The sequence below is a fragment of the Cibotium barometz genome, chromosome 50 (genome assembly GCF_041138505.1).
Source record: "Cibotium barometz isolate CiBa-2024 chromosome 50, ASM4113850v1, whole genome shotgun sequence".
NCBI lineage: Eukaryota > Viridiplantae > Streptophyta > Polypodiopsida > Cyatheales > Cibotiaceae > Cibotium > Cibotium barometz.
In genome coordinates this window covers 4,753,487-4,825,575 of record NC_141095.1, presented here as the reverse complement: position 1 = coordinate 4,825,575, position 72,089 = coordinate 4,753,487, and the positions used below count along the sequence as shown (strand labels likewise).

Below are 72,089 nucleotides of genomic sequence, written 5' to 3'. Positions count from 1 at the left end.
TTGACCCCCGACGGCCACCTTAATTGGGTATGCCACGTGCCAGCTCCTCGCGATTTGTGGAGGGTTTTTTACCGTTTCACGATGTGAACTGGCATGAGGTGGTTCACGCGACCATTTTGAAATGTTTCATAATGTGAAATAGTCTTGACCGTTTCACGGCATGAAGTAGCCCGGACCCGGTTCACAACGTGAAAGTGTCTATTCCCTTATACATGCAAATATTGATACCCTATGGTTTCCTATATGCTCAAACATTCCAAGGCAATATATTATGCATTATGAGGAATAGTAGTGTACACGTGAAATGAATGAACATGTTTCACGGCATGAAAAGCGTACCTCTTTACCTTGTACCTAGTTGTTGGAGCTACGTACCCCTGGTCATCCTCCTTTCTTTTGATTGGTGCCACGAGAACCAATGTTTTACTTTGGAGCCTATGGGTATGTGTTGTTGCAATGGCTTAAGTTCTTAGTGAGAACGTTTGATTTTTCCCTCCATCCAGTGGAGGAGTACATCCATCGAATCTTGGTGAACCTGTTTGGCTTCCAGTTCATGTGAGTGCACGTCTCTCTTACCTCGGTTCATGGATTTATTCAAGGGACTCCATAATGACACGGTGATGGTGGCCTTGCAGCCATTAAGTTGTATGGCATGTTCTTTCCATTGGATGTGACAATTACTAGCACAAATCCAGGATCGTCCAAGAATCATCTCTTCTTCCATGGACCCTGCAGGCATAACAAAATACTTTTCCAACCAAGTGATTATTTCTGATAGAAATATTAACATTTAAAAATCCCACGGCTTTCGTAGTTGTGTAGCCATCATAGAACCCAGTGAGTTGTAAGAAGATTCTTGGGCACCCACCATTGATTGTCATGATAAAGGTAAGAGGTTGGGGTGCTTGCAGTGTGGGTGGTCGAGGATTTAGAGTTGAGGGGAAATGTCGATGAGTGACGAGGCTTGATTGGCATGGTTGAAGGGTGTCAAGAGTGGCCTTTCGACTCGCTTTAGGGAGGCATGGGGTGTGGGAACAAGGGAGATTGCTGGTGATGAGGATGGGGCGTGAGACGGAAGGGCAGTTGAGAGTGAGGGTGTGTGGATGATCTCCTCTTGGGGACACAAGAGGACAATGGCCTTTTTGCTGTCGATTTCCATGGTGGTCGTTTCTTCTCGCCAATTGATTTGGAAAGTGAGTGGCATCAATCCAGTCTTTTTCAATGATTATTCGACCTTGGAGTGCACTTGCATCTATGACATGAAATCTTCACTCCAACTAGTTATTTCCAATAGAAATTTTAGGATCGAAATACCCACCACTCATTAAATGCATTTCGTGTGATATTTGAATGTAAGTTTTTTTGTTTTGTTAATGTGGGTTTTTCCCTATGCCTCCAATAATATGAGATTGGTGTGGACCATAGGATATATGTGGGCTTGCCATCGTTGTAGACCATTCTTGGTCGGGAGTCCAATCCATATTTTGGGTGGGTTTAGTTCTCGTGGTAGTGTGGGGGTAATGGAAGACTTAGAGAGTACCCTTTGTGGAAGTAGTTGGTGGGCGCAGAGGATCGGATTTGATGCATTCCTCATCCGAGAGGATCATCATTACCTTGCCTTGGGGAATCTTGAGGGTAGTTGTGTTGTCAGCTGAGTTGATTGTACTTGTAGTGTTCTGGACCTAGCTTCCACTAAGGATGATTGCTTCTTTTGTCTCACCTGTGGGGAACCACATAAAACTTACAAGCCAATGGGTTAGAGATAGTGTACAATTTGTGTAAAGGACCCAAGGCTTTGTATACGTTGTCACTAGGCAATTGAATTTTGGCATGGGCACTTTTAAGAGATGGTTTGCCTAGGGGGACCCATGTTTCCCATGGTAAAAGATTGTGGCTAGCTGTGGGAGACAACAAGGCACGCTTTCTTTGCATATTTCTACCAAAGGAAAAATCTATCTAGACCCTAAGGGTGGTTGTTTCAGGTTGTGGAGCTACACTTACACTCAGGGTGTTAAGCGAGGTAATGGCTTTGTAGGGTTCATGAAGGGTATGGCTGTTTGGGAGCACGAATTGTGTGCCGAGTTTGCGATTTAGGAGGGTGTCAAGTGTAGCAAATATTTTGACCCAATCATGGTTGACTTTGTTACTATTGACAGAAGCGACCGTGTATGGCACCCGCGCATCATCAAGGGCTTGATGTGCAAGCATCGTAAACAAAGAGATCGTTGCTCTTGGCAGCAATGGTGACCTTGTCTTTAGCAAAGGGAGCTTTGGCCATGGGATGTGAGTGTCTGGTATATAAATTGACTTTGAGTGTTTGAGACCCTTTGGGAGGTAGACATGATGCATGTCCCAATCATGGATTAGTTATGTTTCTCGCATGAAGGGTCTACCCAAGATGCTGTCATATGTGGCATTACAAAAGTCCGTGACTACAAATGTGAGGTTGAATGTCATGTCATAGACTTTTACCTTGAGGTCATGCGCTAGGCCAAGGTGTTTACCAGATTTTCCGTCTGCAAGCTTGATCACCAATGTGGTGGGAACAAGGTTGGCCCCAGGTTTCCCCCAGCATGTTCTTGTGAGGATGCTTCTGCTAGCACCTTCATCCAAGATGCCTTTGACCACATGTCCGTTATAGGAAATTGGTAAGGCTGTGTTGGTGTGATCACTTTCAAAGTAGTGGCCCAACGCATTTACGTGAATTGTCGGTGCACCTTTGGGGTTGTGGGTTGTGGTGATACAGTAGTTTAGGATGATTGGGCTCAGATTCATCTAAGGAATCTGAGTTAGCTCCCTCCTCCATAGAAGCCTGTAGTTTGCGTTCCATCCAACCATGATGAGGATCCTTCGCACTTGGGCCTTGATCATAAGGTGGACCAGCAATAGTATATGAAAGTTCAATGTGGTCCTTATTTGATGGGGCGGAGGTCAAGATTTGGGTGCCGTAGGAGGGTAAAATACCTCCAAATTTGGTGTGGGAACCTTGTGAGTCCCTGTCGGACTCTATGTCAGTGTTTGCATCGAGCTGTTCGATATGAGCGTGGGATTTGGGCTTGGCCATCTGTGGAATAGGCACTAGAGGATTAGGAGGCACATGTGGGGCAAGATCTTCATTTGTCAACATCATGTTGGCGAGCAGATCTTCCTTGGGTCAAAGGTCACAAAAATGGGCGGTGGTTCTAGTTGAGCCTGATGTTGCTCTACCAGTGCTTGGGGCTCCTGAAGACGCTGCTTGGCATTGGGATATGTGACCAGCCATTTTTGCCGTTTGGAGAGTTTTGGGGGTCTGCATGGGGGAGTGGCATTTCGGCACGATCGTCGCTCTTAGAGGAGAATAATGTGGTCTTTGTTGAGTAACCCGATCTTCTACGTGGCCAATGTGCTTAGAGCATTGTTTCTTTTGGGTTGTGGCCTTCTTTAGCTTGGCCTGCAACCTTGTGACGACATTTAATGGGATAGTGGATATCTTCCCATGTTGAAAGCTTAACACGTTGAGGGATGGCATGCCTTCGAATGTGGAGTGAGAAAGTGATTGCAAAGGAAAATCTTTGAAGTAATGGTTGATTCCACAACCATAACATTGTGGTTGCATTGGCAGACGTTTCTTTTGAGGGCATTCAACCACTCTATGGGGTCCTTGGCAGAGGAAAGACAGAAGAGGTGGTTTCCTTGCGGGTGCACCTATAGTGTGCACAATTGGATGGGAGGCATCGGCAAAGGGCTGAGGGATGGTGGAGCGCATGGGTTCCATAGGTTTAGTAATGGACCTGGTTTGAATCTCTCCATGAGCAATAGGGTTTTCTTGGAGAGACAACGGTTGGAATGGAAAGATTGGCACTGGAGAAGGTCGTGGCAGCACTTTGTGTGAGTAGTTAGTTTGGGGTGGTGCCACCAGTAAGGCTTGGGGCTCGGGAGGAGAGGAAGGTAATGTTACAAATGAGCTTTGGGTTGTCATTGGCGCGGTGCCCAATTGTATGGAATAGCTTTCTCGCATGTTGTCATCGAGAAGGATCGCCCATTTGTAAGCCTGATTAAAGATGAAGGGGTCCTTGACCAACATGTGGTCAATCTTGGAATGTGCAATCCCAAGAGGAAACGGTCCATTAAGTGCTTGTCACTCAAATTTTCCCTCTCTTCGCAATGCAAATCAAGGTACTTGATGTTTGCAATGTAGTCACGTAAGGTTTCCTCTAGTTTTTGTTCCAATTGGAACAATTGGATGATGGGGCTCCATTTGGGCCCGTAGGGTGCAAAGCCAAGAATGAAGGCCTCTCTCACTGCTTTGAAAGTGCCTTTGTGTGTCAAAGGTCCAAGAATTGGAACCTTTGCACTACCTTGCCTTCAAGGCTAAGTCCAAGGAGATGGACTTTGGTTGCATCGTCCAAAAATTTCAAATGCCTGACAGATTTGGTTAAAGACCTCTATGTGGAATACAGGGTCTCCAACTCTATGGAATTTTGACAGAAGTTTGAAATTTTTGCCCACAGGTTTTTTATGTGATGTTTGTGGGTGCAAGTGTTGTGACACTCCCCTTCCTAGAGCTTGTGCTAAGCTCGAAATGTCAAGTTGTGGTGCAAGGGGAGGTGGTGCAAAGACGGGGGGTGGGAGTAGATCCGTAGATAGAGAAGAAGGTACGTGAGTGTGCTCGGGGTATCCATCCACGTCGGGGTGCGTATGGGCCCCACTAGATGAGGGCTCTTCAAAAATCATTTCACATTCATGGCCAAACATGTGTGGCATGGCGACTACATGTGAATGTGCAATTGGGGCCGGGGTGCTATCGAATGGAATGGAGGTATTGGGGGCATGTAACCATGACCAAAAGGTGTACATGGTGTGCCGAGAAGCTTAGAAAAGCTTCACTAGTGTGCGCGTGGTCCTAAAGTAGGAGTTTTGGCTCTCTTTTGCCTCGCGCGTGAACGTACTCTTAAGGTAAAAATGGTCTTTTGAGGCGTTTTAAAAACGACCTTAGTGAGTCAGGAAGGTAGACCATAAGCACCACTAAAGATTTACAAATTTTGAATTTAGATATTTTTTTTCGAAATGGTACGGTCATACACTTAGGAAGGTATGACCATGGCAAAAAAATTTAAAATTTTGTTTGGGCGGTACAGCCGTACACTTAAGTTGGTACAGCCGTGGCATTTTTTTTAACTTTTTTTATTAGGGATGGTACGTCCGTATGCTTAGGTTGGTATGACCGCACACTTAGAAAGGTACGGTTGTACGGTTAGGTTGTACACTTAGGAAGGTACGACTGTGGCATTTTTTAAAATTTGTTTAATTTTTTAGGATGGTACGGTCGTACGCTTAGGTTGGTACAGTCGTACACTTAGGTTTGTACAGCCATACGCTTAGGAAGGTACGATCATGGTAATTTTAATTTTAATTTTTGGAACGGCGCGTCCGTACCCTTAGGTTGGTATGGCCATATGCTTTAGGAAGGTACGATCGTGGTAATTATTTTAAACATTTTTTGGGACGGTACATTCATACGCTTAGGTTGGTACGCTCGTATGCTTGGTTGGTACAGTCGTATGATTAGAGAGGTACGATTGTGGTAAAAAAAATTTCGGGTTTGTATGCCTGTACGCTTAGAAACGTACACCCATGGCCTTAGGTGTGAACGGCCGTAGCAAGTTGAAATTTGAATTTGAATTTTAAAATGTGAATTTGAATTTCAAATTTGGAGGGAAGTGAGTGGGAGATAACTAAGATCCCCTTATTAATGCAAGGTAGGTAGAAAAAGGCTAAAGTTAGATGTTACCTCTAAATTAGTGTATTTCAACTAATTTAGAGGCACTCTAACTTAACTAATTTAGAGGCACTCTAACTTAACTAATGACTAATCTTCTTAATGCCAATGTTGATAACCTTTTAACCCTCTTCTATGCTCTCTAATTACTCCTAAATGGTGGTGAGGATTTTAGGGATGGGGATTTGATAAGTGGATTAGCGGTGTTTAGACTACTCCAATGATGTGATTATCCCTAGGTCTCTAATTAACCCACTCAAAAGAGAAAAAATTAGGTAAATGAGACCTAATTTATGCTAATTCTTGCTAATTAAGGCCTAATAGGAGTGGACTAAACATGGATTTGGGTCAAGGCAAGTGTTTAGAATACTAATGCCACTCCAATTAGTCTAATTACAAGAAATTAGGCTCAATTTTTTTATTTTTTTCTCTTTAAGTTCACTTATCATACTAACCAATAGATTAGTGATAATTAAGAGACAATTTATGGTTTTTTTTAGGGGTTTTTTTGTTGGATTAGGGTTCTATCCAACAATGCTAACCTACCTATGCAAAGGAATTAAGCAAAAGAAACAAGATTAAGCTAAAAATTTAAAAAAATAGTCTAGGTTAAAGCAAAAGCCCTACTCTAAACACAAAGCTACGCGTGAATCACAACAAAAACATCAAAACAACCATACAAAACATTAAAATACATCAGAAAACAAAAAAAAAAACGGCATGCCAAAGAGCTAACCTCGCACTAGGGATTATGGAGACTCCATTGGATTCGAATCAAAGATGGCTTTGACAAGTAGCGGATTGGTGCACCTTGGCAGCGGTGCTGTGTGCTACCACGTGGCAATGGGTGTCATGTGGCACCGATGTCGATGTCCAGTCAAGAGTCGGCACTTACATGGTTCTGGACCACCTAGTTGGCTCCTAAAGAGTAGTGATTAATATAATTGTATCCAATGCGACAAGCCAACACTGGTGCATTGAGATTCCAGCCTGCCTAAGCTTAGGGAGTTAGTCATTACACACAAGTCAATTCCTAGGTCCTTCATGACTCTGGATAGGAGTTCACGTCTAGATAGGAATGCAATCAGCACAAAATGGACACAAAATAGATAGAACTATGCAGTGAGACAAGTCAGAGTCATGACACACAGGTCAATTCCTAGGTCCTTCATGACTCTGGATAGGAGTTCACGTCTAGATAGGAATGCAATCAGCACAAAATGGACACAAAATAGACAGAACTATGCAGTTAGCTTAGACTCTCAATAGTACAATACATTGGCAACAATCACTCAGCTCATCAACTCCCAAGCTCAACTATCCATTCAGTTGTCTATCTCTCTATTCTACTTTCCCAAGAATAATCCCCTTTGCTTCTAACATTCATACAGGTACTACCTGTTTGCAAGAAGCTGTTACAAAGTAAGAAAGCCTAACCCCTAGTTTGTTACAAAACGGGACAATTTTGGGCAGCGACCAAATGGGCTGGTTGGTCAACCAACAATCGAGTGCCACATCATCTAAAAAAATGCAACTGTATCTTCCACACCCCCATTGTCTCTAGGCTTATCCTCCTATTCAATGGGTACCTCATCTTCTTTAGAAGCCTCATATTCCTCATCCGCCCACCATAAGTGCATCCACTAATAGACTATCTAGTGCTGCATGGTGTCGACACTCTTAACAAAGCATCATAATGCCACTCTCAATCTATCATAAATGAATGATCCAATAATGGACATAAGCTTAATAAGAGTCATTGCCATGCTCTACTTCTAGAAGAAGCAAGTCTTGCACAATTACGCACGCACGGACAAGGAATACTATGAGATAACCACACAAAAGTGATAAAATTGGCATAAATGCGACAAATGGAACACATTCTACTGGACCTAGAGAGAAACACCCATGAAATGTAATCACTTCTACTTGATCAACTGTATGTCACAAAAAGGTTAAAAAAATTTCTGTCAAAAATTCCGTCGATGGAAAAAAATTAAGTTAAGGGAATCTAAATTCTCATCGAGACAAATGTTTTTTTTTTTGTCCACGGGAAAAAAATTCGTCAAAATTTTTATCGATGAATTTTTTTTCATCGATGAGAATTTCAAATTTTCGTCAATGAATTGAAATTTACGACGTCAGATTAAAATTTTCGTAGGAAAAATTGGATTCCAGAATCCAAGTGAATTATGGAATCCAAATTCTCATCGACGGAATTTTTTTTCCTATCGACGGCTTTTATTAGAACAAAATAAAGTAAGCTAATAAATTGTAGTACTTACTACCATCTAAAATTTGACCATTTGGATCGTTGGTTTTCTATCTGAATCTAGAGAAATTGTTTCTTTCAATAAGCCTCTTCTATGGCCATGGACTCCACATACCTCTTATTTTAATATTAAATATATGCTTTAATTTAATGATTGTGATAAAGTGCAATGATTGGGATGAAGTTAGTTAAATTCTTATAGAAGAAAAAGCACATTTTTGTAATTCTAAGTAAAGAATGTATTATAGATTACATCGACATGCGTGAATTATGAGTAGTTTTAAAGAATATTAGATCTGGTCATTGACCTTGATTTTTCCATTTTGTTATTTGACATGAAAAGTGAAAAAAATTTCAACTTTAAATTAGCAATATGTACATTTTTTAAAAGAAGTTTGAAACTATGCTTATTTTACGAAAGTTATAAAAAAAGTTCTCTTTAATGTCTCCAAAAGATTGTAAAATTGATCAATATGTAGACTACTGAAAAATCAAAATAGCCAAACGACTACTCACGACTACTCACGACTCGTGAACATTTTTTATGACTCACTGTTGCATGCTCCTTTAGTTCATTCACAGGGATGAGGTCCATTTGCAGAGCCGGTCCACAGTACAATTTCATTTCCTTTACCATTTGTTTTGGTTGCATGCTTCTTCCCCACTTCCTTTTAGGATGGTGAATCTCTTATTCCATGCCTCCACTTCCTGATGGAGTTGTTTGTTCTCCTTGTGTAGTTCCTCATTCATATTGGTGCCTCCTCTACTGCTGCCTGCTTCTTTTTCCACTCCACCAACAGTTCTTTTGCTGGTTCCGGGCCTGAGGTTGGAGCCGGATCTGGATGTATGGATCCTTCGTTAGGATTTCCATCTCCCTGACTGGTGGGGAGCTATCTGTTTGCAGGAAGGTGTGGGTGCTTGCATTACTGTTGTTAGCTTTTCCAAATAAGCTCCCCACACTTCCTTAAGATCTTCTACTGTGTGACTCTTTCACTGCTCCATCTTTTCTACATCCAACTCGTATACTTCTGAATACTCTTCCGCATCCAGCATTGCTAATCTTGCTTCTACCTTCACCAACTCTATTTTATCTTTTTCGGCCTTGTTCTAGATGTCCCTTATGATCTTGAGGTGCTCTTCGTGGTTCAGGGGTCGTGGATCAGGGGCGACTTGTCCTTCCATTCTTGGCTAACTTTCTATGGCCTGATTCAGTTCATCTTGCATTTATAGTTTTTTTTTTGTTCTTTTTGGCCGTGTTTTCCTTCATCTCCTCCACTTCCTTATTTAATCCTTTGTTGGCCTCCTGTAGCTCCTTAATTTTCCTTATATGTCATCTAGCCAGCCAGCTTATGCCCTTCTTTTGCACAACTCCTCCTGAAGAGGTTCCTATTGGCTCATCAGGTTCTACACAACGGCATCTTTCTCTTTGACGATGGATCGTAGCTTTGTCATTTCTTTAATCCCATCATTCATGCATCATTGTAGATAATTTAGGGCTATGTGCACCCATTCCATCTTAATTGTGTCCAGAAAACTTGCTTGGCTTGGTACCATTTATGTTGATATGGGTACTAAGAGTCCTGGTTGTGGCGGTTGCATCTCTAGTTGAGGGTTGTGGTGGAGGTGGCCTCTAGTTTACTGATCTAGCCTCTAGGACAACATAGACTTGCCTAGTTGCTTGGCCAGTTCCTCCTTCAATTTTGCTAGCCGCCACTGGCACTTCCATTCCTCTACTGGCACCCTCCTTAGAAGTTTTTCCCTTCTTCCTTCTGATCTTTGTATCCCTGAACTCAGACACCCTCTTCTTGCCTAGTTGCTTGGTTAGTTCCTCCTTCAATTTTGCTAGCCGCCACTGGCACTTCCATTCCTCTACTGGCACCCTCCTCAACATAGACTTGCCTAGTTGCTTGGCCAGTTCCTCCTTCAATTTTGCTAGCCGCCACTGGCACTTCCATTCCTCTACTGGCACCCTCCTTAGAAATTTTTCCCTTCTTCCTTCTGATCTTTTTATCCCTGAACTCAAACACCCTCTTCTTTCCATGTCCCAAGGTGGCTTGTTCTTGAGATTTTTGAGAGGGCTTTGCACTTTCAAGCTTCCCTAAGGGACTCTCCTTTGGGCCCTCCTCCTTTTCCTTCTTAGCTCTTGGTTGAGCCTTTCCTTTGAATAGTGCATCCAGATACGGCTCAATTTTTGTTTTTGTGTTAGGCCTGGTGAGCTTTTTGATCTGTTCCTTAAGATTGTGATAGAGTACCTTTTCCCAACCCACTCTTGTGCCCACTTCTGCAGCCTTCACCATTCCAAATATCTTTCTAGACATGCAATAAGGCTTGTGGGTGAGGTTTATCATCTCCACCACAAACCTTACCTGTTTTTGTCTGTCTTCATTAGTTGTTCCAGTTATTTTGTATTCTTTGGCTCTCCCCTCTATTGAGATATCAAGCTCAACTAATGCTGGTGGACATCGATGACCCGCCTTGGTGATAGCTTCTACACTTATGCCACTGGCATGGTTGGTGAGATTATGGTTGATATGCCGCCACCACAGTGGATGACAGGCTGTGTGACAACCACTTTGGAGTACTAGAGTTATGGCATAGCTATAGCGCCAGATCTCATCACACTATGGACCGCGACCATTGTATGTTATTGTAGGAGAGTAGTTTCCCTTTATGTATGTACTCTTAACTTTTAGTTATATGGTGTAGATAAGCGAAGTAGAAAGAAGAAAATTCAACCATCCATCTCTCTCTCTCTCTCTCTCTCTCTCTCTCTTGTGTCTTACTCTCTCTTGTGTCTTACTCTCTCCTGTGTGTGCGTGTTTGCTTGCAAGAAACTCAAGCTCTCTCTCTCTCTCTCTCTCCCCCGCATTCTCTTTATGGTATCAGAGCTCTAATTCGTGTGCGAGCTAAGGAGGCAAACAAGAGGCAAGAATAAGCAAGCAAGGAAGTGGTACATCGGTAAGAGTATTGTCATCTCTTTCCCTTCTTGGTTTAGGTACAACACCCCTCGGTAGCTCCGGGAGCTACACATCTCCGATTGAGTAGCTATCTTCACACGTTTGGAGATGCTTGTGTGGTACGTAGTACTTTGCATTGTAATTTTTACAGCCAAATTCGAGTTTCATGTGCATTTCGATCTCCGTTCTATCACTGCAAGGTATTTTTGACAGCTTCGAGAAGTTCTAGTTTAGAACTATCTCTGGTCGAAATTTGGTTATTGTAGTGCAACATTGCATTTTGGGAGTGCAGACAATTTTTGCACATGTATTGTTGACATTGGGTGTATATACATGTACTCTGGCCAGATTTGGTGACATATAGGTCATTTTGAAGTACTGCCGCGCCTGTATAGCAGTACTTCAACAGTTTATAGAAGAGACTGTTGTGTTACAGGTTGCATACATAAATTGTATGTTTGCAAGTTTTCAATTATTTACAGGTCGTGCTAAAGTACTACCACTGCAACAGTCTATAGAACTGATTGTTGTGTTGTTACAGGTTGCATACAAAAATTGTATGTTTGCAGGTTTCTGATTATTTGCAGGCAAACATGTTTGATGGACTCAATCAGATTGTAAGTGAGAAGCTGGACAAGAACAACTTCCATGTGATTAGAAGTTTAGAATGACCAATTTCCTAATGGGTAAAAGATTTTGGGACTATGTCGAAGGAGACTATGAGGAGCCTCGAGAGTTGTCTAAAGAGAATGCCACTCCAAAGGCATTCAAGGATTGGAAAATCCATTATAGTTGGATCCTCTTCCTTGCAATATGGTATTGTCATCTTTCTGTTTATTGATCATCATGAGATGACTCTATCGCTAGTAGCAAAGCACAGTGGTGCTTGGGCAACAATAGTCCATTTATGTCCCAAGATCAAATATGCTTCCAACACATACTCAACCACAGAAAACTTGAAATTAAGGGGGTTAGTTTCAATATACATTGTATGTTCAAAGTACCCTAAACATGGCATGCTTAAGTCTTGTGTAAAGGGAATTCTGTCAAGAAGATGAGCTGTGAGTATTGGTTGACCTAACAAATCTCATAACTCAAGGGTCATGAGATTGTGTTTTCGTGTAGAATAAAGCTATGCTTGAGCTATAGTGATTCTATTTGAAATTTGCAATCCAACCAGAATCATAGGGATCTTTTCAGTAAGATATGTTGGAAGTTCCAGCTCCTCTAATGTCTCTTCCTCGTGTAATAGCAATTGTACAATGCATGCAAGAGTGTTCAAGGTGATTGTTTGCATGGATGCATCCATTGAATACAACGATTCACTTATCCAAGTTCCACCAAGGATGACATCATACTCAAGGGAATCTAGGGTAACATGGAATGTGAATTCCACATCTCCACCGATTGTTTGAGTATCATAGCTAAAGTAACCTGGAACTTCAATGTTTTGTCCATTGGCTCCTCTTGCAAGACCCTTGTCTGTAGGGATAAGTTTAGATTGTCCCAATGATACCCAAGTGTCTATTGCCATGATATTATGACTAGCTCGAGGGCTAATCAACGAGCATTTGTGTTTAACATCATTGCATGTAGGGAAATCTAACCATACCATGATAGAATCTTCCAAAGGAACCATGGATGTTTTAGTTTTTGTTTCAGCTTTAGATCCTATTTCTGTTTCATATTCCCATTCACTTTCATCCTCTTTTTGGCTCTCAACTTTTTCAAGAGTACCCACCAATGTGTACACTGGCACACTTAGTCTTTTGGCAATTCTAAATGAAGTATGTTTTGAAAATTACGAATCCTTACAATTCTGTTCTATGGAGCTTTTTATATCTTGGTATAACTTATGTTGAGCCCTTAAAGGTGCAAGTGAGACTCCAAATGAGGTTTTGAGAGACTGCTTTAATTTTGTAAGGGAATTATCGAATTCCTCACGTGCTTTTTCAACCGTATAATTCGTGCAATTTGTCTTAAATGACTCTTCTGTAGAGAGTATGTCTTCCTCTTGAAAGGGAAAGAAGCAGTACTTCTCTGGGCTTTGCATTATGTTTGCTTTTTTAGGATTGGCATTATGAGGCTCAATCACAACCGGTGAGACATTCAACCAAGCTAAGCATGCTCTCCTGAGCTTGCTTTTTTTGTTCCACATATGTCATATAAACATTATTATCAATTTGGGGTGGCTGGGCAGGTTCTAGTTTCTTGATTGGTCTATTAAGTTCTCTGAGTGACAAATAAGAACTTGTTTCATCCTCACTTAGTGACATACTAGAACTTGTTTCATTTTCTAACTTTCTTTGGATTGCCAGGTTTTCATTATGTTTTCCCATACGACGAGATCGAATTTTCTTTTGGGCTTTTGTACCATGTGTCGCACATATCAGTTTTGAGGTTTGTGGGGTGTTCTTTGAGGTGGATGCTTCTGCATCATGTATAGCTTTTGGCTCTTTTGGGTTTATGACCTCCACAGGCTCCCATTAAGGATGTTTGGTTTTGAAGGATCTCATCCTCTCTTAGCATTGTCGATTAAAAGCTTTTAAGCAAGGCTACATAGAATTTGGGGAATGACAATTCCGAGATCGATCTTTCTTTTGCCATTGCTTCACTTGGTTTAGATGAGGAACACCTCGTAGCATGATCATCTTCCAGCATGTTGTCATCTAAACGTATTGCTTTGTTACAACACTGATCGAATGTTTCTAGATTGGATACAATGATCAAGTTGTGTAAGCTGATATCCTCTAAGCCCACATGAAACATCTCTTTAATTGAAAATTGTTTAATTTTTCCATGACACATCATGAGTCCAAGAGTTTTATCCGTAGGATAAATTCTCTGATGGATTCATTTGGTTTACGCTTAATTGAATAGAGTTCTTTTGTTGCACTCCATCGATCACCTTGTCAGAAAAGCCGTGGGGATAAAGGCTATTTTCAAGATTCTAAAGTTGATCTTGATTGCCGACATCAACATGATGAACCATCGACTAGCCTCTCTCTAAGCATAGGTTCAACGCATGTACCTTGGTGGGGCAGATGGGATTTCCAAAGGCTTCACGAATTGAGCAGAATCTATTATTCCATCGTATTTGTCCATGATTTGGAAAATTTGTACGGCCGTATTTCTGTATGAGTCATTAAGGCCGTATGTGAGTGCTCTTGTTTTGGGAGAGACTCACTCAGTGTTAAGGCTGCTCCCCTTCCTAGACTAGTTAATATGTCCAAGGTGTAGGCATCCAGGAAAGGGTTGGTACCTATAGGATTTGTGGGAATGTTAGGTAAGGGACTAAAGCCCGGTGGGATCTAAGTGACAGGTGGTGTAAAACCTGATGACACGCTTGTTATAGGCATGGCCAATGATATTGGTAGGTGCATTTGGGGTATAGATCTTAATGGCTCGAAGATGTTAGCCATTGGGTTCAATCCTTGTGTAATCCCTCTATCGTTGCCATGCCTGATTGTCTAAATGCTCCTTAATGAGCAAGCACACGTTTTTTTTTTTTGGCTTTTTATATTTTCTCACAGCCTTACAGCCTTAAGAAGCCTAGCGTACTCTTCGTTAGGTCAAACGAGTGTCTGTTTGCCCTAATTAGCTTAGGCGCTATATGCACATGAACCTCTTAGAGCTATTTTTTCAAAAAAAGTACATGTTAGTAACCTCCCAGATGGAAGAGGAGGTCCTAAAACCTATTTTCCATCACTGTCTCAAGACAAAAAAAAAAAATTTGAGAATTTTTTCCCTGTTTCGTATCACGTTTTTAAAGGTGTTATAAAAGGAATTTTAAAAAACTCTGTGTGAGAGAGTTGTAGTATTTTTGGAGTACTACAACTTTGTTTTCCTGAGTTGTTCATGATTTTGTCGTTTAGACTCTCAAAAAGTAGCTCGAATATGATTCGACATCGTTTTTGCTGTTTTTTGTGATTTTTCGTGCTTTTTTGGGCAGTTTTTTACCTTGATTTTCAAGTCGAATTTTGAGGTTGCTGGTCGAAGGCCAAAATGGTCGATTTTGACTTTGGAAGACCGAAACCAAAGTTAAAGAGCTTGATGTCAGCTTTCCGATGAGCCGTAGAGCGCCTTCATCGGATATACAGTTTAGGAGATACGGGCCTCCAAACGTGATTTTTTTTCCCCGCGTGAACGAAGGGTTTCATGCCATGAAGCGGACTTCACGAAAAAGTTAAATTCGATGTTATTTTATTTTTGGCCGCGTGAATGAAGGGTTTCATGCTGTGAAACCTTAACGTTTCACACCATGAGGCGGACTTCACGGAAATGTTAAATTCGATTTATTTTTTTGGTGCGGACTCCTAGGGCGTAAAACCTTAGGCCGTGAAATGGTTCACGCGTGAACCATTTTTCGAGAAAAAAAAATCGACACGGACTCCTAGGGCGTGAAACCTTAGGCCATGAAACTGTAGAAATGGTTCACGCCGTGAAACAGACTTCACGAATTTTATCCATTTTGATATTTTTTTTTGTGTGAACGAAGTGTTTCACGCCGTGCAACCTTAGGGTTTCACACCATTAGGCGGACTTCAAGGAAAAGTTAAATTCATTTTTTTGGTCACGTCGTGAATGAAGGGTTTCACGCCATGAAACCTTAGCATTTCATGCCGTGAGGCAGACTTCACAGAAAAGTTTAATTTGGATTATTTTTATTTTTATTTTTTATTTTTTGTGCGGACTCCTAGGACGTGAAACTTTAGGCCATGAAAGTGCAGAATTGGTTCAGAGCGTGAACCATTTTTTGAAAAAAAAAACCACGTGGACTCATAGGGCATGAAACCTTAGGCCGTGAAAGTGCAGAAATGGTTCACAGGATGAATCATTTTTCAAAAAAAAAAATTGGCCATGAACCCCCTTTCACGTCGTGAACTAGCAGGGTGCAGTTCACGGCGTGAAGTGGCGGACTTCACGAATTTCATCAAATTTGTTTTTTTTCTTTGCTGCATGAAGGGTTTCACGCCATGAAGCAAGCTTCACAGAAAAGTTAAATTTGATTTTTTTATATTTTTTATTTTTTGGCTGCATGAACGAAGGCTTTCATGCCGTGAAACCTTAATGTTTCATGCCGTGAGGCGGACTTCACGGAAAAGTTAAATTCGATTTTTTTTTCGGCGCAGACTCCTAGCGCATGAAACCTTAGGTCGTGAAAGTGTAGAAATGGTTCACTCCGTGAACCATTTTTTGATTATTGTTTTTTTTGGCACGGACTCCTAGGGCGTGAAACCTTAGGCCGTGAAAGTGCAAAAATGGTTCACGGCGTGAACCATTTTTCATTTTGTTTTTTTTAGTCTAGTGAGAAATACGAATTTTTTCTTTTTTGGGGAGGGGGTATTTTTTAAATTTAAAATTAAGGAGATATAGGCATTTTTCCAAAAAGATAAATGGGAATTAAAAAATTCAACCTTTTTATGACACCCCTTACACCCTTCATAAATGACCCCCAAAATGGACAATTTGACAACTCTTGAGCATCTATTCATTGAATGTTCATTAGCCTTAATGAGTTATGAAAAAAAGTGATTAAGAAATAATCAAAAATTAATCCTTTTACTAATCTTTTCTTTTTACATTAATCAAGGACTCTAATTAACCACTAATCCTTAATTAATTCACACAATGGAGTGAAACTGAAGTAGGGCTTGCCACCTAACATACCTTGAAGATCATAAATTTCCACAACTAGTGAATGGGTTCAAACCCAAACCCTATTTTGGTAAACTCCTAGTGTTGGTGATGGTGAATACTATTTTCGTTGCATCCTTGCATGACAATATTATGAATCCACATGGTGTGCATGCATTGGGTAGTGTGCAATATCCCTCGTGCATAAATGTTTCATTATGGGATGGGATTTACTTTGATTATTTTAGCTACCATGTCATCTCGATTTATGTAACCCTTGAGTTTAGCAATCATACATCGACATGTAAATGTTTTAACCTCATTTTGCATTCTCGCGAGTTGTTTACACAGAGCTCTCAACCATCACTTTCTTGCTTGCTTGTACACCCTCCATCTTAAGCCTTTTAAGCAACCATGGTGGGGTTTGAAAAACTCACGGCAATTTTGGATATCAACGCATCTTTTAACTACTGTTGTGAGAGGCATTTTTGTGATGAATTCCATGGGGATTAAAACCCCATCAGAAGTCTCTTATGGTTGTGAATTCAAGAAGGGACAGCTTGGTGATCCTCGAATGATTATGGTGTAAGAGATGGTGGAAGATATGTGGATGTATGTGGGAGATGATGGGGATGGCATGTTGCTGATGATACACATGATGGTAATACATTGTCACATGCATCCACCACTCATGTATAGAATGCTTGTCCATTTGGGCAGCAGGGGAGGGATCACCAGTTGGGAAGAGCCAAAAAAGGTATGGTTATAGAATGGGGGACTTCATTAATTCAAGTTTAGTATACTTGATTCTCAGTAGGCAGAAGAAGAAAAATCGACGAGGGAAAAGGGATGGGAAACTAGAGTGCCTACATGAAGAAGCTAGACAAAAGTGATTATGGGGGACTAGGTTTTTGAAAGCTCGGGGGCTTTAGTGCTTGATTGGGTCTTGAGGATTTGTAGGCTTGAAGGCCTTGCCTTGTTACTGCTAGTTTTTGTGAGGGAAGAAGCGGGAGCATGTAGAACACAGAAAAGCAGTATGAGGAGGTGTGGATGTCCATAGCAGAGGGTGTAAAGGGAAACAGAGGATCTTCTAGGATGTGAGGTGCCCTTCTATGTATGGGAGTGAAACTTTGTTAGATACTTAGATTAATCCGGTGCTTTGCTTTATTGATCCTTTTTATGCTTGAAGACGGAGACCTGCAAAAGTGGTTTCAACATTGAAGAAGTGACTGCAGATTTCAACATTGAAGCTGGAAGCTGTTGACATGAAGATGAAGCTGTTGACATGAAGATGAATCTGTGAGATTGATGCTGAGATGCATCTGTGAAGGTTTTCCCCTTTCTGTGTTTTGTTTTCCTTTTGTTTGAGCCCATGCCTCAAGGTTATTGAGACTTCTTTTGCATGTGTGGAGATAGCAAAGCGTTTGGGTATAAATATGTTGTATATGGGATGATGATGTTTTATGATGAAATGTATTGGTTAGGCTGAGTGTGTCCTATTCTAGATGAATTTGTTTCATGTGGGGCGAGTTATGGATGAACATGTTGTTTTTGGTTGAAGATTGTTGAGAGAGTTCATTTGGGATGAAGGTTTAAGGTCTGAGGGTTTAGGGTTGAATCAAGCATGAAGTGGGCACTGTGAGAGTTGTTATTTATATTGAGGTTGATGAGGAGAGTCATCTGTTTGTGAAGATGTGAAGGTTTATGTGCTAGATGTGGGTCAGATCTGAAGGTCTTTGATAGTTTACAGAATCAGCTGTGTATCTAGGGTGATCAGTTGATGTTGTAGAAGAGAAGGGATTGAAAGGAAGCTTTTTGAAGTCTGGTCTAACAGTCAAACGACTATCAGCAGTCAGTTAGATAAGTTTGTGGACTGGATGGTGGTTCAAGTGCAGCTAGGGTTGATTCACGACAAAAGGGTGTTAGGTAGAGGTCAATTGTGGTGTGTAGATTGAAGTTCAGAGCTGTAGGAGGTTAGATTTGACCTGGGAGAACTTCTGGAGGAATCAACAGATTCTGATAGGCTATGTTCAGGTGTCAGTTTCAGTCAACAAAGTATTAGAGAATATCAATAGAGTTGTAGAGTGCCTTGGATTTGTGGTTTTGGGGTTCACCAAATCTGATTCCAGTTTATTATCTTCTTGTGTGGCTGTTGTGGTGGTGATATAGAGGCCATCACCTAGAACCATCACACCGCAAAACATATGATGGTTGAAGAAAGTAGGTTTATTGCAGTTTGCATCTTTGCCATGGAGCCTTATGATATGTAGCCCTAATGTTAATTGAGCACCTAAAAGAGTTGTAGAAGAATGGTGTGATAAAGGCAGCCATACAGGGTGCATATATCGTTACTCTGGGGTATGTGCCAAAATTATTGCATCTACCTTTAGAGGGAGCCCACGGATGTCCCTTCCACAAAACAGACGAAGACAAGGAGTTCTATTTCGACTCCAAGTATAAGTTGAACAACCACACAGAGGCCCATAATCAATTGTATTTCTATTCATGGAGTTCTGTTTCGGCTCCAAGGGGTTCGAAAAGGAGTATAAGTTGGACAACCACATAGAGGCCGAGATTTGGTTGCATTTTTGGTTCATCATTGAGATGATTTAGAGTTTTACAAGTATGCATCTAGTAGGAAAGCCAGTTTCATAGGCAAACATATTGTTTTGTACTGAAGGGGGGGCTCAAGAGGAGTTCAAGAGCATTCAACCCAATTCAAAGACAAAGATTGGGCAATACCTGTATAAGGCATGCCAACTATAGTGTCAACACCCATTACAAACAACTTTAGGTGTGCGGTAGAGAAGTTCCAATTTCAAAAGAAATTAAAGAAGGCACACGACAAAGAAGACAAAGGAAAAAACAATAAGAAGACACTTGAAGTGACAGAAGAATCGGGGTGGCATCTGAAATCAATCAGGATGACCCTCCAAAAAATTCTATCATATCTAAAGAACTACATGCTTCGACTCCAAAACCTATCCAATAGGTCACATCTATTGTAGGACGATCAAAATCTATAAATTAGTTGGATGCTTCCCTAGGCTACTACAAGCTGCCCAGGTAAGCATCTTTGAATGTGTAATAGATGCAACAGTGCGGTACATAGGCACTGACAGCTCAGAAGCTGCTTATAATTACATTTCTAAGTGTGTAGTAGATGCAAACAGTGTAGGCACTGATAGCTCAAAAGGAGGCTCTTCAAAATCAACTTGATAGATCTAGAGGCAAGCTAATGGAATTATTAAAAATTTGGATCAGGTGGCGGCCCTGGAAGCAGATCAGGTGGCCTTGAGGCAGACAATTAAATCTCTTTGAGGGGATGCTCATCAGGCTAACGCTCACAAAGCTCAGATGCATGGAGAGATCGTAAACTTCTAGTAGAAGTTTATGAGCTTAGAGCTAAAATGCTAAAATCTAATGGAGAAACATCTCTTTGATATGGGACAGCATGAGGCTACACCTAGAGATGATCGAGCCAAACTTCAAATCCTATAGAGTAGGATAGATGTAGTGGATGAAGCCGAAGATCTGGAAGTCTATGAGCTCACATTTGCTGCCACCACTGAATCATATGAGGCAGGCCAGGCCAACCAAAATTAAGAAGCTCATGCATGATCATTATTTGGTTATATTGAGCAATTTAATTTTTTGATTAAGTCTGGATGCCAACCTAAAGTCCTTGTTCTGAGAAAGCTTGATGTTCCATCTAAAGCATGTGGACCCAGAGGGGCAGGCAGATCCAGAGATATGTTAGCGAAAACCTTGGAGAATCCAGCTTTGTAGCACACTTAAATCCACACATCCAGAAGTAGGTTCAAGCAAAAGGTAAACAAGTTGCCTTATAATAGGATAAAGTGCTAGCTCGAATGCAAAGAAAAAGTATAATTTATAAAGAGCAGGCAAAAACTTTTCACTACAATATAGTCATGCTAAAAGATGAAGTGATGGCTTTAAAAATGGCTAATTAGAGAGAGAGAGAGAGAGAGAGAGAGAGAGAGAGAGAGAGAGAGAGAGAGAGAGAGAGAGAGAGAGAGAGAGAGAGAGAGAGAGAGAGAGAGAGAGAGAGAGTTTACGTAATGGTGGGATACGTGATTGGAAGCAAATGTCAAGTCACATGCTAGGGCGAAACAAATCATTAGGCCAACACATATCCACATGACAAACCACCAATGTTGGTTTTTGAAACAACTCACACCATGTTTATCAAATTGATAGTGTCTAAAGTATTACATAGTAATATGTTTTATTTGACTTTTATATTAAAATTTTAAAATAAATTTAACAATAAATCAAAAGGCAAGACCACATTTGCACCATCGTACATGCATGGACATGTTAGCTTGTTTTGTTTTTTATGTTTTATATGTTTAGGGAGGGTTAGAAAGGGTGGGTTGGGGGATATGCCCATGGAGGGTTGATGACACTTGTCCTACATATTTGAGAAGAGGTGCCTTCAAATTTACAAAAGTAAATAATAACTTCAAGTCATTCAATACAATGCTTTTGGGTACATGTTAATAATGTAGCGAAATAATGGAAGTGATGAGGGTTGTGTAGAGCCAATAAAACTCATATATGCATTGAGAAAGATACGCATTTAGCTCTTTGTCTTTGCAAGTTTAAACTTTAGCATCATGATTTAAGTTTAAACATATGTGTGCAAAGAGAACACTAATAATAGGTATTAAGTTTTAAGTTTACAAGATATGGTGTGATGGTGCCCATAAAGCTTGTGCTTGCTAAATAATTGGGAGCTCATTATAGGCAAGCACATGGGAGGACCCAAAGGTGTAAGAACTATTTTATTGTCTACAACATAACATTGTCCTCAAGGTAAACCTTTAACGATGGAATAATGGAAAATGGGATTAGGTGGATCCCCTCTTCCTTTGGGAAATTTTTAAGCAAAGCTATTTACTAATGTAAAAACCATCTTAGCTTAAAATGTTTTCTCCTCTCCAAGTAACTGGGCAAAGAGTACCATCCCTTTTGAAAAGTACAATTACTAGCTCTCCCCTTTCCCCCTAAATATCTTACTTTTGAACAATACAAATACTAGCTCTCCCCTTTCCCCCCAACTATCTTACATTTATCACAAACATGCAGCAAGAAAAAGGTGTCCATGCATTTGTCCTTTAATGTTCTTGTTTCAAACTTTTCTTCATTTTATTTCTAAGGATTAAAGCCTTTTACTTATTATTGCAAAATTTTCATGTTATTTCTAAGAACTAAGCCCACTCTGGATTATATAACCTAGGCATTGCCACCTCTTGAGGCATCTAGCACCTTGTAAGAAAACAACTCACATTGCCACCTCTTGAGGCATCTAGCACCTTGTAAGAAAACAACTCACATCAATGCAAGCTAGTTTTTGCTTTACCAGGTACATGTAATGAAAGCTCTAGCTTTTGGATTCAATTTCCAATCATTCACTCCTAAGTGAAGCATGTATTCATCCCATTTGGTATATATATAATGAAACTTTGGAGAGAAAAAGGGAGAAATAGAGTAAAATATGGGGAGAGAGAGAGAGAGAGAGGAGGCTCATAATGTATGACCTTGACCTTTGTCTTCATACCTTGTCTTTTCTACCCATAAAAATTATTTGAATGAGAGGAATCTTCACTTTTACCTTGTGATGTGATGTTGATTTAGTGACTTCTCTATGTAGCATATTTTACCCAAATCTCAATAACTTTCTATATTGCTTAGCATTTTGTGTTTGTTATCATCTCATAATGAATAATTAACTGGCCAATGTGATAAAACGAAATATGTGTGTGTGTAAGTTGGATAGATTGATGAATGTGAAGAACTTAAGGGAGTAGGCATATGAGAAAGTGTGCAAGTTCTCTAGAAAATTGCACCACTAGAGATGCGATAGAACTTTATGTCTTTTGTGAATTTGACGTACATCGAAGCACTTGCAAGATGTGTTGGAGTCTCTAGTTAGTGACACATGGGGCAGTTATGATTGCATCCCCTCCAAATTGATATTTATGTAATTCACAATATTTAATATCATTTAACTAGGCCACATCATGAGAGCACCCATTTAAATGTAAGAACAAGGACACACTCTATTCTAACATAAGGATTCACTACACATAAATAGCTAGGCTAGGAAGAAACGTGTAGAAACTCAATTTTACATGGGCAACCTCACCATCACTTGGTTAGAGGAGTTCTCAAGTTGAAGCTTTTTACAAGGACAAGGAACCCCCTTGAGGGTAACATGTTCATGATATAAAGTTTCTTCAGAACAACTACTTGCAGCTTTATTCTTAGAACATGACAATTACAAAAAACAAGTTCTACCATCACTCACACAAAGGAAATGCACCTCAACACGTGCCTTCAACATGGTGACTGCTGAGCCAAGTTACATGAAAATCTCCCTTGGCTCACAAGGCTTTGGGGGGGGGGCATCCAATATATCAAGTACTCCATCGGGCTTGGTCACGATGACTTCTGAGCCAAGTTACATGAAAATCTCCCTTGGCTTACAAGGCTTTGGGGGAGCTTTGTCAATGGACTTGTTGGTTTTTTTGGGGTTTTGGGGGGTGGGGGGTGTGTGGGAGAGCATTGATAATCTTGGTGAAGAGAAATAAACAGTAAATAGATAGCTTTTGATTAGAGATATTTTGAGAAAACTTATTTGGAAATTCAAAGCATTCATGGAAAGGGCGACACAAGGAAGACGTGTGGAAAAGAAAGAGCAAGGCAAAGGACTTTAATGAAATGCTAAGCTCAATTAAGGTTGCTAAATAGGGCCTTACGTCAGGTGATTATGGTCTGGCAGTGTATGTTGCCACCCCACTAGATTTGCTTTTCTAGGATAGGGCCTCAGCAGTTGCCAATTCTATAGTCTCTCTTTCTCTCTCTCTCTCTCTCTCTCTCTCGCTGTCTCTGTGTGTCTCTGTCTCTGTCTCTCGCTCTCGCCCTCGCTCTCGCCTCGCTTGCAATTGCGCAGGGTCAAAGTTGGGCAAAGGCTGTGTGGGTCTCCTTCATGTCGCTGCTGTTTTGGAGCCTTGAAGGAAGAAAAATATGATTTGGGTTCAGCTGAAGATTGCCTCATAGCTAGAATTTCTGGCTATAATCTGCTATTTTCACCTGTACACAGCAAAGCAGCGACAATGAAAGGTGCAAGAGCTGTGGCTACAGCGGCTGCACTCGGCAACATGCTCAACGGATGGGACAGTGCAACGCTCGCAGGCAAGATCTTAATGAATTTTGATTTGCATATAAAACACCATCTGTGTGTGCATGTAATCTGCTTCGGAAGTTCAATCTGTACTTCATGGCAAGTGATCAGTCATGCCTACACGGCCTCAGTTAATGTCAAGTGTGCCATATATGTAGTGCAACTTGCAGCTCCATGCTCTCTGTGCAATAGTCTAGCATTGATCTCTGTCTCTTCCCCCCCCCCCCCCCGCCCCCCCAAGTGTGCCATATATGTAGTGCAACTTGCAACTCCATGCTTTCTGTGCAGTAGTGTAGCATCTCTCTCTCTCTCTCTCCCTCTCATGTTCTTTTGACATCCAGTTTACACATGGGTTACATGCAACATCTTTTTGGTCTCATAGACCCTTTCGGTCTCTAGTAGACGTTAATATAATCTTTCTTCAAGTGAATAGAGTCTTAAAACAAATAATGGAGTAAGGAATGCCTTAGGCAGGCGGGCTTTCACAGTTAAGGGCGGCAAGGCCAAATGCCAAAACCAGATGACCCTGGCCATCATTGACTGACATCGATGTGTCACCGATGTGACGGCGATACAGAGGCAGCATTCCCTGGTTGATGGTGATGGGTGAGAAATTCAGTGTAGGCCATGCCAGATTTGGACAAAATGGCGGTAACTGGTAGAGCAGCTACCGATGTGTTCTGTAGGTCAAATGGCCGTGACAAAATGGAGATTTGGCATGCTAGTGCCATTTGGTATGAGAATATAGCGAGCATTGGCCCTATTTCCAACCAAGACTCTGCCTTTCAATGAGGGAGTGGCCAACTCATAGTTATCCCCATTGTCATGCCCCTTGGGGAATAGGTATTGATGTGATCTGCAGTGAGTTAGTCCTGAAGTTGGGCCTGATGATCTGCAGTACAATCGAGTTAGGCCTGAGGACATTGATAGACTAGGGAATGGTCCATTTTTCGACAGAGAAGCCAGAGCCCTTTCCAGAAAATCTGGCCAACCCAGGGGTATTCCTGATTGTCACGGTCATGACATGGGACTCTGATGCTGATAGTGATGGGCAGGGACCCTGCAAAGAGCCACATCAGGTTTTGCAGGGAGTGGCGGTGATGGGGAGGAGTAGGTGGCACACTTTCTGCTGGTGCAACAACCATGACAAAAGCATGTGGCACACTTTCTGCTGGTGCAACAACCATGACAAAAGCATGTGGCACGCATCTGTAGCTGACGATGTGTGAATATGGAGTCCGTTTTCCATGCTAGAGAGGAATTCCATCCAAACTTGAGGAGTTGTGAACAACCTTAGTATTGCTCCATGACTTAGTCACAAGTGTTTACGAGGGGATGGATGTCCCAAGGATGCATGTAAAGGCCATCATTGTTATATCAATGTGTGAGGGATTCCATGTAATGCAAATTCTAATTTGCATTTTTGCTTGATGCTATGGATGTTTTCAACAAAGATTGGCTCCCAACAACCTGCTCAAAGCAAGCCTTTGATGCAATTGGAGCCCTAGAAAGTTAAAGAATTTTTATTGTTTTCGAGTACCAGGTCAGGAGAGTGGAGGTAGGGACATAGAGGAACACAAGTTATGCCTGTGTGTTTATGTGGTGCTCTATGGCCATGCAACTAAGTCTTCCCGCCTTCCGGTACGAGATGAGGAATGACATAATTGGACATGCTGGTTTTCTTGCCATACACTTATGTCAGCCCAAGCCATACTGCTACAGGATTTGCAGCAGGGGCATGGTTGAGAAAATGAGGCTTTGAAGGGCAGTTGGGGTACCCTTTTCTGCATATCTGCCCATGCTGGTCTGGGTCCTTTTTTTTTAATTGCTTTTCGACACATGTGTTGTCGACTACCTTGCTGTTTAGTCAAGTCCTGCTTGCTGTTAGATGATGCTCCTGTAACATGAGGACACTGAGATCTCCCCCTACAAGAGCCCTATGTAGCTCCTTGCACATCAACCTCTTTCTCCTTTTGCAGAAAGGCGCCTCTTAATCCGCGGATGTTCCACGACACTATCCTCATGGCCAGGCGAAGAGGCTGCAGACCCTGGAGGGCTTCTTTTCAGCTCACGAGGCTTTTGAAGGCAGCTTGGAGGGGGAGTAATGAATATCCACTCATGGGCTCAAGCGCTCTAAGTGAACCCGGAGCTGGGAGTAGTGAATGGTGCTCTTTGGGAAGGCTAGGGAAGCATACTGTTATCGGAAGTGAGTTGACTCTGCCAATGGCTGAGAAAAAAACATATTTCCATGGGGCGAAGTAGGCCTGGGAGCTCCGCATTGCTAGTGGGTTTTACGACAAGGTCTTCTTCGCAATGGTGGGGACCTGGCCACAATCCAGATGGCTGCCAACGAACTTGCACACGTGGGTGCAAGCATGTAGCAAAGCCACAGAAGAGGTCCAAGAGCTAGAGTTCCACATCTGAAAAAGGTAGTTAAGGGTTCCCGACCGGGAAAAAAAAGGTAGTTATGGGTATCCTCAGCTGGGGGTGATGGAGCGGCTACCATGGAGTCCTCTTGAGGGGTGAAGCCAAAGGAGAAAACCTCAACTGAAAGAGATCAACCTGAAACAAAGCTGCTGGTGAGGAGAAGGACAACAGGCCGAAAATAGGGCTTAATCAAGAAGGAAGGGGCCTGAGAGACCCGGGAGGGCGGAGGGGGTGTGTGTGTGTGTGAGAGAGAGAGAGAGAGAGAGAGAGGGGAGGTGTGGAAGTGCGAGGGAAGGGGTGGAGGAGTGCATGTGCAGGCTGAGCGAGGTGGGAGACTGATGCGAAGACTGGAAGGGGGGAGGGGGCACAAGCATGCAGGAGGGGAGGGGGGGTAAGGGAGGAAGCGGAAGTGGAAGCAAGGAGGGGAGGGGCAGAAGTGTGAGGGAAGGGGTGGAGGAAGGCACAGGTGGGCTGAGCAGGGAAGGAGCCTGAAGCGAAGACAGGAAGAGGGGAGGGGGTACATGCAGGCAGGAGGTGGAGGGAGGAAGGGCTGCAAAGGGGAACGGGGGCACATGCATGCAGGAGGCGGAGGGAGGAATGGCTGCGAAGAGGCGAGGGGGATGTGGCAACGAGGGAGGGTGAGGAGGGGGCAGCGATGCACAGGGGGGGCTCCAAGCTCACGATTGACAGGCTACAGCATTAATACCTCTTTCTTAGTGTTTTTGAAGATCATGCTTCGGCATGTGTGTAGCAGAGGTCCTGCAAAAGATGCGAGAAGCCGATTGCCTGGTCTTACAAAGTGCAGTCCACTGTGGGACCATCCCACTTTGTCTCTGGGGCTACAAACAAAGGGAAAGAGAACACTATCTGGGGCAGGAGTGGTCACTGGTAGAGGACCATACAAACCTGGAGAGGCGCCACCACCTTTTTCAATGAACCAGTGTCGAAGGGAGGCAGTGAAAAAAGGAGTAATCCATCGGGTGGCCCATGAGGCGCGGAGGGGCGCCCTCGGAGTCGGGGGAGAGAGGAGGCTGGGTAGGAGCAAATGAGGGTCTCCACCGGGTTGCGGATAGGCTGTAGAGGCTGGAGGAGGAGACCGAGGAGTGGGGTGAGGCTTCAAAGAGGCTGGGGGCAGGGGCCTGTCCACAGGGACGGAAAACGCAAGCAAAGGAGGTCTTCCATCTGTGTGATCTCTGGCCGATTCTGAGCATCCGCAAGGAGAAAACACAAGTGGCAAGTCTGGTCCATCCAGACGGCTGTTTACAGAAGTTCTCAGCTGGTGCTTGGTGTTTGTGTGGCCTTGGTATCTGAGGTAAGCACATCTTCTGTGTTTGGGCAGATTCAGCCCCGTTCATGCACTCATTCATCACTGCAGCAGAAAAGCAAATATTCCTTGGAAAGGGGGCCCTTTAGTGGGTATTTGGAACCCCATCTGGTGTATAGTGTGTACTCTCTCTCTCTCTCTCTCTCTCTCTCTCTCTCTCTCGCAAGTTAACTCATCGGTTCCCCCTTGTACTCGCAAGTAAAGTTGTTGAGACGTCGAGCTCAACTAGTGCTACGGCGGACATTGATGACTCGCCTGGGTGATAGCTTGCGCATCTACACCACTGGCATGGGATGACAGGCTGTGTGACAGCCATTTTGGATTACTAGAGACTGGCATAGTTATAGCGCCAACTCATTTAGTCGGGTTCACATTATGGACCGACCCTTGTATGTTGTAGTAGTTGAGTACTAACTCTTATCTTTATGTTATGTTGGTTGAGTAGAGAAGAAGAAGATAGAAGAAAATTTAACTATCCATCTCTCTTGTGTCTTGCTCTCTCTTGTGTGTGTGTGTTTGTTTGCTAGGGTTTGAAGCTCTCCCTCTCCTCCACATTCTCTTAATGGTATCAAAGCTTGGTTCATGTGAGAGCTAAGGAGGCAAGAACAAGCAAGGAAGGAAGCGGTACTATACGGGTAAGAGCACCATCATCTCTTTCCCCTTCTTGGTTTAGGTACAGCACCCTCTCAGTAGCTTTGGGAGCTACACATCTCCGATTGAGGAGCTGTCTTCGCGGGAGCGGAGCTACAAGGCATGTGTATTTTCCCATTGGATAGAATTTTTTCGGCCAGATTCACGTTTCGGGCGCGTTACGGGTCCCGTTTCGTCACTGCAGGGTATTTTCGACAGTTTTCAGGAAGTTCTTGTAGAGAACTATTTCTGCTCGAAATCTGGTTATTGCAGTGCAACAGTGTATTTTGGAAGTGCAGACAGGATTTGCACATGTATTGTTGATACTGGGTGTATGTAGGTCACATTTAGTGACACATAGGCTGTGCTAAAGTACCGCTGTTGCAGCAGTTTACAAGAGATACTGCTGTATTACAGATTGCATACAGAAGTTGTCTGGTTGCAGGTTATTTGATTGCTACAGGAAAACATGTCTGACGGAATTAATTAGATTGTTACTGAGAAGCTAGATAAGAATAACTTTCATGTCTGGAAGTTCAGAATGACCAATTTCCTAATGGGTAAAGGATTTTGGGATTATGTAGAAGGAGACAATGAGGAGCCTCCAGAGTTATCTGAGGAGAATGCCATTCTTGCAGATATAAAGGCATTCAAGGATTGGAATCAGGGTGCAAGAAAAGTCATGTACTGGCTTTCAATTAGTGTCACAGACACTATGATAGGACACATACAGGATGCAAACACTCGAGCAGTTGCATAGCAGAATCTGGTTCAGATGTTCCAGACCAACACAAAGGCAAGGAAGTTACAGTTAAAGCAAGAGTTGCATACTGTGGAAAAGAAAAACATGTCCATCAAGGGAATTGTTGAATCCCTTGGGTGATTTGGCGTGTAACTCGCGGCGGTGCCCGGGGGACTAGGGCCTCTGACACACTTGTTGATACCATCAATGCATATTAAAACATTAAAACATGGCCACAACCTTAACACATATCCATCATCACTTTGCATAAAACATAAAAGCTGGACAAAACATCCATAAATGTTGAAAATGGAGCTTGCACATGTGACACCACATAGAGGCCGGAATGGGCCGACCCCCCTCCCTCCCCCTTGGAGTATTTTATTACCCAAGGAGAATAATATCATGTACAAGCTTTGAGGGCCTTACTCTCCCCACGGGAGATGCCGGATTATCCATATACAAATGCCATAACACAGCCCAACACGAGGCTACCAAGTCGGAACACAGGCTGTAGAAATGCCGACCCAACAATATAATCCATATACCTCCGTGTGGGTACTGATTCTTTCCCAAAAACCACGGGTCTTTATGCAATAGAGCTGGTACAACAAGTTCAGCTCTCCATTCAGCGCGGGTACAGTATGTACAGTGGCTGGTACAATAGATACGAGGGCTGGTACAGCCCAACACGAGGCTACCAAGTCGGAACACAGGCTGTAGAAATGCCGACCCAACAATATAATCCATATACCTCAGTGTGGGTACTGATTCTTCCCCAAAAACCACGGGTCTTCATGCAATAGAGCTGGCACAACAAGTTCAGCTCTCCATTCAGCGGGTATAGTATGTAGAGTGGCTAGTACAGCAAGTACAGTGGCTGGTACAGCAGTACAAGGGTTGGTACAGTGGCTGGTACAGTAGGTACAAGGGCTTGTACAACCAGTATAGTGGCTGGTACAACAGGTACAAGGGTTGGTACAACAAGTACAATGGCTAGAAATCATAATAAATGATTAAATACCCTTGCCTTAGGTATTTCTTCGCAATGGAAGCCTCCAAAACAGTCCCCCAATAGCCGGTATTCTTCATGGGCAGCCTTCAAGAGAGAGAGAAAGAGAGTAGCTATCCTTAGGGCAGCCTGTAACAGTGGGCAGAGGCTAGTGTGTAGCAAGAGAGCCTCCATTAATGAAGAGAGAGGGCTCCAATTTATAGATTTGGGGCTCCCATGAGTGAAAATGGAAAGAGAAGGCTATGATGACAAGTGGAGAGCCACACAATAGCTGGAGTGACAAGTGTGAGGCCACTTGTCTCACTTTGATCCACTTTCTGACAAGTGTGAGGCCATTTGTCTCACTTTGATCCACTTTCTTGCCACATGTCCCAATCTAAGAGATGGGTTCTCCCATAATCCTTACCTCTAAAAATATCCCAACTAGTAGATATTCTGTTATAGGCACTTTGCCAACTCTTGGTATCTGCTCAATTCCAGATGTAATGACGTGAACAGAATCTCCATCGGAGTCGGGCCAAAAATAGCAACTCTTCTAAATTTTAGGAGTGTGGTCCTTTGTATTCTAGGATAATCTCCCATTCCCAAAGCTTGTACTTTCCAAATATTTAGGCATCCTGGAGTCCACTAGACCCCTTTCATACTGGAAAATGTCCAGGCTGGTGACATGGTGAGTGTCTGTCTGAATGGGCTTGGCAAAGAGTACAAGCCATTCAAGACCTCCATTGCAGTTAGGGAGAATATTCCCAAGTTTCGGGACTTGATATCTATGCTGATCATAGAAGAAAAGGCTTTAGGTGAAGATTCTTCTTCACAAAGCAAGAACACATCGGAATAAGCCTTCTACTCTAATTCAGGTAGAGGCAGAGGTAGAGGCCGTGGTCGAGGCCAAGGTGGTGGCCGACAAGGAAATCAGAATTTTGGACAAGAGCAGTCCAATGATTCACAGTAGCAATCATACACAGGTGGAAGAGGCCAATCTAGAGGCAGGGAGAGCCAAAGAGGCGTTGGCAAAGAAATCAAAATGCAAATAGCATAGAGTGCTATTACTGTGGCAAACCAGGACACATGGCAAAGGATTGCTACAAAAAGCAAAATGACATTAAAAGTGGGAAGTTGTAGCAAGGCAACTATGCATCATCTAGCAAACAAGGAGGTGATGAGACAGAAGTGAGCAGCTGTTTGTGATGCAGCACATGCTTAGTTCCATAACAAGGGATGTGTCAGGATCTCAAGATATATAATGTGGATTCTGGCGCCTCTAACCACATGACCAGTCATGCTGAGTGGTTTAGAGATATGCAGAAAATGGAAAAGCCAGGTTATGTAGAAACAGGTGATGATACTGTGCATCCCATTGCGCATGTTGGTAAAGTGCCATTGTCTATGCAGGATGGCAAAATGAAGTACTTGGTTGATGTACTTCATGTTGCGAATATTACAAAGAATCTAGTTTCTGTTGGACAGATGATTGAGCAGGGTCTGAAAGTGAGGTTTACCCCAAGTGATGATCCGGGTCGATGCCGTGTCCATAGCGAAGATGCGGAGAATCCGCTACCAAATCCGTTGAGCCTTCGGGTAATCGCCGCAAAGACAATGTCGCTGAGACTCCAGGGGGTGGCCGCAAGCTGCTAACCGACCTCCAACTGCCAACCAAGTACTGACCGCCAAACTCCTGTGTGCCATCAGCCAAAGAAAGAGAGTGATCTTCCTCGGCCGAAAGCTATCCCAAAGCCTCTTCCAGAAATGTGAAACGAAGCGCTATGATAGGCCCTGAGATTGCCAGTGTGCTGCTGCTGTCGGTGTGCCATCTATCTCAGACATCTGGATCCTGCGGCCAAGCCGCGCTGTATATGCAAAGAAGGGGGCATCCAGAGTCTCCTCCCGATCTGCGGGGTCATGCCAAGTCCACTCTCCCGGGTCCCACTGCAATCGTGTGAGAGGTCAGCACTCCCAAATCCATAGCCGCCATAGTCTCTCCCTTGTTAGACATCATCCCCTTGTTGTTGGCTTCCTGTTTGGTGTCCTATTTTAGCCTCTAGGACTGACCATGTTAGCTATAGGGGCTACATATGTTTTCTCATATTATTCCCTATTTTATGGAGTCTTGGGCTTTTTTCCCTAGTCGTGGACCTTTTTTCCCTAGTCGGCTGCCATCATATGGGCATATATATAGCTGGCTTGCCTCCCTCATTCTTCACTGCTTGCTTAGCATTGTTTGCTGCAGTCCCTCACATACGAGGTTTTCTCCCCTCTTGCTCAGGACATGTATTCCTTTGGATGATGATATTGAGAGCAAGTTCTCACATGTGTTTCCTCTCCATCTCTCTCTCTCACTCTCTCCTGTGTTTCCACTTTCCCTTCTTCCGTTGCACATTCTATCATGGTATCAGAGCGAAGGTGATCTTCAGTGTTGGATGCTCCCTCCTCTACCTCTTGCATTTCTGCGTTTTTCTGCAGATGGACAGATCTGTGTTTTTTTTTCTCAGAATTGTTGCTGGTTGCCTGCCTCTTCTAGGTGTCTTCTCCATTGCAGCTATTGGTCATCCTTTCGAGGTTTTGATCCCTGAGATTCACCTGTTTCTGCTCTGTTTTCAGGGCAGCAGCACCGGTTGTCTACAGCAGTTTTGTAGCAAGTCTTCAGTATTCAGCAGCATCTACCCCCCCCCTTGTACTGCTGGCCGCCTATTCTGTGCAGGACAGCAGCAGCCTACATACTGCGTTTTTTCTCCTACAGGTTTTCTAATGCCGATTTGCTGATTTGAGGCTTGGGTGTACCTATTTCTTCTGCGTTTCCAGAGTTTGCCCTTTCTACTGCCCTGAATACCTTTACGTTTTCAGATTTGCAGCCATGGTTGCTGTGTTTTTCTAAACTGATCTTGCTGGTAGCTCTACCTTCACGTGGGCTTCATTTGTTGGATCCGAAGTACCTTCTCTTCAGTGTTTTTCCTCATAAGAGGTGTGGACACTAGTTGGCCTGAATTTTCAGGTTTGTAGCCTCTTGTTTTGGCTGCGTTTTCTTCTCGAGTGGACACAGATCACTTGCAGAGGGGTTTTTTTTTTTGGATTGTGGCTTTGGAGGTAGTTTGGTACTTGAGGAGGATACTGAATTTCTGATTTCAATCAGCGTTTCACTGATTTTGGAGCATCTATACTTGTGTTTGTTCTTGGCCTACACAGTTTCTTGGTTTCTTCATGTTCGTTGCTGGTGGAGTGCTATTTTTAGCTAGATAACAGTGTTTTGGATCCGTTTTGCTTCCCATAGGAGTTTTCTACACTCAGAGGGGGCCTATCTCCAGCTACTTCACTTGAGGATCAGTTTCGGGAGCTGTTTTGTTTCTGTGGAGACGTTCTTCTGTGACAGGAGTTGATAGATTTTGGAGGAGAGCAGTGATCTTTTCAGAGATCCTGAGCAGAGTTTATTTTGTCCGAGCCTGTGTTCTTTGCAATGTTTGCAGAACAAGGAGGGTGTTTTGCCTATGAAGTGTGATCCTTTCACACGGATCATTTGTTTGTTGTTGATTCTTGGGACAGTCTTCTGCTCTCAGTGATGCTCGTGAGGACTTTGTTACCACTGCAGTTTATATTCCTACTTTCCTTCCTCATTGTGAGGAGTCTACCTCTGCCTCTCTTTGTGATGCTTCTGAGGATGCCCCTCCCCCTTCCAGTTTGATGCAGTGTGCAGGTTTGTTGTTTTGGAGGATGGACTTTTGGACCCAGTGGGATGCTTTGGATCTGTGGTTGCTAACCACGCTTGGGACACAGTGGTACTTCCAGAGTTTTTTGGATTTCTATCGGAATCAGGTTGGGCTTGTACCAGTCCAACAACATCAGTTTTTAGAGGGGGATGTGGAGTCCTTTCATCTCGCGATGCCCACCTCAGTGGCGTGTACTTATGTACAGCATTGGGCAACTCATGGCACAGAGTTTGAGCAGATGGACCCCATCTTTTCTACAGGGTCTTTACATCTTGTGATGCCGACCTTTTCAGAGGATGCTTTTGTACAGCATTTGGCTACTCTTGGTACAGAGTTGGAGGAGATTGACTCTTTCTTTTGAGGGTTCTAGTGAGGAGCAACTTGCTTCTCCCAGGATTGATTATATACAGGATCTGATCTTGGTTGGTTATGAGGTTTTTCATACCTTCTCCAAGTTGGATACACGACATTATACTTCGGGGAGTGTTCTTACACTTGGTTTTGGAACCATTATTTGGAGCACACGTCGCAACCTACTTGGTTGTTTTCTTCCAGAGGAGCGGTGTACCTGGCAGCTTGTTCTGTTGCTTTTGTAGCTGAGTTGCTAAGGAGATTGCTTATGGAGATTTCTCCCTCACATACGAGGTTTTCTCCCCTCTTGCTCGGGACATGTATTCCTTTGGATGATGATATCGAGAGCAGGTTCTCACCTGTGTTTTCTCTCCATCTCTCTCTCTCACTCTCTCTCTCCTGTGTTTCCACTTTCCCTTCTTCCGCTGCACATTCTATCATCCCTAGCCACCTTGGCCGGTGCTGGATCTATGTGCCATTCCCGTACTCGAAAACCAATCACCCTCACCCTCTGCAAGGTGCAGCCTTTGAAATCCTCCAAGGGGTGCTTTGATCTCTCTAGTCTGCTATGGGATCTAATAGAAAAAGTGAACAGACCACTTTCCTCATCTGCTCCATGGACCGCCACGAGGATATCGTGTCTGGTAAATACGCCTAGCCACACCGGGGGGGGTTGGGTTTGGAATAGGAGTCAACCACTCCTAAGGAATAGCTAAGTCAATGTCGTTGCTGAGCCTGTCTCTACCCCAGATCCCTATCAAGCCTCTCTCTTGCTGTTCCTAAGGTAACTGCTTGTGTGCAATCCAATCTCCGAGAGACCTGGTTGGTCCCATGCTCAAGGCGCTCCAAGATATATGCGGTCGGGTCCCTAGCATGTGGCCACTAGGTAACAGATTAGGGGTTCTAGATCAGGCTGCCGAAGCTGCTCCTTTGAGGCAATTGGAACAATCTTTCTGAGGGCTGGCCTGAGATGATCCCAAGCACGAAGTAGACTGGCTGCAAATCTGTCCTCAAAGGCTGGGCTAAAACCACGGGCTCACATCTTTGTGAAGATCCATCTAGTACTTTGTGGTCACGGGCCCCCAAGGCTCGGAGTGCGGGCTGAAATCTGGGCCAAGAGGAATCCTTCCAAGGCTCACCATCGGGTAGGAGTCCTCTGACAATCAACTTGTCCAGTAGGGCACGGCTCTGTATAGTGTGATTGATGAGGCCAAGCCCCCCTCTGCTATGTGGCTGAATGATCACTCTCCATGCCACCTTGGCCTTGGCTGGCCTCCCATCACTTCCGGCCCACAAGAAGTTCCGGATCAACGCTGTACTTGGCCCAATACATGCCTGAGAAAAGGCCCAGCACGAAGTGATGTACCACATGGTGGCAAGCAGTACGTGGTTTGCCACCACCACTCTGCTTGCTAAGGATAGCCTCGCCTAGCTTCAGTATAAAAGCTTCTTTTGAAACTCGTGGAGCCCGGGGGACTAGGGCCTTTGACACACTGGTTGATACCATCATGTCAGAATACGCAGCGGAGATGATGACCAAATCTGGGAACACAAGAGCAAAAAACGTAGGCAGAAAAATAGCACAAGAGAGAGAGAGATGTAGGCGTGTAACTCTGCTCTATATACACAAGAAGATCTCGAGAAATGATACAAATGAGGTATGGGGGCTGGGGGCCTATATATACCTCCCATAGAGGGCAGTCGGCCAGCATAAGGAAAAGCCCACGACTGATAAAAAGGTCCACGACTGCATAAATGCAGTCGGCCAGCAATCTGGTGCCCAAAACTGATCAAAACCAGTCGGCCAGCAGCAAGAGTGCCCACGACTGATAAACATCTAGTCGGCCAGCACTGTACTGCTCTTGGCACCCTCTGGCAGCCCTCCCAAGCCTCAGAAAAAATGGGAAAAATACAGGGAGTGAGGAAAAATGATAAAACACCTCATAAGGGCGGGCACACCCACAACAAAGGCCCTGGTGTATAAATCTAGACAGGAGATGACTTCTAACACCCCCTCTCAGCTCCTGGCTGTGTAACCAACCACTGGGAGCTGGGGTGCCGCTTGAGCAAATCCTGAGAGAGCGACTTCGTGAAGAGGTCCACCGTACTGTCCTCCGTCGAACAGAACTCCAGCAAGATGTCATCAGCAACGATCTGTTCACGAACAAAGTGCCTCTGGATGACCATGGGTTCCTCCAGTGGAAGCCCAAACCTGCAATGCAACCTCCTCCTGCTCCGGAAACCTGCTCCTGGGCCTGAAGTAGATCCCCTCGTGTCCGGATCTCCTCCCCAAACCGAGTCACTCCAACCGCGGAGTCGGACTCCATCCCCTCCTTGTGTAAAAGAGTCCATGATCCTTCGCATGCTGTAGAAACCACAGGAAACGCAATCCTGCCTCACGAAGAGACATCTGCAACCATGAGCTCAACCGCCTCATCAGAAAGCTCTCGTCCAATCTGGTGTCCATCAACCAGATCAATGAACCATACAGCTTCTGAGTCAAAGAGACATCACACTGCTCACAAGGATCAACACCTGTTACGATGCACAAACAAGTCCTGGAAACCTGATGAAACCTGTCAACCACCCCCTCTGAATCCGGAACCACAAAGCCTGGAGAAACCACCTCCTTCTGCAAGTAAGCACCTGCCACCTGCCTGGCTTTCCGAAAGGTCCCCGTGGAAAGAACATCCTCAACTACTGGAAGTTCTATGTCCAGAACACTACGAGACATCAGAGCGGAAGTGACCTGTTCAGCTTCCTCTGACTCACGAACACAAGAACTACCAACCTCAGTACTGGAAAGTTCCTGCCAACTGCTGCCATCTACTGGCAAGCTATCCACCACTTGGTCTCGGAAAGCCCGCACCTGCAGCGTATCCACACTTGAGTAGCCATTACCAGATTGCCACTCATCACGATCCTGAGGACCTGGGAGAGAGAGTGCTGAAAGCCTATAAACTCCATTCTCCACTCCGCCTTCCCAAACCACTTGGCTTGTTGCTTTGTCCCGGAGAGCAACAAAATGCTCATCAAACTCCACCCGTACGCCAGTCTTGCAAACCTGATGCACTGACAACAGATGAAAACCAAGTGCCGGAACATACAACACCTGGGAGGAATGCTTTCCCCCTCTGCCATCGGGAACTATCTCCATCCTGCCCTCACTGTGAACCGGGATAGTGGACGTATCCCCAGTAAGAATATGACCAGAAAGCCTGCAGAGATCCTGTAAACCGGAATGGGAAGGAGTCATGTGCCTGGAAGCACCACTATCGAGAATCCACTCCCGAGTATCCGTTGCGGAGAGTCCTCCAATCTCCTCCCTACCTGAAGAAAATGAAGCATCGGTGTCCATCACCTCCAGGTGCACAAAAGCCGGAGTCTTCATGATTGCTGAGGAGTCTTCACCCTTCTCGGTCTTCCGCTTGGGACACTGCCTCCAGTAGTGGCCTTTCTCGCCACAATCATTACAGGTCCTCTCTGCCTTCAGTTTCTCGCGGTCACTAACGGACATCTTCTCAGAAGACTTCTCCGACGAAGCCTTCCCCTTGCCCGTGTTACGGCCTTTCAACCGTTGGCCAGTTAAGGCCTCCGAACCTCCATCCTGAGGAGGGTTCGTGAATCGTTCCTCCTGGTCCAAGACCATGGGCACAAGCTCCTCCCACGTGATGGTGCTGAGCCTGCCACCACTGGTAATCAAAGAGGAGTAAAATGCTGAGTACGAAGAGGGCAAATGTGACAGCAATGTGATGGCCATGTCCTCTGATGATATCTCCTTCCCAGCCTGAAGAACTTCCTGCTAAAGAGCCTGCAGCTTGTTAATATGCTCCCGCATCGTCGACGACTTTGCAGGGCTCATAACCCGCATCTGTACTTACAAGGAAATCCTCTTCATGGGCGATACCCTGTTGTAAAGTGAGGCCAAATGCTGCCATATACCTCTGGCCAGCGTCATGTGCTTTACATGATTGATTACCTGTGGTGTGCAGTTGAGGAAAATAAATGAACGGACCCTGGCGTTGACGCGATCCCACATCTGCGTCTGGGCCTCCCGGTCCTTTCGGGTTGACGGTAACTCCCCTTCCTCTACTTCCAGCCGTGGAATACCAACAACGACGAAATCGGCGAGGTCGTAAGACTCCAGAACGGATTCCATCATCACCTTCCATATGCCGTAGTTGCTCCCGTCCAACTGACGGTCCACCGGGAACGTGGGGAGTGTCAGCATCTTCATATGTCTCTCGGCCATCTCTAACAGATCTGCCATAGCGGGGATGTACTCTGAAAAGGGTGGGTGGGTGGGAACAAAGAAGAACTAAAACCTGCAAGTGGCTGTCCAGCAAATCAGCCCGCCTTCCTCTTGCACCTTCTCCTCCCGATCAACCCAAAACAGTCCACCAATCAGCCACAAAACAGTCCCCCTCTTGCTCACACAAATCCCAAGACCTATCTAGAGCCTAGGGCTCTGATACCATGTCAGAATACGCAGCGGAGATGATGACCAAATCTGGGAACACGAGCAAAAAACGCAGGCAGAAAAACAGCACAAGAGAGAGAGAGATGTAGGCGTGTAACTCTGCTCTATATACACAAGAAGATCCCGAGAAATGATACAAATGAGGTATGGGGGCTGGGGGCCTATATATACCTCCCATAGAGGGCAGTCGGCCAGCATAAGGAAAAGTCCACGACTGATAAAAAGGTCCACGACTGCATAAATGCAGTCGGCCAGCAATCTGGTGCCCAAAACTGATCAAAATCAGTCGGCCAGCAGCAAGAGTGTCCACGACTGATAAACATCCAGTCGGCCAGCACTGTACTGCTCTTGGCACCCTCTGGCAGCCCTCCCAAGCCTCAGAAAAAATGGGAAAAATACGGGGAGTGAGGAAAAATGATAAAACACCTCATAAGGGCGGGCACACCCACAACAAAGGCCCTGGTGTATAAATCTAGACAGGAGATGACTTCTAACACATCAATGCATACTAAAACATTTAGACATGGCCACAACCTTAACATATATCCAGATTAGCACACTAGTGCTTATCTTGCTTCCGCTCTGTGCACTCTTTCATGGTATCATCGCTGTAGGTTCAGAGTTTCTCTACTGCCCTGTTTTCAGCACCTTCATTTCTGCGTTTTTTCCCCCAGATCTGCTGCTGGTCAACGTGCCTCTTCCAAGCATTTCACCATTGCAGGTTGTGGTCAATTGTCATCGTTTTTGACCCTCGGGACCCCTGTGCAGCTGTCGGCCTGCTTTATTTTCAGAGCAGCAGCACTGTTTGTGCTTCGTTTCATCTTCTACAGGTGTTTTGCAGAAGTTGGTTTGCTGATTTGAGGCTTGGTGGCATCCGGTACGTGTGGAGGACTCTTCTTCTGAGATTGTGCGTTTTTTTTCTGAGATTGAGCTCGAGCTTTTGTGATGGCTGCCCCGACTACTCTTCATATGTTCTCTGAGTCTGCAAAGTTGGATGGCTCCAACTGATCTCTGGGATTGGCTTGTTACAGCTGCCAATGCCACCTCTCCCACCCTTTCTACCGTTGGTGTGACTCAAGCATAGATTGATGTTTGGCGGGCAAGTGATCATCGTGTTTTCTCTTTTCTAATGTTGATTTGTCAAGATTCTGTTCTCTCTCATGTGCGTACAGCAAATGCTGCACATTTGGAAGACATTTGTAGATCTTTACGAGATTAAGTCTCCGGGTCGGATTTTGGCTTTGGAAAAGCAGCATATGAATTTTTTAATTTCTACCTTTCCATCTTTATCTGCTTTCATCTCGAAGATGAAAGATCTCCGAGACGAGCTTGCTGTTTGTGTAGCAAGGATATCTCTACATAGGATACGGCTATTCGGCTCCTCTCCAAGCTTCCAGAGAGGTTTGATGCTTTCTTTCGGTCTCTTGTTTCTTCTCCTTGTCTTGTTCGAGTCACTTGTGAGGAGGTTCTTCTCTCCATTATGTAGATTGAGTCTCGCTTTGAGGAGCGGACTGGCACCTGTGGTGGTTCTGATGGAGCTTTGGTTGCTCGAGATAAAGGGAAGAATCGACAAAAGAAAGGGAAAGGGGATTTTGACAAGAACTCCAAGGATAATGACAAAGATAAAGACAAAGACAAAAATAAATCTTCTAAAAACAAGGACATTGAGTGTCACTACTGTGGCAAGAATGGTCATAAATAGCCCCAATGTCACAAGAAGAAGCGGGATGAAGAAGCAAAGGACTCTACCTCTATAGCGTGTTTCAGACCAAGAAGGATGATGGTATTCTTCTATTAGCCAGTGCTCGTCATGTACTGGCTCTTGTGACTTCTCAGTCCCGGTCTTGGATTATGGATAGCGGTGCTATTGCTCACAGGACACCTCATTGGGATTGGTTCGAGGGCTTTACTGCCAAGACAGGCAATATCACTTTGGGTGATTCTTCTTCCATGCCAGTTCATGGACGTGGCACCATCCCCATCGTCCGCTCCTCCAAGGACAAGAGGTACTTCTTTGATGTTTTATACATTCCAGATTTGGTATTTAACCTTTTGTCAGTGAGTACTCTTACAGCTTAGGGTACGGAGGTGATCTTCTCTCGTTACGAGATTACTATTTGTGATAAGGAGACTGGTAGCATCTTGGCTCAGGGAGCCCAGGATAGTGGCTTGTACCCGCTTTGCTCTCTACTGGTTCTTCTTCAACTCTTTGGCATGCTCGGTTTGGCCATTTGAACTATCAGCTTCTACAGTGAGCTTCAAAGGATGGGTTGGTTGAGGGTTTACCAACCATCAAGGCTCCATCTTCTGTTTGTTCCTCTTGTTTACAAGGGAAGCAACACCGAGCCACCTTTTTGAAGGAGGCGACACACATATCTTTGACATCACTTGCTCTTGTTCATGCAAAGTTATGTGGTCCTATGAGTACCACGTCTTTGAGTAAGGCGTTGTACATGCTCGTGATGGTGGATGACTTCTCGAGATTTTCTTGGGTCTTCTTTTTAAAGTCCAAGAATGAGGCTTTTGAGCACTTTTGTGATTGGAGGGTTGAGGTGAAAAAAGAGACTGGTTCTTCGGTCAAGGTTCTCAGGATTGACAGGGAGTGAGTTTACATCCCAGGAGTTTCAGCAATATTGCATGGATCATGTCATTCGGAGACGGCTTACTACAACATATACTCCATTACAGAATGGAGTTGCAAAGAGGAAGAATAGGACCATCATGGAGATGGCCCGTGCCATGCTCGAGCATTCTTCGTTACCTCGACATTTCTGGGTTGAGGCGGCTTCTACTGCTATCTATATTCAGAACAGGTCTCCTACTGCTTCTCTTCCAGATAAAAATCCATGTGAGGCTGAGAAGCCCTTTGTTGTTCATTTGCGGGTATTTGGTTGTTCAATGCATGTACATGTGCGTAAGGAGCATTGCTCCAAGTTGGACTTGAAGTCTCAGCGCACGATTTTTCTCGGATATAGTTCTGTGTCCAAGGCATATCGTCTGTACGATCAGCAGGCTAGTAAAGTTATTGTGAGCCGTGATGGGGTGTTCAACGAGACTCTTGCATCTTCTGAGAGTGGTGGTGAGCTTCTTCTTCCTTTGCCTCCTCCACTTCCTCCTTGTCCTCCCCCTACTTCTGTTACACCTCCAGATGTGGATTCTTAGTCAGATGATGATGATGATGATGACTCTCCTCCTCCTCAAGCGAGTTTGAGCAGATTGCTGCCTGGATGGTATTTTTAGACAGTTCGTGATTCTGGGTTACGAGAGCTTCCTTCTACTCCTCCGCTTGGTTCTCTTAGGCGATCTTCCAGAGTTTCAGGGAAACGAATTCATGAGGGCAACAAGTTTTTTAACTATGCTCTTATGTCCTCTATTATTCATGGTCCTTTTGATCCCACTTTTGTGGACGAGGCTCTTTCACATGAGCCTTGGCGTCGTGCTATGCAGGCAGAGCTGGATGCTATTGAACGGAATGCCACTTGGATTTTGGTGCCTAGGCCATAGCAGCGTAAGGTGATTGGTGTGCGGTGGATCTTCAAAACGAAGTACCGAGCTGATGGCAGCTTGGACAAGCACAAGGCGAGGTTGGTTGCCAAAGGCTATACTTAGTGCCTTGGAGTCGAGACTTCGATGAACCTTTGCTTCGACGGCCCGGATGACTACCATTTGCACCGTTCTTTCTCTTGCAGGACATCATAGATGGCCCATATTCCAGATGGATGTCAAGTTGGCTTTCCTGAATGGAGAGCTTACACAGGAAGTGTATGTTGATCAGCCACCAGGATTTGAGGTTCCAGGTAGTCAGGATTAGGTGTACCGGCTGAAGAAAGCTTTGTATGGTTTGAAGCAGGCTCCGCGGGCTTGTTACCAGCAGATTGACGAGTCCTTTCAGAAGCTTGGCCTGAGCTGTTCTCATGTAGATTTGAACCTTTATATCCTCCTTGAGAGGAGATTAGTTGTTATTATTGTGGTCTATGTTGATGACCTCATCTTTATAGCATCTTATTTTGTGAGGATCTGTTCAGTCATGGATGTTTTGGAGACAGAGTTTGAGATGACGGATCTTGGCATGTTGCATTATTTTCTTGCCTTTGAGATGTGGTAGACCCCTAAGGGCATTTTCTTCTCTCAGCAGAAGTACACTCCGGAGATACTTGACAGGTTTTAGATGATTGGATGCAGATTAGTATCTTCTCCTATGGATACTAGTGTGAAGCTTTCTCTTCTTGATGCTTCTCCAGGGATTGATCAGGGACAATATCGGGTTCTCGTCAGTTGTTTGGTTTGGTTGACCTACTCCCGATTGGACATTTGTTTCCCAGTCAGCTTATTGAGTTCTTTCACATCTAAACCCCGTCATCAGCATTGGTTGTGTGCTCTCAGGGTTCTTCGGTACTTGCGTGGTACTTTGGACTTTGGCATCTTCTATGGCCAAGGGTGCACTTTTCTTGGATGGTCTGATTCAGATTGGGATGGAGATCCAGATACTCGGCATTCAACCACTAGTTGTGTTTCTTTACTTGGGTTAGGAGCCATTTCATGGAGTAGTAAAACGTAGCCTACTGTGGCGCTTTCCTCTACAGAGGCGGAGTATCGTGCAATTTGTTATGTTGCATGTGAGGCGATTTGGTTGCGGAGATTATTGGGAGAACTTGGCTTTCCTCCTACCGGATCTACTCTTCTTTGGTGTGATAATCAGAGTTGCAACCCTGTGTTTCATGCTTGTACGAAACACATCGAGATTTATATCACTATGTTCGTGAACGGGTTCTTGCTGGAGATTTGCGTTTGGAGTATTGTCCTTCAGCAGAGATGCAACAGATTTGTTTACCAAGCCAGTTTCTCAGGCTTCCTTGGCTCCTCATCTTCGGCTTATGGAGTTTGTTCAGCATCTAGTGCTGAGAGGGAGTGTTAGCATATTCATCCCCAGTTTCTACCCATGTTTGGAGTCCCCTTTTGATCCCTTTTATGGCCCTTGGTTGTGGGCTGGCCACCCCTATTTTCCTAGCATTTTCCCTATTTTCTTGGTATTTTTACCAGGTCGGGTGGTGTCTCTTCTGTCGGCCAGCTCCATTTCTCTTGTCGGCTAGGTCTCTTTGTCGAGTCGGTCAGCCCCTTCATGACCTATTTATAGGTGGGCTTGCCTCCTTCATTTTTTATAGCTTGGTCATCTTTTGTACCCCTCACTTATGAGACTAGTTTGTCTCTTGCTTGGGATTGCTTTCATTGCAGTATATTCAGCATAGTTCTTTCATCTCTCTCTCTCTCTCTCTCTCTCTCTCTCTCTCGCACTTCTCAGATCAGCACACTAGTGCTTATCTTGCTTCCGCTCTGTGCACTCTTTCAATTTGGGTAGCAGATAAACATAACGTTAGGGTACTAGCAAGGCTTATGATTTATAGAAGAAGCCCTATTTGGTTAGGACAACCGTCGGCAGGGTAAACAAGACCAGGCAGATGAAGTCGGCATGATCATATTTTTGGCTTGTGGTCTTTGCTGTTGCTGGCCGACAGCAGGTCGGCCAGTTAATGGGCATGTAAAGAGCCTATATAAGGCTAGGCCAACATTCAGTTCTTTCATCTGACCCTTTTGAGCAGGTCAACATTCAGTCCTTTCATCTGACCCTTTTGGGCAGGTCAAGAGTCTCTCTTTAGATGTCTTAGATTACCTCTTTTGGAAGGTCGAAGGCCACAGGTTTTGTACAGCCTTTTGTACTATATAATATACTGAAAGCACATCTATCTCTCCCTCTTCTCTCTCTGTCTTTGGTGGTAACTTGCATCAAGGTTCCTATTTAGTTGCTTAGGGCTGAAAGAAGACACACAGAGCTTTCGTGCATATGATATTACTACAACTATAGAGACCGGGTAGACACTATCACCACTTGAACGTAGTGAGTGACGATTTGGTCCAAGGAGAGTAACTAAGCTGGCAATCTAATAGAGGGAGACTCATCAATGCCTTAGGATTCCGCATGCCGCTACCTTGCTATCCCTGCAAGGGACTTCACTGGGTGGCAGAGTGTCCCATCAAAAAGGCTATTGTAACTCGCAGTGTCTGGGGGACTAGGGCCTTTGACACACTTGATACCATCAATGCATATTAAAACATTGGGTATTGATTCTTCCCCAAAAACCATGGGTCTTCATGCAATAGAGCTGGTACAGCAAGTACAATGCTCCATTCAGCTGGTACAGCAAGTTCAATGGTTGGTACAATCGGTACAATGGTTGGTACAGCAAGTACAAATGTTGGTATAGTAGATATAGCAGGTATAGTGGCTGGTACAGCAAGTACAAGAGTTGGTACAGCCGGTACAATGGCTGGTATAGCAGGTACAACAAGTACAAGGACTGGTACAGCCAGTATAGTGGCTGGTACAATAGGTACAAGGGTTGGTACAACAAGTACAATGGCTAGAAATCATAATAAATGATTAAATACCCTTGCCTTCAGTATTTCTTCGCGATGGAAGCCTCCAAAACAGTCCCCAACAGTCGGTATTCTTCATGGGCAGCCTTCAAGAGAGAGAGAAAGAGAGTAGCCATCATTAGGGCAGCCTATAATGGTGGTAGAGGCTAGTGTGCAGCAAGAGAGCCTCCATTAATGAAGAGAGAGGGCTCCAATTTATAGATTTGGGGCTCCCATGAGTGAAAATGGAAAGAGAAGGCTATGATGACAAGTGGAGAGCCACACAATAGCTGGAGTGACAAGTGTGAGGCCACTTGTCTCACTTTGATCCACTTTCTTGCCACATGTCCCATTCTAAGAGATGGGTTCTCCCATAATCTTTACCTCTAAAAATATCCCAACTAGTAGACATTATGTCATAGGCACTTTGCCAACTCTTGGTATTTGCTCAATTCCAGATGTAATGACGCGAACAGAATTTCCATCGAAGTTGGGCCAAAAATAGCAACTCTCCTAAATTTTAGGAGTGTGGTCCTTTGTATTCTAGGATAATCCCCCATTCCCAAAGCTTGTACTTTCCAAATATTTAGACATCCTCGAGTCCACCAGACCCCTTTCATACTGGGAAATGTCCAAGCTGGTGATAGCTATGGCAGCCGCAATAACCAACCCACAGCCACTACTACCACTCTGCATTGGTCGTGATTGCATCGTCCACCCCAATCGTTAGCACGTCAACTATACTTGCAAAAATCGAGGTTTTGAGAATTTGGGGCTTTTACAAATTAAGGTAAAAATCATCAAATTGAGGCTTTTGTGAACTCCAAAAACTAGGGCTTTTCGAAATTAGGCAAAATCTACCTAATTGAAGCCTCTGCAAGTTTAAAAATTTGGGCCTTTTTTTTGCATTGGGTGAAATTTGGCAAAATTGAAGCCTCCCATAGCGCATTGAAGCCCCTTAGTGCCATGGGTGAAGTAATAGCATGGAAAAGACGTCGGAAAAGGCTGACACCACTGGCATCGAGGGGGGATTTCACCTTGATCTCCTCGAAATTTGTATTTCCTTAGAATTTGTAATTCCAGTTTGTGTGTGTGAGTTTGGGTTCTTTGCCCAAAATGTCCCCCAAAACAAGGACAGAATTTGTAGACTCGGTGTACAAATTGACTCAAGATATTGTGCAGTTGTCACCAATTGGTCCCTTCACCAGTCTTGACCAATGATTCACACACTGAGTGGAACCAAGGTGTGAATGGGGATTTTCCATAGAAGAAAAGCTGGAGCATTTACTGGCAAAGTTTGGCCTGAATGATGGCTTCCGAGCAAAAGTAGCATGAGATTTTCATCATTAAAGTGACTTATAAGACTTTTTTTTTTTTGGAAAAACGATCCTTCTATTAGTTAATGAGAAAACGCCATAAGGCTACAAAGCTCACCTCACAAGGAGGGATAATAAACACAGTGAACACCGGAGCTCCACCCCCGTGGCTGGCCGCTCTCTGGGGGGGGCTACCTAGTAGTACATGCTGGAGGTGAGAAGAGCCAAACTGGAGGCCTGTAGTGCCAAGTGACATCCTCGCCCCTCACGATGAGGAAAGGGCCAGGCTGCCAAGTGCGGAGGAACGCCTTGCGGCGACCTCTCATGCGATCCGAGTCGCCCTGAAGTTTCCCCCAGTGTCCTCTCAAGGTGTGAATGATGTCCACCCAGAGGGCCTGTATGACCTCCGCCGGTGGAGTCGCCTGGCGGTCTATGGCCTCCCTGCATCGGGCTCTCCATATGTGCCAAGCCGTCATGCTGCTGATCATCTCCCATCTGTGCCCGTCCCCCTCCTGGGAGACTGCCGAAGAGAAGTCTGGCGTCGGGACCACCGCCATCGCCCTGTCAGAGACCTGGATGGTCACACTGCAAGGGACGTCCTCGTATCCAAGGGCCAGGCCGCTGTCCGTGGCCCAAGCCACCGCACCCCACGTCGCCATCATCTCACCTGGCGAGCCTGCAAAAACCATCCTGAGAGCGCGCTGCCAGACCTGCTGTGCCTGTGGGCAATCCCATAAGCAGTGCCGCTGCGACTCTTGTGCATGGCCGCACCGAGGGCAGGACGCTGGGTGTCTGCCAAAAGCTAGCCAAACCCCCACAGCCAGTCCTCTATGCGCTGCAAGCCAGAGAAAAAGCGTCACCTTCCGGGGCCGGAAGCTGGCCCAAAGGTGCTGCCAGAAGTCCCTAAGGAAGGCATGGGAGAGTCCCTGTCGCCGCCAATGCTCGGCCGCCGCCGGGGTGCCCGCTGTCTTGTGCCTCTGGATCCGCCGCCCCAGCCTCGCTGTGTACTGAAAAAAGGGGGTGCCTGGGCTGGTAGGGGCCGAGTAGGGATCTCGCCAAAGCCACTCGCCTGGATCCCACTGAAGGCGAATAAGAGGCTTGCTGTCCCAAGCCCATAATCTCTAAGAATAGTCCTCCCCTATCGAGGCCGGTGAGGGGTCTACATGCCACTGTCTCTGATGAAAGCCGACCACCCGCATCCTCTGAAAGATACAACCCTGGAACTCATCCAAAACTAGTCGGGTCCTCTGAAGCTGGCCTCCCTCTCCCACCTCGAAGGTGAGTGGGGCGACTCTCTCTGCTGAGCCGCAGACTGCTAGAAGGATCTCATGCCGAGTAAAGACGCCCATCCACTGTGGAGGTGGAGGGTCCTGTACTGGAGTCCGCCACTCCCGGGGGATGGCCGCCTCAATGTCCTGCCTCATCAACTCTCTGCCCCTCATCCCGCTGAGTCTCCTCTCCTGAGCCTCTAGAGGCAGCTGCTGAAAACATATCCAGTCGTCTAGGGACTGGGCTGGGCCGGAGCTCAAAGGGCCCCACGACACGTGAGATCGCGATCCAACCATATGACCACTGGGAAGTCGGATCAAGGGGTTCCAGATCAATGGCTGCCTCAGGCGCTCCTCATCGGTGCCCGGGGGAGTCTGGAAGAGTGACGGCCTCAGATGCTCCCAAGCCCTCAGAAGGCTAGCTGCAAAACGCTCCTCGAAGCCAAGGCCCACTCCTCTGGATCGCTGCTCTGTAAAGATCCACCTGATACTGGGGGTCCAGGGGCCGCTAAGAGGAGGAGTGCGGCTGAGAATCCTGGCAACAAGAAACTCCTTCCACGGCTCAGCGCCTGGTAGGAGGCCACGAACCACCAACTTGCCAAGCAAAGCTCGGCTCTGACAAATAGGATCAACTATGCCCAGGCCGCCTCTCTCCCTCGGCTGGGTAATCATAGCCCATGCCACCTTGGCCCTGGCGGGCCGCCCGTCGCCACCGCACCAAAGAAAGTTCCTGATGAGCCTCTGCACCTGGCCAATACACGCCCGCGAGAAGGCCCAGCAAGAAGTGATGTACCACATGGTAGCAAGCAGGACCTGGTTGGCCACAACCACTCAGCCAGCCAGAGATAAACGAGCGGTACTCCAATACAGAAGCTTCTTCCAAATGCTCAGAAGAAGGGGGGCTATCTGCTGCTCCGGAGATATGTCAATGCCCACATAGCATCCCAAATAGCGCACTGTAGTGCCGGGGGGCAGCCACTGAAACCCATCAACTGGCCTCCAAGTCGGGGGGGGGCACGGAACTGACCCACAACCCACACGACTTGTGCCAGTTGATCAAAGCGCCCGAAGCTCTGCAAAACCTGTCCATGGCTGAGGCGAAGCGGTGGAGGTTCTCCTCCCCTCCCTGAAGATAGACAGCAGTGTCATCCGCAAACTCTGAGTCTAGGAGCTCCTCCGAGGTGCGGATGGGGAGCTGGAGGCCCCGCAAACCTGTATCCTGTGCCGTCAAGAAAGTGCTCATGGCCTCCGCCACAAAAAGAAAAAGAAAGGGCGCCAAGGGGCACCCCTGCCGCACCGAGCGCGAGAGCTGGAACCTCTCTCCGCGCACGCCCTGTATCAGCACCTGGCTATGGGCCGATGTGTAGAGTGCAGAGACCCCACGGATCCACTGAGGGGGGAAGCCCATCCTCTCCATAGTGCCTTCCAAGAAGGCCTAGTCCACCCGATCATATGCCTTCTCGAAGTCGAGAAGGAGCACTGCCAGATCCTCCTGCCGAAATCTAGCCAAAGCCGTAGCCTCCCAGAAAGAGAAGATGTTATCCAGGATGCTCCTATCCTGGATGAAGCCTGTCTGCGTGGAGTGGATAATGTTCGGAAGGTGAGGCTGAAGCCGCCTGCTGATCGCCTTAGCTAGGACCTTGTAGGCCGTGCCTAGCAAGGTGATTGGTCTCCACTGTCTAATCTCCAGTCTGTCTCCTCCCTCTTTGGGGATCAGGTGAATCAACCCCTCTGCCATGCTGTCCGGCATGTCTCCCAACTCCATGATCTCCTGGAATGCCAATCTGAAGCCCCTATGCAAAAGACCCCAGTACCTCTGGAAGAAAGCCACTGAGAGACCGTCCTCACCAGGGCATTTGCCCCGAGGAAGTGCCTGAAGAGCCTCCTCCAGTTCCGTATCCGAGAAGGGGGAGAGAAGGGAGTGCTGCAAATGGGCCGGCACAACCGGTCTCGTGAAGCTCCAGACTGCCTCCCGAGCCTCTCTCACCCTGTCATCTGTTGGCTCAGCAGAGAGCAGATCCCTGTAAAAATCTGTGGCGATCGCCCGAATACTGGGGGGATCCACCACCACCTGGCCATCAGCCTGCCGAAGACGCCTGAGACCCTCTCGTCTGAAGCGGGGTCCTGTCGCCTCAAAGAAGTCTCGAGTCACTCTGTCTCCAGCCTGTGTCCAAAAAGAAGCCCGAGCATGGAATCGGAACTCCACCCTCCTCTCCTCGATGGATCTGATCTCTGTGCGAGCTGACTCCATCTGCTCTGAAATCCAAGGGCTCGTGGGCTCCCTCTCCTGAAGTCTCTGGAGGGAAGCTAGACTCCTCCGCAGGCTCCTCTCCTGCTCTCTGAAAGCCTCCAGACGGTCCAGGGCAGCCTGTCTGAGCATCCCGCTGATCTCCTGCAAACCCCTGTCAAGATCGCTGGCTGCCGATCCTCTCCTGAACTGAAGCTCCTGCCAGACCTGCTCAACTCTGGTCGCAATCTCGGGCTCCTCTATGAGACAATCTGGAATCCGGACGCTCTGGCCTCGCTCTCCTCTCGTGGGGTCATCGATCTGGAGAAGCACAGGAAAGTGGTCTGAAAACGAGGAGCCTGCAAGTATACCCAGAGTGCCACCTCTATCGCAAGCCCACTCATCAATGTAAAACCTGTCGATGCGGGAAAGGTTAACTCCTGTGGCCCGTCTATCCAAGCGCGAGAAAGATAAACTCCCCTGCAACCTGCCAAACTCCGAGAGAGTCCACGGATCCTGGCCTCTCACCTGCAGCACTAGTTCCTCCCAGGCAGCGAGCTCCGGCCCATGAATGGTCTCCTGGCTGCCCCCCATCCTGTCCTCTGCATCCTCCAGCATGTTGCAATCCCCCCCTAGGCACCAATGGTCTGCCATGGGGAGGGATTGCCTAATGGTGCTCCAGAACTCAGCTCTCCCGGTCGCCCCATTAGGGGCGTAGAAATTGAGGAAGCCAATGCGGTCTTCCCCAACCCGAAGGATGATCCACTGCGCTCGACCCTGGACCAGAGTGCCAGAATCCACAACCTCGGATAGAAGCTGCTCGCTGACTGAGATGCATACTAGAAGCTGCTCGCTGACTGAGATGCATACTCCACCCTGGTTCCCCTGGGGACCATATGCCGGTGACCAAAAAGTGTGACTCCTGCCTGGCAAGATCTTCCCGCAGGTGCGGGTGCGCCCGGCAGAAAGGTGGTGCTCCTGGATGAAAAGGATATCTATGGGTCCTCCAACGAGAGCCCTCTGGATCTCCTGGCGAAGTCTGCCCCTACCAATGTAGCAGCGAGGTCCACCAAGACCCTGGATGTTCCATGAGAGGATCCTCATGGATGAGCTATGGCAAGTGAAGCAGCCGCCACTGGCTCACCCCTCTCAGCCGGCCCGGATGAGCTGCCCTCCACTCTGTGAGTCTTGGGCGCCGGCTTGGAGGGAGAATAGTCACTGTCAGTCCGGGTGCGGAGTCTCTCCAAAAAAAGGGTGACCTGTCTCTGTGTCCAGCCCCACTCCGCCTTCGCCCTGTCTAGGGCATAGGCATGAGACCAATCCTCTGCATATATGTATCTAAGGGTAGGCTGCACCCTCGGGGCGGCGTGGAGGAGAATCAGTAGCACCGCCTCAACGGAGGTGTGGACCGGATCCGCCCGCCAATCTCCTATGCCAAACAAGCTCATGCGGGCTGAGTGTAATCGGGTCTGCAATAGGTCCGTGAGCCCCAGGTCACTGAAGTGGTGAGAAAAATCCAGTATCTGATCACGCAGAACTTCCTCAACAGAGTTGCAATCCCATGCTGTGTCTGGGGCAACACTGAGAGGAAAGGAGAAGGCTACCATGCTGCTCACCACTGAAGGAGAGCGAGAGGGATGGCACACCACGCAAACTCGCAAGGGCGCGACCAGTGTCTCAAACGGGCCAGCATCCAGCTGGAGACACCTGAAAAAACCATATCCACTGGGAGCCCCATCACTCGCGGGGGCCCCCCAGGGGAGGCTGGAGAGAACTCAGTGGCGGGCGAAGCTATGATCGCCATCTCCACCGGCCTGGAGTGGCGGTGGAACAGCCGCTGAACAGAACTCTGGCCTACCCAGCTGCGCTGCCCCGGGGCAGTGGGTGGTCTGGAGGAGTATCCTGGAGAGGCCGAGGGAGGGATGGTGGCTCGTGGAGAGGAGGGGGGAGAGCGAGGAGAGGATGGAGAGGCATCTGCCAGAGGAGAGGAGTCAGGGGGGGCCGCCGGGGGAGGCGGGAGGGGGGGGGCTGGGGGGGGAGAGGGGGGGGGAGGAAGGAGTGCTCTCCGAGTGAAGGGAAGAGGGGCCGGGGGTCGCAGAGTGTGGCCTGGGATCCTCGGGAATCTGCTCCATGGAGGGGGCGGGGCCTCCCTCGGGGGGAGGCGGGAGCGGGGTCTCCACGTGGGGGGCTCCACCGGCGGCCTCAAAGGGCACTGAGACTGAATCCTCGTCCATCGGGGTGGGACCTGCTAGCCGCCTATCCTTGACTGGAGCATAAGTGTGGGTAGGTGCATGGACGCCAGCCGGGGTCGCCTGTCCGCCAGCCTGTGCTGCCTGCTGGCGTCTGCGACGGTCCCTGCGGGCCGGGCGTTTCCGCCGGCGAACCTCCTGCCATCCGCCAGCCTCCTGGGACTGCACGGCATCCTCCGCCAGAGCCTGCTCGTCAGATGATGGCGCCTGCTGAGACGAGCCAGGGATGTCCGGTCTCTTAGGTGGATGGCCACCCCTCGGGCCTCCTGAAGGGGGTCCAGAGGCGGCAGAGCGTGAAGGATGAACCCCCTTGCGGGGACAAGCGCGTGCGAGGTGGCCCATCTCCCGACAGTTGTAGCACTGGCTGGGGAGGCCCGAATACTCCACGCGCTGTATCAAATGTCCTCCAGAAAGACAAGGGAGGAGGATCGTCTTCGGGAGGGACTCCGGTGAAGGAACCACAACACGAATGGCCGGAAGTCCTGCTGCCCGAGCTATCACTGGGGCCGCTGTCTGAGGCGTCTCCACCACCTGCCCGAACGCCTTGCCAATGGATGACAAGAGGGGCAAGTACTCCCTGCGGAGTCCAGGAAAGCAGATAGTGATGGGGAAACCTGTCGCGCCTGCTAGCGGGTCAGAAGCGGGGTCGAAACCGTGAGTCCATCGCGCCAGGAACGCCCGGGATGAGCGGAGGGCAATGGGGCTCCGAGCGAGCACCGTCTGAGCTGCCTGGGGGGACTCGAAATCCACCTAGTAGTAGCCACGTCCCAAAAAATCGACGCTGACGATCTTGGCAGGCACGCCAACGAGGCTGCCTTGCAGAAGGTCGCGAAGCTCTCTCCGCATCGGACGGCTACCCACTATCTTGCAGACCAAGGAGGAGGCCTCAAGAGCGGATACTGTAGAAACAAACAACTGCTGATCTGCAGCTGTGAACTCCAGACGGAGACCGGAATCGGCAGGGGTAGTCGGAGCGGCTTCCATGGAGTCCTCCAGAGGGAAAAAGCCAGAGACCGGGGTCACCAACGGGAGGGACACAGCCCTGCGAGGAAACGGAGAGGCGGACGGTGAGAGGATAGCGGGGGCGGAGCGGGGGGAGGGGGGAGGGGGGGGAGCTGGCGGTGGGAGGAAGGGCGAAACGGAGACGGAGGGTGGGGAGAGGGAGAAGGCGGAGGGAAGAGCCTCTAAGCGGAGGAGAAGGCGGGGGGGGGGAGAAATGGCGGGGGAGGAACTGGCGGGGAAGAGAGTGGCGGGGGAGAGAAGGCGGGGGGGAAAAAGGCGGGAGAGAGATGGCGGGGGGGGGGGGGGGGGGGGGGGGGAGAGATGGCGGGGGAGGAAGCGAGGAGAGAAGAAGGCGGGGGGGGAGGAAGCGTGGACGGCGGCGGGGGGGAGAGGCGGAGGAGAGGCGGGGGGCAGGGAGGGCGCGCGACGGCGAGGGGTGGTAGGCGCAGGAGCAGATCGCGCAGCGCGTAGGTTAGTGACTTATAAGACTTATAAGTCACACATCATTAAAGCTGGCTGGATACATTATTATTATTGGGCATGTACAATTGGACAAAAGGAGGCGCCTAGCTCCAGCTTGGGAAGCAAATTTGGGAAAAGCATAGAAGTAGCTATTTTGGGGAGCAAAGCCACTTATGGCAAAAAGGGAAAAAGCACAGCCAAAATAGAGCTAGTCGACTTTATTAAAAAAAGCATGGAAAGGCCTTTGTGGGGGAGATATACATGTGCATCCACCTTCAAGGCTGATCGTACAGATCTAGGTAGGCCTGCAGCAGCTACTCTCTCTCTCTCTCTCCCTCCTTCATCCTCTTGCGCTAGCCGTACAGGGTACGGCAACCATACCACTCGCCTTCCCTCTCGCGCAGGCTGTACAGTGTACAGTGCTGCAGAATACTCTCTCTTCTCTCTTCACTGACCGACCAGAGATTACAGCCACCGTACTACAGCCGCCGTCACAGGGCTGTCCATACAGCCATACAGAGGCTGTACCAGCTCACACATGTGAAACCACTAGGGCCGTTTTGTGGGCTGTTTTTGGGGCTGTTATAGAGGAATTTGGGACAGTTTTGAGAGCTCTACTGGGGCTGATTTGAGGCTCTGTTTTGGGGCTGTTTTGGCGTGGAGTTCAGGGCTGTTTTTGGCTCCGTACTGGGTTGTTTTTGTTGGATTATATCATCTCCAGATGGTCTACATCACCATTTTCATGCTTGTATTGCCCATTTATGGGGCCCTACATTGGCATATCTTAGCAAATATTATTCAGCATTTTTCTACCATTTTAAAGGTATTTTTCAGCATTTATATAGCATTTTATGCTATTGTGTTGCTGTCGGCCTCCTATAGCTAGCTGACCAGCATATAGGGGAGTATATAAGGGCTGACCCCCCTTTCCCCCCAGTTCATCTCATTTTTGAGCATTCGCTTGAGGTCATTAGCTACTGCTTCTTACCATTGTACAGCACCTACGGGCTTCCCTTGTGCTCAGTTTTCAGCAATAAACATCAGTTTCCAGCATTTACAGGTCTTGTACTTGGGCCTACATGTGTGTTTTCTATTTGCTTCACTTTCTTTCATGGTATCAGAGCAAAACGCTGACCTATGAGTAGAAGAGAGCTGGGTCTTCTGTTTTGGAGCATAGGCTTCGACAATTTGCCGCGTATTCTGCAGATTTCAGCGTAGAAGGTGCTGCATTTTCTTCTGGGAGAAGAGGCTTCCTCAAGATTGTTGTGTTTTCTTCATCTGACACTAGGGACTGTTGTATTTCTGAATTTTCAGCAAAGATTGCTGATTTTTATGCTGGCTAGATTACTGAAGCCCTCTTCTAGGTGATGAGGACAAGGATCTACATCTTGGAGAGATCTTCCTTCTTTCTCTTCTTTCAGTTTCCCACCCAGCCTCCCTTTCTTCTTGCTGTGCACAGCATGAGAAGAGGACTTGCTGATTTTTTCAGCCCCTTTCTTCAGAGAAGGTTTCTTGTGAGAGGACATGGCTTCACGAGGTTTCTTTACTGCTGCTCCTCCTGTTGATGATGCCGGCCACGTGATGTCATCGCTATATTGTACGACCGCCTACATCATCACCGTTGTACGACTGTAGGTCTGCTATCCTGTATTAATGCTACATGATCTACTTGGACCAGTACTAAGGCCACGTCCACCCTTACTTCATCGTGCAAGGATGTTCCCTTTGTCGGAGAACAAGCCTTATCCAAGTACAAAAAGATAAGTGTGTGTGAATAGCCTCTAAAAGGGCAACATATGTATGTGTGTGTGTGTGAACCCACCCGTAGAGTGGTGCACCTAAATATCTAGATATCATACCTGTACTGACCTAAGCAATGATGTCATGTAGGAGAGGCTCTAAGCCTATAAAAGCTTTGTACTTGAGTGAAGAAATACAACACAAGTCACATCATTGAGTCATGCAATTTTCTCTCTTTGAGCATTGTCTTTCTCTAACTCTCTCTCTCTTCATCAAATGCCATAGCCATATTTGCCTTCAAGCCTCCATATCTCTCAAAAGTTTCCATTACCCTTTGTCACACCTACTTGAACACACGAGTGTTGATTTGGTGGTTTGCTTTTTTTGGGTGGTGCTCGCGGAAATCTTGTTGCTGAGAAGACCTCGGAGGACATAGAGTTGCTGGCGAATGGTTGACTGGATGGGATCCGTGACGATAGGCACTCGGGTGAGTCATAGCAAGCAAGAGACCCTTGAGTTGAACTAGGGCTTTTTGGATCCTACAGGCCATGAGACCATCGACATCAACGATCTTTGGAAAGCTATGGCAGGAAGAATCGAAATCTTGTACTCTGAAGGAATCACTCCTCTTGGATTTTATTTGGTATTAGTAAATCCTTGGGGGGAGGCGTTGGCCCATAGCATCATTCCAACCCCTAGTGTTGTTAAGTGAATTCCGTTATATACATGCCTCCCGTTTACAGTAATCCACAGTGTTCGACTCCCCTCCATATGGGAAGCAGGTAAGGCTGTCCGATGTGGGCCAACATGACATCCCATCATAGATCAGTACCCACTCCAGGAAGCATCTGATATCAAATCCTGCATTCTGAGATGACTGCTGTAGCTCCATCTCTTGGGGGTCTATCTCTTAGAGCATGACAGAATTTGCATGGAAATCATACATGTGCATGTGCGTTCTGTCTGCCCGTGCATTGAAGTCACCCAATAGGAGGATGCTATGTGTTGGGAGAACTTCACAATGTTTGTAAACAAAGGGGCATATGGGAACTGTCCATCCTGCAGCGAATCCTGTGTGAAGGCAGATGTCATGGGCGGGGGCGGGGGGGGGGGGGGGGGGAATGAAATGTTATATTAACGTCTTCAAAAGGCCAAAGTGACCTATTAGACCAAAGTTACAACCATGTGACATCTTATACACTGTCTGGAAAAGAAAAGAAAGAACTGAAGGTAAGTATCTAGCCCTACAATACATCAGTAGGGAGCATCCGGAAGCAGCAACTAGGGAGAGTGGGAAGCTAATGCTACTAGCCAAAATGGGGTACATGAGTACATGGATACATGAATACATGAATATGGGGGAGTACAAAAGTGACAGTGAGTACAACACTATATGGCTGGACTGGTAATCATCCTAGGGGCTCTAGCATGGGTCTCTGCCAGATGGCCTAGATATCTGCCACCATAGTGAGATGCCTAGTCGGACGAGCCCGATGCCTCGCAATGATGCTCTGAATCCTCTGGTGTAGGCACCGTCTCCGATGTGAGGATCCGGAGCTCTCGAGCGTTTGGATCTGCCCAACTGGATAGCTCTCTCAACTAGAGTCCCACGGGGTGCCCACTGCTCGGCTGTCGGATGTGTGTCGGGGAGAGAGAGAGAAAGAAAGAAAGAAAGAAAGATTTTATTAACGTCTTCCAAAAGACCAAACTCGGTCTATGAGACAAATCAGTGTACCTGTGTGGGGTATCCTCTGTCATCCCAACAAAATGAAAAAGTACTGAACTAAAAAAAAAAAGCTGAATCTGGGTGTGCAATAAGTACAATGAGTGGGGGGGAGTGGATGGAGCTCTACTACTAGGAGAATGCAAAGCTATATGCATGGAGTATACAATCATGATATGCAACCTAGCTAGCTCCATCCTGTACCATACTGGGGGTATAAAATGGTATACATCAATGAAGGGGGTGTCCACAGCTCCCTGAAGAACATGCCTGGGTCTGCTTTGAAGCGAGCCAGTCGCTCCGCACCCTCTCTCTGAAACTAAGCTCTGATCTCTGTCATCTCTCTCTGGTATAGGCGTGGTGTCCGAAAGCCAGGTGTCCTCTGTCTCCTGCGGGCTTTGAGTGTCTCTGCTCTCTGGAGAGTAATTCCCTGCTGTGTAGGGGCTGGGAGTGGGATGGATCTCTGGAAAAATGTAGTAATTTGTGTTTGTCGCCCCCCCTTTGGAGCTGTCTGAGCCTGTAATGATGTCTCTCTGTGATGTTATATGTCTAGAATGAATCTCCCCAGTATGCGTTGGTCTGCTGCCTCAAAGATTTGGCGTAGGGAATGTGGCTCTCTGAATAAAATGGGATATCTCTCTCTGATGGCTGTATATGCTCTGCATCTGCATACATAATGCTCCGCACTCTCCACCTCCTCTTTGCACAATCTGCATACCCTCTCCTCTCGGGGGATCCGTGCTGCTCTGCCAGTCTCGATCTCCAATCGATGTGATGAAACTCTTAGCGGACCAATAGCCACTCGGGAGCCGTGTGGTAAAAAGCCCTCCATGTATCTAGGCCTCTTTATAAATCCATCATCAATGACACTCATGAAGTGATCTTTGTAGTATAGCATCTTCGGTGGAAGAGGCTGTGTAGGCGATATCCATGTCTCTCGTGTATAGAGCTGCCATAGGTCCTGTCTCAATACTCTGTTCCTCTCACTATGAGAGAGACGGATATGTGGTGCATCCCTGTCATACTGGAATGGTGGTAGATGATCCATGTCTAGGCCATGCTGTGAGAACCAATGTGTGACTTGTGCATACCATGATCCTCTATCTCCTACCTCAGCCAGCTGTCTAGATGCCTCAAAAGCTCTGTATGACAATCTGTCCTGTGGCATCTCTCTGAATCTGTCTAGCAGGCATATAGTTTGGAATATGGCCTCTACCATCATAGGAGGCGCAACAAACTCTGCTTGGATACTGTCATGAGAGGTACTGACTGTTTGCTGCGTATCATGCGTGCCATCATGAGGGCCTGTGGTCTCTCTTATCTGTGTCCACCAATGGGTAGCAAGGCGTGGCGCCCACACCGCTGCTCCATACATCAGTGCCGGTGTGACTAATGTGTCAAATAGCCACCCCTTCGTTCGGGGCTCTTGAAAATGCGCCTGGTGGCACTATCTCTCTAGCATAGCCAATGCTGCATATCCCCGTGTCAATCTAGCTCTGGCTGCTGAACCCATGGTGAAGCGCGTGGCATCTCTGCAGAGAAGGTAACCCCTAGGTACACAAATGATGTCACCACCTCCACCTGGCATCCTGCGAGAGTGAATGTCAGCTGACTCCTGCCCTATCTCGATGTATGAAAGACCATAACCTTGAGTTTTCTCACCCAAGGGAGGTGGGAATGCCCTTCTTGTGTCTAGATTCCAACCATGACTAGAAAGAAGAGATTTCATTTAGGGCTTTTGTTTCAAGTTAATTCAACCACTGCTGTGATGTTATGAAACTGTCCTTATGTTGTTCTTGGTTCCTGCAGGGGCTTTGCTCTACATAGAGCCAGAGTTCAATCTGGATTCCCAGCCTGTTCTTGAAGGTTTTGTAGCTGCTGCATCTCTTGTCGGTGCAGCAATCAGTACTACATTTGCAGGTTCTGGTGCTGACTGGCTTGGTCGGCGCAAGATGCTATGCATATCTGCAATAATCTTTTGTGTCGGTGCTCTGCTGATGGTGTGGTCTCCAAATGTGTACATGCTTTTGGTGGCTCGTATAATAGATGGTATAGGAGTGGGCCTGGCGGTGACAGTGGCTCCAATGTACATATCAGAAGTAGCACCATCAGATATCCGTGGAGAATTGAATACGTTACCACAGTTTGTAGGCACAGGAGGCATGTTTCTGGCATACTGTATTGTTTTCGGAATCTCACTTTCGAGCAACCCAAGTTGGCGGCTAATGCTAGGCATAATACTCATACCTTCTCTTGTGTATTTGTCCCTTGGGATCTTCTACTTGCCTGAGTCTCCAAGGTGGCTTGTGAGCAAGGGTAGGACGAAAGAGGCCCGGGAGATTCTGCAGCTCCTTCGCAATAAGGAAGATGTATCAGGTACTGCAATTGATTGGCTACCTGCAAAGGTTCACAGTTTAATTTAGTTGATCTAGTGTTGATTCTCAAAACAGTCTCTTTCTTCTTTGTTGCTCAGGAGAGATGGCCTTGCTAGTAGAAGGACTGGGTGTGGGGGAAGATGCTGTTTTGGAAGAATATATTATCCAACCTGCAGACTTTGAAGGGGAAGAAGACGCAAGTGCCACTGAAGAAGAACCCCACATCAAGATTTTTGCTCCCGAAGATGGTACATCATGGATTGCAAAACCCATCTCTAGTTTAACTGGCTCACAAGGACTCCTTTCAAGGCCTGCAAGCATAATCCAACAAGCTACCCCTCGCCGACAAAGCATTCCTCTCATGGATCCCATGGTTTCTCTAATGGGAAGTCTCAAGGGTACATTTGCTGACAACTTCACTGGGTTTGGGAGCATGGCAAGCAATGTTCAGGGTCAACAGTTTGAAGCCTTTGATGATGGGGGTAGGGAAGAGGGGACAGGGGGTTATGATTCTGAAGAGGAACCTGCAGGGGAGATGGCTGAAGGTCTGACAAGTCCTCTACTCTCAAGGCAGACTAGTAGTCAGTGGGAAGAAGAGGACCTTCGTAGGGTTGATTCGACTACTGGGCAGTCCATCTCAAGGGCTAGTTCAGTGTCCAGGATAGCCTCTAAGGACAGAAAAGGTTTTTCAACAGTTTCTCAGAGCAATATACCAGAAAGTTTTGCACCACGTGGAAGTTTTGTTGGATCTGTCGGGAGCACAGGCATCGGAGGTGGCTGGAAGCTGGCTTGGCAATGGACAGGTCCTGAAGGGACAGAAGGAAAATCGGGTCAAGGAGAGTTCAAGAGAATCTATCTGTTTCAACAAGAAGGTCCCACTGATGGCTCTCGGATGGGTTCTGTGTACTCACTTCCTCGCTATGGCAGTACAGTAAGTAACCTTGAACCGATCCAAGCTGCAGCATTGGTGAGCCGGCCTTCTCAGTATGGAAAAGATATTACTTTGGAGAATCAAGTTGGACCTGCACTCATACATCCGTCTGAAACGGCTAGACAAGGGCCTGCATGGTCTGAGCTGCTGGAAGGGGGTGTAAAACAGGCTCTTATAGTTGGCGTCACGATGCAGATCCTTGAGCAGGTCAAGCAAAGGCTTTCTTACCTTCTTATATTACACAACTTAATTTTTTAGTTTGTCCTAATTTTTTCACCTTTTTATGGACAGTTCGGTGGGATAAATGCCGTCCTTAATTTTACACCAGAAATACTTGAGGAGTCTGGCGCAGAGGTATTGCTGTCTAGCATGGGCATTGGAACTGACTCAGCATCTGTGTTAACGAGTGCTGTTATAAATCTGGTCAGCCTTCCATGTATCCTGGTAGCAATGCGGCTTATGGACAAATTGGGGAGAAGGTATGTGTGTTTTCTGAATATTTTTGCACTTAGTTCTACTTTCCACTCAACTCTTGAACCTTGACTTTGCTTTTGTGGTGTGCTGCAGGACAATCTTGCTGCATACTCTCCCAGTCCTTGTAGTAGCTTTACTGGCTTTGGTCATCATTAATGTTGTCCCCGCAAATGATGCTGTCTTTGCAGCAGTGTCAGTTGTTGGTGTCGTGATTTATGTGGGCTGTTTTGTAATGGGATTTGGACCTATTCCAAACATGTTGTGTGCCGAGATCTTCCCGACAAGAGTCCGGGGAGTATGCATTGGGATCTGTCAAGCTGCAATGTGGCTGACAGACATCTTAGTGACGGAGCTCTTCCCCGTGCTGGACGATTCCATAGGTATTGCTGGAACATTCGCGTTTTTCGCAGCATTCTGCCTAATAGCTTGGATATTCATATTCTTGAAGGTGCCAGAAACAAAAGGGATGCCCTTGGAAGTTATTGTGGAGTTCTTTGCTATGTCTGCTGCTGGGAAGAAGAAAGCTGCATTGGAAGCTCAAGATGGAGAACTGGACGTGGAAGTCTGAGATGACCAGTCTTCTTTGAAGCGAGTCTAAGCCCATTTCAAGTGGAAATCTTGACATCTTTGGAGTTACGTTGGCTTTTTGCCTTGACCACAAGTAAGAAGAGCTCAGTGAATGTCCCTTACAGTTGGCAGTCAAGTTGATATCTAGATACCTATGTAATGCTGGGGTCTCATGGAAGCCGAGCCATGTTTTATGTTGTGATTTATTTTAACATACTTTCTAAGTTTGTCAATGTCCAATTTTATCAATTCAGCAGCTCCCACATGAGGGTGTTATTCTTTTTTCCCTTCAGTGGTAATACATTGAGGGACCTACATAAAAGGCATGATTGAGAGAGAGAAAGAATGAAAGAAAGAAAGATTTTATTAACGTCTTCCAAAAGACCGAACTCGGCCTATGAGACAAATCAGTGTACCTGTGTGGGGTATCCTCTGTCATCCCAACAAAATGAAAAAGTACTGAACTAAAAAGCTGAATCTGGGTGTGCAATAAGTACAATGAGTGGGGGAGGTGATGGAGCTCTACTAGGAGAATGCAAAGCTATATGCATGGAGTATACAATCATGATATGCAACCTAGCTAGCTCCATCCTGTACCATACTGGGGGTATAGAATGGTATACATCAATGAAGGGGGTGTCCACAGCTCCCTGAAGAACATGCCTGGGTCTGCTCTGAAGCAAGCCAGTCGCTCCGCACCCTCTCTATGAAACTGAGCTCTGATCTCTGTCATCTCTCTCTGGTATAGGCGTGGTGTCCGAAAGCTAGGTGTCCTCTGTCTCTTGCGGGCTCTGAGTGTCTCTACTCTCTGGAGAGTAATTCCCTGCTGTGTAGGGGCTGGGAGTGGGGTGGATCTCTGAAAAAATGTAGTAATCTGTGTCTGTTGTCCCCCCTTTGGAGCTGTCTGAGCCTGTAATGATGTCTCTCTGTGACGCTGTATGTCTAGAATGAATCTCCCTAGTATGCGCTGGTCTGCTGCCTCAAAGATCTGGCGTAGGGAATCTGGCTCTTGTGTGAGAGAAGGAAGAATTAGGGTTAGGTTAATTCATGTGGGAGACATACACAGAGAGAACAAGGGAGAGAGAGAGAGAGAGAGTTGTGGGGATAAGTCAACTCATGAGGCATGAGTGTGTGACTCCCCTATCACACATGTATATTGCACTAGTACACGTAGTGCACTTAGTACATTAAATGTACTAAGTGTACTATGTACTATAACTTATGGGCTTGTACACACTATAAGGGTGGGCATTATGCCTTTACCCCAACAACCTCCCACTTAAAGGCAAAGTGCCCTTAAGTAAAGGAAAAGAAAAATCAGCATGTACATGATAATATACAAGGCCATATCAAGGCTGAAACTGGCCTCATCCAATGCCCATCAAGTGTCTGCAATGAGCAAACCGCTCCGGAGGCAAACTCTTTGTCAACAGATCAGCAGGGTTGTCATCCGTATGAATCTTAACAAGCTGAATTTGCTTGTTCTCTATCACCTCTCTGATGAAGTGATACTTCACATCCACATGCTTCGTCTTTGCATGAAAAACAGGGTTCTTTGCCAACTGAATGGCACTCTGACTATCACAATGCAACAATGGAATATCCCCTGTATAGCCCAAATCAACCACTAATCGAGATAGCCATAATGCCTCCTTGCAAGCCTCTGTGGCTGCAATATACTCGGCCTCTGTAGTAGATAAGGCTGTGCACTTCTGCATCCTGGATATCCATGACACAGCACCTCCTGTGAATGTAAAAACATAACCGGTAGTAGACTTCCGGTTATCTGGATGACCGGCATAATCCGAATCCGTGTAACCATGCACTAATGCATCCTGTTTGCCAAAACATATGCACATATCCTGTGTGCCCTTCAGGTATCTCATGACACCTTTCACTGCTTCCCAATGCTTCTTGCCAGGGTTGGCCATGTATCTAGAAACCACTCCCACTGCAAATGCAATGTCCGGCCTAGTAGCAACCATGGCATACATGAGACTGCCACAAGCTGAAGCATACGGAACCTTGGCCATATCAGCCCTGTCTCTATCTGACTGTGGGCTGTCCATAGCACTGAGTTTCACATATGGAGGCAAAGGAGTACTAGTCTTCTTCCCCCCGTCCATATTGAACCTCTGCAAGACTTTGCCAATGTATTCCTTCTGAGACAAATACAACACATGCTGATTTCTGTCCCGAAGTATCCGCATACCCAAGATGTGATTTGCATCACCCAAATCCTTCATATCAAAGGTTTGATGCAGCCTCTGCTTCAAGGTATCCGTCTCCTTACGAGATTTCCCGGCAATCAACATATCATCAACATACAAGATAAGGATCAATAGACTGCCATCCAAAGCTTTCTTGGTGTACAAGCAGTGATCTATGTCACTTCTCCTGAATTTCTGGGATTTCATGAATGTATCAAATTTATGATACCATTCCCTTGGTGCCTGTTTGAGCCCATAAAGACTCTTTTTCAGCTTGCATACAAGCTTCTCCTTTCCACTTACTGCATAACCCTCTGGCTGTTGCATATATATCTCCTCATGGAGATCACCGTGAAGAAAAGCAGTCTTCACATCCATCTGAATCAAGTCCAGATCATCATGCGCAACCAAAGCCAACACAGCTCTAAGTGTGGTCATTTTGACCACTGGAGAGAAGATCTCATCAAAGTCCACACCATATTCCTGCTTGAAGCCCTTAGCCACTAACTTGGCTTTGTATCTTGGCTTTGCATCTGGTGCAACTTTGAGCCTGTAAACCCACTTGCATGGCAAAACCTTCTTGCCTGCAGGCAAAGGCACCAACTTCCATGTTCCATTTTTATGCAGAGAATCCATCTCTGACTTCATGGCATGCTCCCATAGAGCCTTGTCTGCCCTCTGTAAAGCCTCCTTATAACATGAGGGCTCCCCACAGTCAGTAAGCATCAAATAGTCAACCCCTGGAACAAACCTGTCAGGGGCTCTGGAGGGTCTTGTGGACCTCCGTACCCAATGACCATCATTTGCAGGTTGCTGTCCAGCCTGCATATCACCCATTGGTGGCTCCTGTTCCATGCCATAAGGCTGAAAAATCATGCCCGGTATCTCCTCTAACTGTGGTATATCCATAGGGATATCTTCTGCCATCTCTAGCTGTCCATTTGGACCATTTTCAGCACCATTTAAGGGCTGGTTTTCCTGCTGTAATGGCTGATTTACAGCCCTTTGTTGTTGTCCATGATGTCCATCATCATCAAAGATGACTCTGCCAGGCTCCTGTTGCCTTGCAGGCTCCTTATACATGCATGTTTCATCAAAAATGACATCATTGCTGCGTATGATCTTTCTATTCATGGGATCCCAAATTCTATACCCCATTTCACCTCTGTCACCATATCCTAGGAATATGCATTTGTGAGACTTAGGATCAAGTTTGGTGCGCATTTCCCTGCGTATGTGCACGTACGCAACGCAACCAAACACTCTCAAGTGCTTGTATGACGGAGGCTTCCCTGTCCATACTTCCTCTGGCACTTTCCCACCAAGCCTCGTGTTAGGTGACCTGTTTATAAGGTGAACGGCTGTCATAACAGCTTCAGCCCAAAAACCATGAGGTAATGCAGCATGTGACAACATAGAACGGACCTTCTCCTGAATGGTCCTGTTCATCCTTTCTGCTGTCCCGTTTTGTGGAGGATCATAAGGAGTAGAGAGCTCCCTCTTGATGCCTTTAGCATCACAAAAGTCCTGAAACTGTTTGGACATATACTCTCCACCATTGTCGGAACGCAAAGCCTTCAGTGTTTTGCCAGTTTGATTCTCAACATGAGCAACAAACTTCTGAAACACTGAGAATGTATCACTCTTCAAACGAAGAGGATAAACCCACACCTTGCGTGTGGCATCATCTATAAAAGACACAAAATATTTTGCCCCTCCCAAAGAAAGCTGAGGCATCTCACATACATCTGTATGCACAAGCTCTAACTGAGCATCTTTCTGTCCAAGAGCTTTCTTGTGGGGGCACTGTAGTTGCCTACCATATATACAATGCTCACAAAACTGAAAACTTGAAAACTTTAGAGAAGGCAAGTAACCCAAACGAGACAATTGCTCCATTCCTTTGACACTCATGTGTCCCAACCGGCTATGCCACATAGAAATTTCCGGCAGCTCGGTTGCATTTACATTAGCATGGTGACAAACACCTGCATGCATAAAGTAAAGAGTGTCCACCTTAGAGCCTCTGGCAACAACCAGTGAGCCCTTACTAATTTTCTACTTTCCACTACCAAATGTGGTAACATAATCAGCATCATCAAGCTGTCCAGTAGAAAGCAGATTCTTCTTGATCTCAGGCACATGCCTGACATCATGGAGCATAAGCTGTGAGCCATCTGAAAACACAAGCCTCACATCACCTCTGCCAAGAATCTTGCATGCATGGTTATCACCCAAATAAACCACTCCTTCATTGCCAGCAGTATACCTGACAAACAAGTCTCTGCAACCTGTGACATGAAAGGAGGCACTTGAATCAATGATCCATGAGTGCATACCATGACCACCTGTAAGAAGTGAATGGGCATCAAGTGAAGACGTAAATAGGACCTCATCCTCACTGCCACCTGCATGTGACACATTGATTTCTTCAATCTTGACTCCACTTTTGCCCTTTGGCTTTACATCTTTGGCTTCATCTTTCTCTTTGTCTTTGCCTTTTCCCTTTTCCTTTTGATCATTTTTCCATTTGTAGCATTGCTTTTTAATGTGTCCCTTCTTGCCACAATAATGGCATTCCAAATCCTTTTTGGAGCGAGACTTGCTCCTTCCCCGTTCTTGGCTTTTTCCCCTTTGTTGGGATCTCCCACGTGCATTCATTGCATTGGACTTTCCAATAGAGTTGTTTTTCCTGTTCATCTCTTCTTGAAGAAGAGCACCCTCAACATCTGCATATGACAGCATAGCATGCGAATTGCTAGTGGCTGTCCTGAATGTATCCCAACTCTCTGGCAAAGTGCATAACAGAAAAGTGGCTTTGAACTCATCGTCCATTGCCAACTTTTGATTAATGACCTGGCTAACAATACCATTAAACTCATTTAGATGGGCTGTCATAGACGCCCCTTCCTTCATCTGAAGACCTATGAGTTTCTTCAACCAATACACTTTGCTTGAGGCACTTTGCTGGGCATACAAGTCCTGCAATCTCTGCCACATTCCCCAAGCTGTCTTCTCTTCACGAATGCTGAAAAGTAATGAGTCTGACACAGACAACATGATAGTAGATCTTGCCAGCTCATCCATATTTTCCCACTCTTCAGCAGTAAGAGAAGCGGGCATCACACCCCTTTCTTTGATAGGCTTGTGCTGCTTTTTCTGGAGCAACACATTGTAGCACTGGGTTTACCAAATATCATAATTATGCGAGCCTTCAAGCTTCTTGATGTGAAGCAATGAAGAGCTCTCACCTGTGGTTGCCATAGCAAAATGCAACCTGTCAATGCCTGACTCCCTGCAAAATGTGCAAACACTGCACCAAAAGCACACAAAGTGCTCACAGTTTTTCTCCCAAGCTTTATCTCCCACTGCGGAAGCACAAATGCAACTTTTCTCCCACTTTATGTGATGAAATCACCAAAATCTGGTTGCTGCAGATTTTGGACAGCACCTTAAATGTGCTGTGTTGCCCTTCCAAAGTACTGTATAACAGTACCAAGTGCTCACCAATGATGTACCAAACCTGTACCGGCAAGTACAGCAGCTGAAATTGAGATTTTTGGTCACTCAAAACAGTGTACAGCCATGCCAAAACTTGCACAAAGCTGTGCCAAATCTGTACCAGCAGGTACAATAGCAATAAATGCTCTCCTGGCTGTCAAAAAGAGTGAAAATCAGACTTTTACAGTCTTGTACACTGCATACAACAGTCCCGAACAGAAATTGGGCAAAAGCCCCTTGACTGCAAGCTGATTTCTGAGGATTCAAGGCATAAAAGTCTTGCCTGCTGCTTTGCCAAGCTCAACAAGCATACAAACTTGAAAAGCCCCTTGATTTAAGATCAATTTTTGATCATACATGTACATTGACGCACATGAAGGCATCCAGAGTGTTCACGATGCTTCCCCCTGGCCACATATACATCCAAATAATGAAAGCCCCTTGATTTACAGGCACATTGAGTGCTTGTAAGGCATCAACACATTATCCACAGCATCAAATGCGATTGCCTGCATGCAAATCAACCAAATTGGCACAAAAGCCCCTTGATTTGCACTGCAATTTGCTGCAATTTTGCCCAAATGTGCGATTTCTCACATCATACAGCATGTATGAGTGCTTAATTGCACAATTACATCAAAAAGCCCCAAATTTCGACATCCAATTTCCTGCAAATTGATCCTGATTGTGACCAATTTCCTGCAAATTGATCCTGGTTGTGACCAATGTCACCCAATTTTGCCAATTTTGCTCAAAAATTGAGCAATTGGGCACCTGTACCTGCTCAATTGATTACTGTACTTGCTCAATTGCAAATCCCAAAAAAAAATTGAAGCAGAATACCTTGTAATTTTCTGATTTTTCTCTGATTTGCAGGCAGGTTGATGAATTTGGTGCTGATGCTTATGCAGTTGCTGCTGCAATTGTGATGTTTGATTGCAGGTGCTCGTTGCTGATTGCAGACATCTGATGCTCTGTTGCAGAAGACGGTGATGAAGCTGCTATAGAGAAGGGGCTGCACACGTGTTGGGGAGAGTCGCCTGCTAGAAGACTAGTTGAATGGGAGAAGGAAGGCGGCAGAGAGGGGGCGGCGAGTCGGAGAGACCTGCTCCGCCTGGTTCGCTCGCTGCTGAGCGCCACTCGCCGTGTCGAGTTTGCCAGCCTTCGCTAATAATTCAACGCCCGCCAGCCTTCGCCTAGCGCCAGTCTACGCCCAGCGTTTGTTCGCCAACGCTCACTTCGCCGTCTCCGCCAGCAGCGCTAGAACTCCACGCTTCGACTGCTTTTACGTGGACCACTACCCCGCTTACGAGCTCGCCTCCAGCTTCGCCTGCTAATGATTGCACGGTGTACCTGCCTGCTTCTTCACTTGGTTAGCTGCGCCTGACTCCTTATCTGCCTGGCTGCTGTGACCCTGATGCAGGCTGCTCACGCTGAAGGGCCTTTTGGTCGCTTCTGGCTTTTCACACACAGGCTAATGGGAGAGTCGAGCTGCTGCCTGCCTGCGTCAGAGATTCGAAGGGCACCGGCTCTGATACCAGTTGTGTGAGAGAAGGAAGAATTAGGGTTAGGTTAATTCATGTGGGAGACATACACAGAGAGAACAAGTGAGAGAGAGAGAGAGAGAGTTGTGGGGATAAGTCAACTCATGAGGCATGAGTGTGTGACTCCCCTATCACACATGTATATTGCACTAGTACACATAGTGCACTTAGTACATTAAATGTACTAAGTGTACTATGTACTATAACTTATGGGCTTGTACACACTATAAGGGTGGGCATTATGCCTTTACCCCAACAGCTCTCTGAATAAAATGGGATACCTCTCTCTGATGGCTGTATGTGCTCTGCATCTGCATACATAATGCTCCTCACTCTCCACCTCCTCTCTGCACAATCTGCATACCCTCTCCTCTCGGGGGATCCGTGCTGCTATGCCAGTCTCGATCTCCAATCGATGTGATGAGACTCTAAGCTAACCAATAGCTACTCGGGAGCCGTGTGGTAAAAAGCCCTTCATGTATCTAGGCCTCTCTATAAATCCATCATCAATGATACTCATGAAGTGATCTCTGTAGTATAGCATCTTCGGTGGAAGAGGCTGTGTAGGTGATATCCATGTCTCTCGTGTATAGAGCTACCATAGGTCCTGTCTCAATACTCTGTTCCTCTCACTATGAGAGACGGATATGTGGTGCATCCCTGTCATACTAGAATGGTGGTAGATGATCCATGTCTAGGCCATGCTGTGAGAACCAATTTGTGACCTGTGCATACCATGATCCTCTGTCTCCTACCTCAGCCAGCTGTCTAGATGCCTCAAAAGCTCTGTATGACAATCTGTTTTGTGGCATCTCTCTGAATCTGTCTAGCAGGCATATAGTCTGGAATATGGCCTCTACCATCATATGAATGTCTCCGGAAGGCCAAAATGACCTATGAGGCCAACTACACAATATGAAGACCATAAAGGTCTTAAGCAAAATCTGTCCATCAAACTAAAACCTTCAAAAGAAAGAATAGTCCTACTATCTATCTAGTGAAACTATGGTGCCAAGCATCATACAAATTCACCTTTACCTCAGCTAGAAATCATCTCGTTTTGGTTTGGGATTTGTTTCGCGGAAATCCTCAATGGGGGCTCTACCGCCTCGACAGACTGCCCCCGAGAGAGAGAGAGAGAGAGAGAGAGAGAGAGAGAGAGAGAGAGATTAATGTTTGCAAAAGACTGCAAGGGTCTATGAGACCAAAAGTTAACAATGAATCCATGAGTAACTGAATCATGGAATAACAAACTGAAAATGAAACAAGAACTAAAACTAAAACGGAGCTATCACTAGGCTCAATTGTAAAAGTGCAATGCATCCTTATAAATAGAGATAGAGTCCACGGGGGCAATATGTGTGGCAGGTCAAGTGTCGGGAGTGGTCACTGATGGGGCAGTATGCTCTGTATCTGTAATTGTGTACTGGTTTTCTCTGTCCACACTTCCGGGTGCTGCATTCCGATATCGCTAAAGGATCTCCCGAAGTTGGAGATGGCGAAGGGACAGCGCTCCTGGTCTCGGTCCTCTCAGTCGTGGCCATCTAGATCTCCAGATCTCTTTAGGGAGAAACATCAGGGCCTGTATACACTGCCCGGTTTGTCTGGTCATCCACAGATGGCTCTCTCTAGCACTTTGTGAAGGTGGGTGCAAAGAAGCTTGCGATGGGTAAATGGGATGTGTATGTTGGCTACTTCTGTCTCTTGTGAAGTAAATGGTCTCTGTGTGGCCTGATCTCTAGTAGGTAAAGCCCCAAGCATCTCTGATCTGGATAGTCTAGAATTCTCTTGAGAGGCCTAAACCCCTCCTAGAAAAGACAGTGGAATCTCCCTCTGATCTCATAATACACTGGGCATTGGCATACGTAGTGCTCCTCCGTTTCCACCTCCAGTGTGTATAGCAAGCAGATCCTATCCTCCCTGGGGATATTTGTTGCTCTTCTTGTCTCCACCCTGAGTTGGTGAGACGAAACTCTGATCAGGCCAATAGCAATCCTCATGGCTTGTGGGGTGAGCTTGAGCATGTAATGGGGCTCCTGAATGAAACCACCTGGCCTAAACTGTAGGCAGTTGTCATAGTAGAACTCCATCTTAGTGCCAAGCTGTTGTGGTGCTACCCATGTGATGTGTCTCTAGTGTAGATAGATCTGTATGGATGAGGTGATTAATGTCTTGGTGGGTGAGCTGTAGGAGAGGAGCATCAAGGCTGTAGTGGAAAGGAGGTAAACGGTCTATATGGATGTGCTTGAAACCATTGTGTCCCCCTGGCGTGTACCAATCTTGCGTGTGTCTTGCCTCTGTTAGGCTGCGGGATGACTTGACTGGTGCCTGTTGTCCTCGTTGATAAAACAGAGACCACCTCAATGGAGGTGGCTATGGCAAGAGCCTTTCCTCCTTGACAAAGGAAACCATGAATATCTTTCAGTTTTCAAATAGATGAGGAAAGCGTATGTTGAGCATATGTGGGGCACTCGAATAAGGTGGGTTTCTCCACATTTTCAAGTGCTCGACCCCCTGCTAGACCCCACTCAAGTGTGACTTTGGATTAGGCCAAATGCTACAGCAAGCCTGACGTCCCAAACTCCCTGGACCTCGCCAGCACGACACATACATCATCCCTAGCTTAAGAAGATATTGGAGAGGCACGGAGCCACATTCCCATGCCCAGTGGATCTGCAGAGCCTTCTACAGGCTAACCACATGCTTGACATCCTTGACATCCCCCTCCTCTTACTAGGGGGGGTTAGTTCCATAGGCTGTATGATGATGATGGTCCCACTTTGTATCATATGGCTCAGATTTGACATTCCCAGCTCATAGCTCTAGTCTTTGTTTTCTTTTGTACCATGATGAGATTACATGGACACGATTGTATCACGTTTGGTCTCATAGACCCACTGGGTCTTTTGAAGATGTTTAATTCAAACATGGGATAGAACACAAAACAAACTCTCTCTCTCTCTCTCTCTCTCTCTCTCTCTCTCTCTCTCTCTCTCGCCCTGTTTCTGCGCTGTTTTTCCTTTGCTCTGGCCGCCACCCGTCGCCCTGTTTCCTCGTCGCCCTCCGCCATCTCTCTCTGTTCGCTGCCCGCTGTGCGCCCATCATCTGCCTTCCCCGTCGCCCTTCCTTTGCTCTGGCCGCTGCCCGTTACCCTGTTTCCTCGTCGCCCTCCGCCATCTCTCTCTGTTCGCCGCCCGCTGTGCGCCCATCATCTGCCTGTTCGCCAGCCCCTCCGCTTCCCGCGCTGTTTTTCCTTGGCTCTGGCCGCCGCCCGTCGCCTTGTTTCCTCGTCGCCCTCCGCCATCTCTCTCTGTTCGCCGCCCGCTGTGCGCCCATCATCTGCCTCCCCCGTCACCCTTCCTTTGCTCTGGCCGCCGCCCGTCGCCCTGTTTCCTTCGCCATCTCTCTCTGTTCGCCGCCCGCTGTGCGCCCATCATCTGCCTGTTCGCAAGCCCCTCCGCTTTCCACGCTGTTTTTCCTTTGCTCTGGCCGCCGCCCGTCGCCCTGTTTCCTCGTCGCCCTCCGCCACCTCTCTCTGTTCGCCGCCCGCTGTGCGCCCATCATCTGCCTTCCCCGTCACCCTTCCTTTGC

At 46.4% G+C, this 72,089-nt stretch overlaps 1 protein-coding gene across 1 annotated transcript; it reads left to right on the top strand.

Moving 5' to 3' along the window:
• The first annotated feature begins 23,206 nt into the window (after positions 1-23,206).
• LOC147609742 (monosaccharide-sensing protein 2-like) lies at positions 23,207-61,565 on the top strand. Its single transcript, XM_086787305.1, has 5 exons — positions 23,207-23,845; positions 58,706-59,272; positions 59,370-60,409; positions 60,494-60,681; positions 60,770-61,565. Exons 1-5 carry the CDS (start codon positions 23,767-23,769, stop codon positions 61,242-61,244), a joined length of 2,349 nt encoding a protein of 782 aa, XP_086643431.1. The 5' UTR covers positions 23,207-23,766; the 3' UTR covers positions 61,245-61,565.
• Positions 61,566-72,089: the final 10,524 nt, after the last annotated feature.

Excerpts from the sequence above, each read along its gene's own strand:
- LOC147609742 (XM_086787305.1), top strand. The coding sequence starts at position 23,767 with ATGAAAGGTGCAAGAGCTGTGGCTACAGCGGCTGCACTCGGCAACATG. Across the intron at positions 60,410-60,493 it reads CGATGCAGATCCTTGAGCAG|TTCGGTGGGATAAATGCCGT; the intron begins GTCAAGCAAAGG and ends TTTTATGGACAG. Across the intron at positions 60,682-60,769 it reads ATGGACAAATTGGGGAGAAG|GACAATCTTGCTGCATACTC; the intron begins GTATGTGTGTTT and ends GGTGTGCTGCAG.